This window comes from Eurytemora carolleeae, unplaced genomic scaffold (genome assembly GCF_000591075.1).
Source record: "Eurytemora carolleeae unplaced genomic scaffold, Eaff_2.0 scaffold633, whole genome shotgun sequence".
NCBI lineage: Eukaryota > Metazoa > Arthropoda > Copepoda > Calanoida > Temoridae > Eurytemora > Eurytemora carolleeae.
Genome location: NW_019396519.1, coordinates 1 through 72089, shown reverse-complemented (window position 1 = coordinate 72089; position 72089 = coordinate 1). Strand labels below are relative to the sequence as shown.

The 72089-nt window shown below is 31.5% G+C and overlaps 5 protein-coding genes and 2 long non-coding RNA genes across 9 annotated transcripts in view; 4 read left to right on the top strand and 3 right to left on the bottom strand.

Moving 5' to 3' along the window:
• Positions 1-974, bottom strand: part of LOC111704778 (putative defense protein 3) — a 9019-nt gene extending 8045 nt beyond the window's left edge. The window contains exon 1 of the mRNA XM_023477125.1: positions 832-974. Coding sequence (XP_023332893.1) covers positions 832-880 — 49 coding nt within the window. The 5' untranslated portion in view covers positions 881-974. The remainder of the gene's footprint in view (positions 1-831) is intronic.
• Positions 975-8229: 7255 nt separating this feature from the next.
• Positions 8230-9000, top strand: LOC111704766 (uncharacterized). Its single transcript, XR_002765879.1, has 3 exons — positions 8230-8279; positions 8519-8639; positions 8912-9000. It is a non-coding gene; the product is annotated as an uncharacterized LOC111704766 (long non-coding RNA).
• A 135-nt stretch (positions 9001-9135) lies between these two features.
• Positions 9136-22009, top strand: LOC111704768 (uncharacterized). The gene is made up of 19 exons (XM_023477102.1): positions 9136-9208; positions 9656-9763; positions 10064-10158; positions 11790-11884; positions 12690-12745; positions 12800-12860; positions 12929-12967; positions 13126-13163; positions 13690-13756; positions 14681-14768; positions 14908-14986; positions 15816-15885; positions 16883-16990; positions 17497-17553; positions 19200-19271; positions 19446-19538; positions 20335-20403; positions 21005-21077; positions 21951-22009. The coding sequence occupies exons 2-19, from the start codon at positions 9660-9662 to the stop codon at positions 21992-21994; spliced, it is 1308 nt and encodes a 435-aa protein (XP_023332870.1). The 5' UTR covers positions 9136-9208; positions 9656-9659; the 3' UTR covers positions 21995-22009.
• Positions 22010-27263: 5254 nt separating this feature from the next.
• LOC111704770 (uncharacterized) lies at positions 27264-30474 on the bottom strand. Its single transcript, XM_023477104.1, has 2 exons — positions 29791-30474; positions 27264-29688 (listed from the first exon to the last, which is right to left on the bottom strand). Exons 1-2 carry the CDS (start codon positions 30445-30447, stop codon positions 29518-29520), a joined length of 828 nt encoding a protein of 275 aa, XP_023332872.1. The 5' UTR covers positions 30448-30474; the 3' UTR covers positions 27264-29517.
• LOC111704771 (uncharacterized) lies at positions 27264-36384 on the bottom strand. Its single transcript, XM_023477107.1, has 8 exons — positions 36036-36384; positions 35017-35070; positions 33940-34037; positions 32956-33040; positions 32744-32801; positions 32619-32683; positions 31804-31858; positions 27264-30612 (listed from the first exon to the last, which is right to left on the bottom strand). The coding sequence occupies exons 1-7, from the start codon at positions 36096-36098 to the stop codon at positions 31823-31825; spliced, it is 459 nt and encodes a 152-aa protein (XP_023332875.1). The 5' UTR covers positions 36099-36384; the 3' UTR covers positions 27264-30612; positions 31804-31822.
• A 3650-nt stretch (positions 36385-40034) lies between these two features.
• LOC111704763 (uncharacterized) lies at positions 40035-41966 on the top strand. Its single transcript, XR_002765877.1, has 3 exons — positions 40035-40367; positions 40768-41456; positions 41812-41966. It is a non-coding gene; the product is annotated as an uncharacterized LOC111704763 (long non-coding RNA).
• Positions 41967-51017: 9051 nt separating this feature from the next.
• Positions 51018-71924, top strand: LOC111704772 (Y+L amino acid transporter 2). 3 transcript variants are annotated; one of them, XM_023477109.1, is made up of 6 exons: positions 51018-51079; positions 51278-51310; positions 53920-54153; positions 54211-54274; positions 54827-54926; positions 71774-71924. In XM_023477109.1, exons 2-6 carry the CDS (start codon positions 51287-51289, stop codon positions 71907-71909), a joined length of 558 nt encoding a protein of 185 aa, XP_023332877.1. In that variant the 5' UTR covers positions 51018-51079; positions 51278-51286; the 3' UTR covers positions 71910-71924. The 3 variants fall into 3 exon arrangements, with proteins under 3 accessions (XP_023332877.1, XP_023332876.1, XP_023332878.1); XM_023477108.1 differs by lacking the exon at positions 71774-71924 and adding an exon at positions 56179-56351 and having other exon boundaries at positions 51020-51079; XM_023477110.1 differs by lacking the exons at positions 51278-51310; positions 71774-71924 and adding an exon at positions 56179-56350 and having other exon boundaries at positions 51031-51035.
• Positions 71925-72089: the final 165 nt, after the last annotated feature.

Here is a 72089-nt window from a genome sequence, read left to right as displayed (position 1 = left end):
GTTGCAATGAACTTCATTCCTTTCAGTACCATGCATACTGTACCATGCCGTTTATTTATGCAAATATGTGCTACATCTTGTACAGTGTACAAGTTTATTGAAGTCAAATTTGTACTTTTATGGTGTAAAATACTTTTTCAGGGAAAATATCAAATGTTCTTACCATTTGTCACTGATTTTAGCCTGTAAACTTCATTTTTTCAATATCCGACTTTCTGACCCATTTAGCTTCTGTTTTTAAAATTATAAACATTGATAACTAATTCATAATTGATCAGACAAAGATTTGAAGGATACCGTTAGTAGGGCATTGTCATCTTTGCAGGAAGGGTCATATGAAATTATGCTTACAGTCCCTTTAAAAAACATCTGGTTATGAATATGTATGTATAAGCGTGTAGAAAATACCACACGCAAAGAAAAATATTTCTTTTAATGTTACCAGACATAATATAATATTTTTATAGAATTGGTTTTATATAAAATAAAATGTGTGTAAACACTATTATCCTGTAATTGTTTTATAACGGCGCAACTAAAGTAATGCAACAGACCATGAATTAGATAAAATAAAGAATATTAAAGGAATTGCGGAGTAAATAAAATTTTGAAAACTTCTTCTGGACAAATTTTGTGCATTTTTTGCTTTTCTCTGCTGTATAAATGCATGCGTAGCTTTGAAAAAGGGGCTGAATTGAAATAAAATAATATTAAAAATACATGAGTACAAACAAGAGCAAACAACGTATATTTTACAGTACAAATATAATTTTTCATATACTTTCGTAACAAAAAATACTTTTAAATAAACTTAAGTAAACAATTTTTTACCTTCAGCAATGAAGAAAAGTAGAGAAATCTTGGAATAGATTAGTTTCATGATTTAGCTTTAATCTTGCATATTAGATAATCAATTAGATAATCAATTAGATAATTAATTAGATAATCAATTAGATAATCAATTAGATAATCAATTAGATAATCAATTAGATAATCAATTAAATAATCAAAATCTGAAAAAAAGTTTTCAATTTTGGAATTAGGTCATCATAAATTTGTGTTTCAAAGAAACGAAGTTTTTACCACAAAATAAAATGGTCTTACTCCTATATCTTTGCAATCTGATGATTTAAACTTATATTATTTGAACTCACCGAATTTTAAGTTCGAAATAGTATAGTGGTCTAAAAACGGCCGATCATTTCTTCGATCATTCGTATTGATCTCTTCATTTAATCTGATCTTCTATCGGAGTTAAAATTTTCAAAGGGTTAAATATGCCAATTCTAAGGAGGTAGGATTTTGCAGAATTTTACAAAACTATGTCAGATATTTTTGCAAGTCCCAAGAAAAAATGTCACTTGCGATAAAGTCCTTGGCTTTGGATTCCTTTACCTTTTAGTTTAAGGAATTTTAGAACTTCATTTACAAATTATTTTCAAACAACTTTCTTAATGGGGTTGCCTCACACCGGACTAACCAGAGTGAGCAGCATTCGGTTTCTTCTATTTAAAATCAAACGTGTTTTGGTCTTTAATTCAATAATCATTTATTTTACGAATTTGTTTATTTTATACATTTTCATTCAAATGCCAACAAAAAAGTATTTAAGAAAAAAGGCTAAAAAATTATGTTTAATGGGTCAAATTGTGATCGAAAGTCACAGCTTTCTGAAATATTGACAGAACCGTTAAATCCACGTTGCCTATGTTACGGTTTTGAAAAGAAAATCTACAAAGGATAATAAACAATGCCCGACACTTAATTTAAAGATGTCTCCAAAATATCCCACTTTAAACCAATAAAAATTAAATTAAATGAAAAGTTTGCGTTTGACGTTTTTAGATAGCAAACGAACACCAAAACAGACAAACATACAGACAAGCAAAATATACATATAAATATAAATAAAAGTGAACTTTCCTTCAAAAAACAGTGAATCACGACTGCAATAGGAAAGGTACATTCACATTCTTTATTTAAATGTGTAAATATATAAATACATTAATGCAAACACAGCCAAATATATATCGAGATAATATATCAACGAAATATTATTCAAAACATTATAAAAGAACCGATATCGAGTTGACTTTAAAAAAATTTCCTTCAAAATGCAACTGTTGAACTTTCTAAAATAAACCAATTTTTTAACGTCGAGATTTCTTTAACTCGCAATGTTTAAAATATTCATGGCGAAACATGCTTTCGGGAAAGGAAATTGTTATTATTTAATAAGAAACCGGCTTTCCAAGGTTTCTTGAAACCTATTAACTAATATGTGTGTGTTGCAACAAAGAAACTCATTATATTGAGTTTATTATTATAATCGATTCATTTTCATTTTCATTGATTGATCACTATGGTTCACTAGAAGGGGATTTGGCGACTGGCGTACTGTTTTGTTTTGCCTTATATTTTTACTGGCTGTACAGCTTGCTCTAGCGGATTTAAATCCGGCCCGGTACTTGAAGTTTCTAGTGAAGCAAGATGTGACATTTTGAAGAAAAAATTATTCAATTGGTTTGGCAAACTTTTCTCGGTGCAGATTCTTTCTACTTTATTGGAGAACGGTTACGGAATTAAGTTCTAAAAGAAACTGAGTTTTTGCCACAAACTTAAATTTATAATCCGTATATCTTTGCAACCATAAGGTGTAAACCTTTGATATTTCAAACTTAGATTATTTAGTCCAACATAATTCATAGTTTGAAATATGAAGGGTCTACTACATTAGGTTGTAAAGCTCTAGAGATGAGAAAATAAGAGTTTGTGGCAAAAACTCAATTCCTTTTTTAAAGATATTCCTAAAAGCCTATTTTTTTTTTCTTCTCAGAACTCAATTATCAATGATATAGTCTTTGGAGAAAAAAGCAGGGGTAGCGGTTGAGAATGGAGACTGCAGCTATAAACTAGCAGCAGGTTTGAATTAATTTATGAAAAATGTATTAAGACGAATCCGCGACATTTTTTTGATGCACAGCAGGGGTAATGGAGACTTGAAAAGCAACATCGGAAAGCTAAAAGTGTTACTAAACATCTTTGTTTAACGGATTATTAATCATTGATAAACAAATGTTAAAACCTATTTATTCAACTAAGTAATATAATAATGATAATATTAAATTTCACTTTTTTAAAGAATATGCAATGTTTGTTTATACCTCCAATGTTTGTTTATACCTCCAATGTTTGTTTATACCTCCAATGTTTGTTTATACCTCCAATGTTTACTGGTTTAAATATAATTAAGAACTGAAGGTTAAATACGTAAATATGAATTCATCCATGCAGTGTAATTTACAGATATGAACATGAAAAAACATTTGTCCAGTCTGCGCCAAGTCATGGTAAACAGATAGATAGATAGATAGATGTAGCAAATATAGAGGCCCATAGTAAATTACGTTGTACATTATAGCTAAATGTGCCCATTAGTAAAAATATGTAATTCATGTATTGCGATTAACACATTTAATGAACGTAGATATATATAACTCTGTCATACCTATATTGTGATTGCTTAACTACGTAATATATATATATAAATAAATATATATATATATATATATATATATATATAGTGATAGATAGATAGATAGATAGATAGATAGATAGATAGATAGATAGATAGATAGATAGATAGATAGATAGATAGATAGATAGATAGATAGGTTGATTAATAGATAGAAAGATAGATGGATAGATAGTTAGTTTTTTTCTAATAGCTTTAGTATGAAAGAAGTAGATTTTTGCGTGAGAGCGTGCACATTTTGTATCATTGTGAGATAAATAGATAGAAAGATAGTTAACCCTAAACAGGCTGGGGGGGGGGCGTTTGGCGCACCCCCTTTGTTTTTTTTGTCCTAGCACTCTCATTTTTGACCCATCACCGTGAAATTTGATGACTTTTAATGAATAGTAATTTAAAGGATTTTTTGTCAATTTTTTTTAAATTTATGGGGTAGGGTACAGGGGGGGGGGGCAATTTATTAGACAAAAACAGCCCAACCAGGATATGGTTAAATGCATCAAGATATTAACATTTGACATTTAAAATAAAAAAAAAACATAAAGGAATTTCTAATTCCCTTGAATAAATTAAGATGTTGACATTTTATATTTTATAAAAATATCACGAAATCCCTATTCATCGTCTGTGCAGTGTGACGTTGCTACGTGTAAAACTACGTTTCTACATTTTGCTCCCGAAATAATCGTTCCAAAAATCCAATTACAAATATTTTTAAATAATATCCAACTCCTTATTCCAAGACTTTTGTTTGTCAGTGTGAGTTTACTCGTATAGGTATATCTGCTAAATATAAATATTGTGTAAATTCATAGAAAACTGTGGAAGGGGAAGACTACAATCAAGCTATTTTATTTGATTTAGGTTTAAGGAAAAACATTTACCAATACCTTTGAAATATACTTGTTGATGTTTTTGTTTAAAAATTGTATCAAATAAAACTTTAAGACTGCAGGTGTCGAATGGATTTGAAGATTATTATCCAAAAAGTGCCCCATGTACAGGCTCATTTAACAGTTTGGTTTTTGTTGCATGCAAGCTGTGAATTTAGATCAACTAGGCTTAAATTGTGAACATGTTCTTTTTGTTTACATTTTCAAGAATTTAAATTTTTTTACAAAATTAAAAACCTTTAAAACACATTTTTAAATTTTTTTTATCATTCATAAACCTTGCCTGTAGTCACGTGATGTCTCACAAAAAATTCTGGCCCGATCGGTTCAGCCGTTTTGACGTTTATTGAATACAAACAAACAGACAGACAAGCCAAATTTGCATATAGATTAAGCATAAATATTTCGCTTTTTTCTTATTCTTTTTTGAATGAAAACGCGATCAAATTCAAATACAGGAATCTGGGCCTGGTTAGTCCAGGGTGCATATAGTTTTATCTTTGAAAGAAAATATTGATTTCCCTATCAAAATTCACAAAAAAATGAAATTTCGTTAAGGCGTGATTTAATAAAGGTTGTATTTTAAATTTTAAATCTAAAAAGCACGCCTAGTACATATATCAATATTTCAAAAGAAATATTTTGATGTTTTTTCTTTAGTTGGTCTCAATATCACAGAAGAGAGATATCTAAATTTAGAAATTTTAAAAATCAGTTTCTATTCCATTTTTGGATTTATTCAATCTGTAAAAGATTTGAGCAACAGTAATATAAAGTTTTTGCAATATAACAAATAAAACATAAACTATTTTGCAGAAAAAATCATATTTAGCGCTTTCTTACACTAGGATTTAGATAACACGTTTCACACGCAGTTTCTTCATTTTTCGGGTAGGTAGGTCAGCTAGAACTAATTCAGCAAGAACATAGTCAAGGTCAAGTGCTACCTATGTCAAGAGTCATAACTCTTTAAGGTTAACCCGGCCGAAATACTTTCAAACAATTTTCGCGCCAAAGCTGAATTATGCAAGTTAGAAGATGACCTACTGAAGAGAACGAAGTGAATCTAGTTATAAAACAAAACGTCAGATGTATTTTATAAATTAAATAAAACCAAAATAATTTTCTTGTCCATAACTATGACCTAGAAGTTGTCAGAATTATATTAAAACCAAAACATTAATATTCTTCAAATTTATTTCGGTTAAAACTTTAATGATATCTCACCTAGATCCAGACTGCTATGAGACATTGCAACAATCTGCTAGACTGGGTCGACTTTGAAATTCAACTACACCTTGGCCTTTAAATGTTACCTCACTATATTGTTTATTCTTTTCCGTGACCCTTGACATGTTTATTTTAGAAACTGAAAGCAGTAGTTTTTAGCTTTAGTTTTTTAGAAGTTTAGAAATTTCTTTTCGTTTTTTTTTTGCGTTCAGTCCCTGAATCATTGTGATCTCCAAAATCTTGAGCCTGGAAAGAAAAGACTTTTTATGAAACATTGTTTAATTATCCTTTGAAATTTAAAATTAAGGAAAAAATAAAAATCATGTTTAACATTCTGATATTTTACAATAATAAAAACAATTCTCAATTGATTTTACTCCTTCAAAGACTAAGCAGACTGAAACTTTTTTGTCTCAAAATTTCAATATTATTTATCTTTAATTATATTTTTCTTTAATGATTCTTTCCGCTCGATTTTTAAGGATTTGATGTAATCTAATATATTTCAATCCTTTATTTTCTACCTTTGTACCAATACTATCCAACTCGGAAACTCATCTGTACCTGGAAACTAAGTTTTCCCATGTAAAGTCAAACTCAAATAATCAACCAAGCTACGAACATTCCAGAGTTCCTCACACAAAAATTTGGGGAAATTGGTAAAGGAGTAGACAAACAGACAAACAGACACCTAGACAAACAGACAAACAGACAAACAGAGGGGGGACAAATAGAGATTACTACCCAGCTTTGCCTTATAACAACCTATTAATTTATCAATTTCTAAATATAGCTAAGAACATTCCCGTGGTTCTACGGAGTTCCACAATCAAAATTTGAGGCAAATCAGTTAAGGGGTTTCTAACTTAAGATCAAACAGACAAAGAAACAAACAGAGATTATACTTCAAATATATAGAAAGATAGAAAATAAACCTGTCGAAGCAACCTACAAACGTTTAATAAAAATAATTTTAAAATCGGTCAAAGTCAAAATTTTGTTAAAAAAGAGAGCACTTAAAAAGATCATACATTGCAAAAGCAAAGAGTATCTAAACCGTAAATTTCCAGGTTCAGACCCTCCATTATGTAGAGTGACAAGTTCAGACCCTCCATTATGTAGAGTGGCAGGTTCAGACCCTCCATTATGTAGAGTGGCAGGTTCAGACCCTAGATTTTTGTATAGTGGCAAGTTCACACCCTCCACCTTAGTAGAGTGACAGGTTCAGGCACTCCACTTATGTAGAGTGGCTGGTTCGTTTTACAATTCTAACAATGGTACTCTGTTCAGTGTTCACTGTGGAGTGTGTACTGTATAAAGATGGCGCAGTTTTTTTCATTTCGTTCTTTTATCGTTCGTGAACAAACCATTTTGTTCTTTTTTTCAATTGTTTCAAAAATTATTTCGTTTGTTCTCAAAATTATCGTTCATTTTCCATCTATTTCGTTAGTTTTCTCACAAAACGATCATTCAGTAAAACCGTTTGTTCAATAAAATTGTTAGTTCAGTAAAAAAACGATTTTCTTCAAGTTCGAATTCGAACAATTTCAAATCGTTCGTTTTTATATCGTTTGCGTTTAAAAACGATAGTTTTTTCATTTTTCTGAAAGATAGAATTCGTTCGTTCATCGTTATTTTTTCTTCTAAACGAAACCATTGTTAATAACATTCTTTTGGTTCGTTCTCAAAAATGTTGTCAGTTCACAAAAACAATGCACATCTCTAGGACTGTGTTCTCAAACTCACCGGCACTCAATTTTCAGCTTGAAAAGTTATTGAAGTGAGGATAATTTTGTTATCGAAACAGACTTTAAAGCTCACTGTTGAGTGTTGACGTTGTGAATCTGACAAGTCACTTGACATCCCAGTCCCTTTTTTCAGATTTATTAGGGTTTCCCTGAATATGTTGATAGTTCTTCTTGTGTTAAATCTAGGAACTGTATCAGCTGATTGTAGCAAGGAGGAAGAGCAGAATAGTTATAATACAATACAATGGTTTATCAGGAATATTTCATTAAAAATCAATTTTAATTTCTTACACTCTAGTTTTCTAAAATTTCAAAAATTAATCCGAGCTGGGAACTTTAGAATGGTGAATATCGAGATCAATGCTTGATCCACTCTTTTTCTTAATCTCCAAACTAACCTAATCTTGTATCCTGAGAAATGCATAAAAGCCGGGAAATTTGAAATTTTTCGTGCCATTTAATATACAGAAACTGGAGGGACTCCCTAATTTTAAAAAACCGGTTTTTGATTTTCTGTACTATATCCAAGAAAGCCTGGATTAACCAAGAAATTAAAGTGTCTACATTGGATATTTGGATTAAGAAGTAGGGATTAAAGTTATCCCATTCTAATGTTCCCAGCTCCGAAGTTAGATCTTTTGTATTTTAAATCTCAGGATCAAGCATAGATCTCATCTTATTCTGACATACATAATTCCTCTTTCATAGTTAGGGATCAATAACTTTAATTGATCCTCAACTTTACAAGTTCCCACATTGGATATCGAGATCAAGCTTTAAAGATTAACAATATTGAATTATTTGTTTATTATTTTTCTGTAAATATTTGATTAGAAGAGAGGAAAATGGAGCTGAATGTCTAAATATCAATATTGGGTATAAATATTCACATTTAACATTGTCCACAAAAAATAATTTGTCAAAAAAGTTGGAGTCTTGAAATGTGTGTGTTTCAAATATAAAAACTTTTTGGAAATTAAATATTAGATTTTTTAAGCTGAGGAAAATGAAATAAATTTTTTTTTGTAAAAAATAATTTTTAAATTAAACAATGAGAGTGGGTCATTAGAATATAAATGTGACAATTTTTACGCCGTAAATCCGCAATATGATAGATCAAAGACGACCTTCCTGCCTAACCAACTCCAGCTCCACCTGGAAGATGTGAAGGAATTAGAAGCTTTCAATAAACTTTCTGTTTTAACAACAAAATGCATTATCATCACTACTTCTCAAGTAATTATTTATATATTCTTTACACTATGCAAATGTTTTCCTCAATATTATTTTTGCAAATAAGCAAAATACTGCGAAACAAATTTAAAGAGGTCTCTGAACTATATTAACTGCACCATGCACCTTTTAAATGGTGGAGTACTAAATGAGCATTTGCTATATCGCTCTCTCTTATTTATTTTTGTTTTATTCATCATAATTAGTTGAATGTGATTTCATATAGAATATTGTATATTGCATTGTCTTTTTTCTTAACATTTTTCATTCTTTAGGTTACGTTACTAGACAACATTTCTGGAATGGAATTTTCTCCCAAACTTATTTTTATCATACAAGATTTAGCTAGAAAAAATGAAGAAAACTTAGGGGGAAAAATTAGATTTTTAAACTAAAAAAAGCTTTAAGCGTCTAATCAACTTAAAGTTTTTTTATAAAAGGATCCTTAAATTTCTTTTAGTTTAATTTAAAAAATTTTAGATTTTATCTATTTTTCAAACTAATTTTTTGGCAGAGTTAAATTGTACTTCGTGCATAGTGTTGGCAAAATGTTCAGGATTCTTCACATATTGGTAAGTGTACAGTATAAACCAAAAAACTGTGAAATAAAAAGACGACTTTTAGAGTCAAATTAGAATTTTAAATAGTTCAATTGCAAGACTCATTTTAATTAATATGATGTTTTAAAGCCACCGGTAGTTAAACAAAAAATAAAATCAATAAATATGGAACTAACAAAAAAAATGTGTTTAATCTTTGCGACATTTATTGCCGGCTTTCTATTTCAACCATGGAATTATCACTGTACTAACAATATGTTTGCAAAGCCGGTTATAATGATTTATTAGCCCTTTATTATTTATACAAAGTATTGTCAAATTATAACTTTTGAATATTAACGATTCATTCTGTATTTACAATTCAATTTCCATTTTTTCCCCGAAAACCGTAACCTAAAATTCTTTGAAGTGATCAGACAAAAACCTCTTTTACAAAATCTTTTTTTAAGTGTTTTTCAGGGACATGAACAAGGAAAGATTTGCTGGTATTTGGTCGACCTACTATTCTTCTGTTGTGTTTAAGAAAAGAAATATAAAAATGGACTCATTATACAATCAGGAAATAAGGTTGCCAGGCTTACATTTATTATCAATATTCAGAAATCTAATAAATGTATTTTTACACCAGTAGTCGGCGTTTATATCAATACAATGAAGACGACATTTCCATTTAAGTTTTGATTCTAAAAAGGTTTTTTTCAAATTACAAGTTTACGAGTAAACAACGAGAAGCTGTTAATTGACAGTTTCCCTCTGTTTCCATGTTGTTTAAAAGCCTGGTAGAAATCAAAAATGTTATTCAAAAGTCGTCTTCACTGTATTGATATGTATACGCCGAAGACTGTAAATAATTAATTTACTTTTAAGAGTTGGATACAACAATTACAATCCAAAATTTGATATGAAAAACAGTCAGATGGATATCTCAACATATGAAGGATATTTTTTAAATGCATTTACAGGTATGTACTGTGTACTGTGTAGTGTGTACACAAGTAAAGGGACTGTGTACTGTGAACACAAGAAAAGGGACTGTGTACTGTGCACTGTGTAATGTGTACACAAGTAAAGGGACTGTGTACTGTGCACTGTGTACTGTGTACACAAGTAAAGGGACTGTGTACTGTGTACTGTATATTGTGTACACAAGTAAAGGGACTGTGTACTGTGTACTGTGTATTGTGTACACAAGTAAAGGGACTGTGTACTGTGTACACAAGTAAAGGGACTGTGTACTGTGTACACAAGTAAAGGGACTGTGTACTGTGTACTGTGTACTGTGTACTATGTATTGTGTACACAAGTAAAGGGACTGGTACTGTGTACTGTGTATTGTGTACACAAGTAAAGGGACTGGTACTGTGTAGTGTGTACTATGTACTGTGTACTGTGTACTGTGTACTCAAGTAAAGGGACTGTGTTCTGTGTACTGTGTACTGTGTTCTGTGTACTGTGTACTGTGTATTGTGTACACAAGTAAAGGGACTGGTACTGTGTAGTGTGTACTGTGTACTGTGTACTCAAGTAAAGGGACTGTGTACTGTGTACTGTGTACTGTGTATTGTGTATTGTGTACACAAGTAAAGGGACTGGTACTGTGTAGTGTGTACTATGTACTGTGTACTGTGTACTGTGTACTCAAGTAAAGGGACTGTGTACTGTGTACTGTGTATTGTGTACACAAGTAAAGGGACTGGTACTGTGTAGTGTGTACTGTGTACTGTGTACTGTGTACTCAAGTAAAGGGACTGTGTATTGTGTACACAAGTAAAGGGACTGGTACTGTGTAGTGTGTACTGTGTACTGTGTACTCAAGTAAAGGGACTGTGTACTGTGTACACAAGTAAAGGGACTACGTGAACATAAGTTTAACTTGAAATTATTAATGGTGAAACTATATCATCGAAAATGTCAAATACTTATTGCTCCAAATTCTACAATAGAAAAGTAGAAGCAACATTCATAAAATTGCTTATTTTTTATTTTTACGATTTCAACGTTTCTTAATCTGAACACAGTGTTTTAAGACGGACATTGGATTTATTTTAACTATTTTTTTCGCTTCCATTAGTGTTCAGATCTTTTTGCAAGAAACAAAACATTCTGCGGTTTTCACTGTTGTAATTGGCGCACTTTAAAAATGATAGATATCGACATAAATATTCTACTAAGCTATGTTTTGCTTGTCAAATTATTTTGTTTTTCCCCGATCAAAATTTTATTATTTTTGTTTATACTTTGTCTATTAAAAACCTTGTAAATTATGACAAAGTTTTAGTTTAAAACCATTCGTTTGGGGATAAAAATGGAGGATCTTATGGTGCAAACCGAGACATACCCTCAACTACGCTAAAGAGAAATTAAAAGCAAATTTTTGCTCTGAATACATAATTTCAAGATCTCAAGTTTGAATTGAATTTACTAGGAACCATTATATTAGAAGGAAATTGTTTTATATTAAAAATTGTTTAAAAATTGCTGATTTTTAAAGAGGCTAAATTGTTAAATCACGAAGTACCCTAAATGCCCAAAGGTAAACAATCTTAAAAAATTTATGGTTCCTCAAAAATAATTAGTCAGTTCTCTATTTTAGAAAAGTACGGGCTGAAAAATAATCTTGTTTATGCTAATGATACCTGGGGACCTCTTGATGCTAATACTGGTATCTGGGGTGGAGTTGTAGGAATGGTATTATAATTAGATATTTAGTACTTTCCCAAAGGATTTTTCCCAAGAGACAACTTCCCAAATGTGCAATTTCTCAAGCGGCAACTTCCCAAGCCTGTCCTAGCCGCAGCGCTCGGCCCAGTCTGTTCTAGCCGTGGCGCTCGGCCCCCTTGCCTAACCTAGTCGGAGCGCTCGGTCCCATTGCAGCCTACGGCGCCTCAGAGGGTCTGACCTAAACTTTGGGAAGTTGCTGCTTGGGAAATTGCACATTTTACTTGGGAAATTGCCCTTTGGAAAATGCATTTGGGAAAGTACCTAGACACCTAGGATTATATTTTCTATAAATATTCCTTTTTTTAAACAAAATTTTTCAAATTAAATCAAGATTGCGTGATCAAATAATTAATTTGCAACCCATTGTTGTATTGTAGACCTTTGCTTTCAAAAATCTGTAAATTTTGTTAGATCATATACTCACTGTCAGGTTGAAAACATATAGGGAATAGAAAATTTAAGTTTGCGGTAAAATTCCTTTCTTAAATTAATAAGAAACAGATTACGAATATTTCTCATTTTGTTTTGTTCAAACACATCAGTAAACAAATGCCCATCAATACAAATTATATCACTGTAAACATTTCAAGTATCGAGACGACTTTTAAGTAGCTATATCAAGCTGTACAGTACACAACAGACTAAGACCAAACCAATTAGCCCCTTCTACGGGGATTCTAGTGATATTTTATCTTCAAAAAAGAATATAAATAAAATAAAAAAACATTTAAGAGCAATGATTATTTTTTCGTAGTTTCAATTTTAATATTAGGTTGGATATAAAGTAGTTGATCTAGGAATTGGATACATCTCCTATACTGTTGAAAGGTCAAGCATCTTAAAAATGTTTATCTAAAAAAAAGTTTTTTTAAATGTTTTTAGAGCTGCTTTTGTTCCATATACTTTCCCTATTGGTGTGGAGGCTAGTAATTGGGTTTCAAAGGTTATTGTTTGATTACCGAATAAGTTTTGATTATCAAATCTTAAACTTGATAAGATAATTTGTTTTAGTTCCCAGGAACAAGATCTCCAATAGACAATATCATAAAGGAAAAATTAACATTTCTGAGCTGATTACAATTAAAAAAACAAAACCATAACATTTTTCAAAATAATTTTAATTAGATTTTTATTAAAAATTTTCGTTAAAAAAAATGATGTCTGATTTTACAAAATCTTAAAAACAGAAATATTAAAACTTCTATAAGGTGTTTGACAAATATACTTGGCTTGCTCTTATTCTCAGGTAACTGGTAAAGCATTGTATAAAGGGAGAATCACAACGAGACCTTTCAAAGCTTTGTTTTATCAAGCACGAATTAGAACATCCAGATGTTCAGTTTAAACTGTGATTTCTCTACAAAAGATGGTAGTGCATTTCAGGAAAACTTGGGAGTGAGCAGAATTAAACACTTTTTAATATGACGTTATCTTACACATTTTTTTATAATATAAAAACTTAAAAAGTACCGTTGTGAATCGGCTATGTCTCTTTGTAAATGGAGGGTCCTTGAAATTACGCTTATAACCTTAAAACTTACTTAAGACTACTTTCCGTCTAGCCTTCAAAAATGGTGAATTTTCGAATTTCAATCTGAAGAATTATCTGAGCCTGCTGCATCTAAAATTTCAGCCTCCTATCTCAAATTTTAAGACCAAACGCAGCCTGTGCGAAATTTCAACAACATGAATTATCTTTACTTCATTATTGATTTAATGTCGTCATCCTATTCCACAGTTTTCTAGTTCTCACTGTAATTATGATAATTAAGCCTAACACTGACAAGCCTGGTTCTACTTGTTATTGTCAATGTACTCAGAGGGCTTGGATTCAAACAGGTGTTACATTGTAAAGAAATTCAGTCTTTGCCACGGACTATAACATTTTCTAATTCTTATATCTTTGCAACCTGATGGCGTAAACCTTTGATATTTTAAACTTTGATAATTTGATTTGACAGAATTTAAAGTTTGAAATATTTAAGGTCTACACAATCAAGGGACAATCAGATTTTGAGGCAAATACTTAATTCCTTTGATTCATATTTAAACAGCTTTAAAATAAATAATTTACCAAGTAATGCAGGTTACATTGGTCCCACACCGCTTTTTCAAAATATCGTTTGGAAAAAAACTAAAAATTAAATGAATTTTTTGTTGATATTTTCAAAAAATTATTTTAAAAAAAATTTTGTAATGAATTCATGTTTCTATACAGTAAAAAAGTTTCTTCTGTTGTCGAAAAAAAACCTTTTTCTGCATTTTCTTTCTTTATAAAATAATTATTTAACATCTAAAGTTGTTTATTTTAAGTCCTATGAACTTTACCCTTAAAGGGAGTGACCGGCTATGTAAGGTAGTTGAACTGAGGACGCAGTGTTGTGGAAAGCTTCTTGAGGCTTCATTTGAGACATATCAAACTTTTTAAAGATCTGTAAATCCTGAGTTTGAGCGCAAATTCGACGTTCAAAACTCCTGAATTGAGGTGGATCATCTTACAGAATGAGTTTTTTTAAAATTATTAATTAACGACGACATAAAATGTAAAAAAGGTTTTTATTAAAAAAAAAAGTCAATGTGAGGAACATTTTGAGAAAATAAAAATTAATTGTCATAATTAAAATAAAGGAAATATATTTTATTTTACATTTATTTCAGTCATGTGAACGGTTCCTATTTTTCGACCCCTGATTTCGCGGTCACTCCCTTTAAACATTTTTCCAAATCTCTATTTAATACAATTTTACAAGAAATCTAATTTAGCCCGACAATGCTATTGTTCTTTTGATGCCATTTTCTTTACTGAATGGTGAACCGATGCCAGATTGGTTTATCTTCTATGAAAAAAGAGGTAATTTTAATTTGGAACAAAAAACCATATACATTAAGATTGCTATTTTTTTTTAAATGATAAAACTTCTCCACGTTTTCCCTTTCCAATTCAAGCCAAAAAGATGAATTTTAAAAATCTGCTTATTTGATTTTTTAAGTATATTCTGGAAGCATTTTACTTTTGACTTATGCATTGGCCTCTACGCTTGTCACATTTGCTTTTTCAAGCAATCTTAGGTGAGTAAATAAAATTTAAATCTAATACAATTATCCTTAAGTTCAGTCATGCATATTGTACCCATAATCTCGATTGCTTGATCTCGATACCCACATGTGGGCACTTTTAAATTTTACACAGAAAACTGCTCAAAATGGGTAATTTCTCCTACTCATGGAAGCAAATAAATGCTGAATTTGCTGCAGTATTAAAATTTGCACATACAGATTTTTTCATTCCACAGTAGTCTAAATACAACGTCTTCAAATTCGGTGATGGTGATGGACCAAACCTCTGTAGAGTAAAAAAGTAGATGTTAGTTCCACATTTATTGAAAATATATTTCGGTCTGGGTTGACCCTCGTCAGTTCTAGAGATATAATAACCATCAAAATCGATAAAAAAAATCACAAGAATATAAACAAACAAAAAGATTATTCAAAATAAAAATTTGGGCTGTCAAATGGACATAGGGGAAAAGAACTCAGATTATGAGATGGAAAAAAGATAATTTGCAAATATTCACTTTCTAAAAAAATGTTTTTAGACAATTATTATTCCTTGAGATTGTTTCTTCACAAAGATTAAAAACAAACTGTGTAGATGTGTGAATCTAGAGTGGGGGTGGGGGTCGATCTAATTAACGAACTTTTGCGTGAGTCGGGGGAGGGGGAGGGGGGGGGGAAACGGCTTATTTAAGGAGGGGTATTTAAAACCTTTTAAAGAATTGGACATAAAAAACTCTTTTTTTAAAACGTCTTCCCAAATCTAAAGTTTTTTTCGACTCGAGTTTAAAAGTTTTAGGCAGAAACACAGAAACAAAATTACTGACACAATTTTTCCATTTAGAGCTATTCTTCTGTCCCCAACCTTGGAAGTTCCAATTGATACTTCATATCAAATTGCCCAAAAGCAGATGGTTTGTTACCTTAAATATTTGATCATGTTAAATGTTCCATGCTTACATAATTTAAGATACAAAGTCCGGTATTGTTCAGAAATATGAAGTATTTTTTGACAATTATGTTGCTTTTTCATTTTTAAACAGTTAAAGAATACTAAGCTTTAGTTTTAGGACGCTTAGTTTTGAACTCTAGAGTTTGTCATTTTTAATTGTTTTCAAATGTTTGCGGATTCTTCTGTTCCAATTAATGTTGACATTTTTTCGGACAACATTTTGGGGAGAGTGGGATTCATGTTGTGTTCAATGCCCCGGGAAATTCCAAAACAGAGAGAGAGGTGATTGAATTTTGTAGATCCAAAAAAATAATTAAATTAGTATTTATTTAGGGTTAGCTTAGGTTAAGACACTTTCTGGGCCGAGCTCTGTGGCTAGGACAGACTTAGGGGCCGGGCGCTGCGGCCACGGGTTAGGTTAAGTTATGACACTTTCTGGGCCGAGCGCTGCGGCTAGGACAGGCTAGGGGGCCGAGCGCTGAGGCCACATGTCTTACATTTAAGACCCCACCAGCTGCCAGTCCTGCAATCCCCCTCTCTCTGTTTGGAATTTTCCGGGGCATTGAACACAACATGAATCCCACTCTGCCAACATTTTGTACTTCGACCAGAAATAAACCGTCATTGGGGTCACAAAGGAATTGAGTTTTGCCCCAAATTTAATTTTTTTGCAACCTGATGATGTGAACCTCTGATATTTGGTCTAACAGAATAGTTTGAAATATCTAAGGTCTACGCCATTGTGTTAGAAAGATATAGGGATTAGAAAATTAGAGTTTGTGACAAAGAATCGATTCCTTTATGGGCTCAATCAGTTCAGCAGTTTTTAATATTATTGGATACAAACCATCAACTAAACAAATTTGACAAGCAAAGTATTCCCATGATAACGATTTAAATGCATTCTTTTATTTCAAAGTTAGAAAAACAACAGCATTGATAAACACATATTTGTTTAGCAAGTTGCATTAGCTCTGCCAGATGTCTGGCATTACAACTATCTGTTAACTTCAGCTGATCCATATCAAGTTAAAATTATGGAAAATGTAGATTTTAAAGCAGACTTGGTAAATCAATGTTTTCATCGCATTTTTACTAATTTTTTAGGGAAATAAATAAGACCAATTTTGCCTACAAAACATCCCTTACTACGCTCAAGATGTTTTGTGGACAAAATTGTGTATGGGACCCCGGGGTAAATTAAAATTTCCTTAAATTCCCAGTAGAGTAGTTGTAAATACTTATTAATTTAAATTGTATACAAAGGGTCAGCGGAATTCTGATCAACCAATAGATGAAAAAAGACTGACTATGGTAGCATATACCAATGGGTTTGAAAATATAAAAACTAAATGTTGAAAATATTTTTTCCCAGTTATATAACTTTAAAAGTAAGAATGGGAAATAGATATTTTGGAAATGTTAAATCATACAATTTTGTCAATATTTCTTGATCTAATTTAGTATTTTCTTTTAAAGCTCTTAAAAGATATATTGTAACAAAAAAGAAAAAATACAAGATTTTGTTAAAAATGTTTTTCCAATCCCTCTAATCATTTACTTTATTTTTTAGGAGGAGAGGTGTATTGATTCTCCTCAAAAGAAAACTCATGTTTGTCTTGGTGACAAGGTTTATTTAATTTACACAAATGAAGGAACTAATTAAAAAAAAAATGGCATGCACAATGACTGTCGTGACAAACATATAAAATTGTCCTTTTTTAGAAAATAAAATTATTTTTTTATTTTGACTTTGCCTCCTTCATTTTTTGAAATTTTTCAAAAACTGTAAAGGATTTCATCTTTCTAAATAATTACCAAAATATTAAACATGAGCATGATAAATTCAAAAAGAAATATTTTCGAGCTATAAAGAAATTTTTAAAACTTTAGCAGCGATTTTTGCAGTAGTGCTCACAATACGGTTATACACTTTCCAATGGGAGGCTTGAACTATGGAATTCAGCTGCTGAACTTGATATCCAGGAATTAAGCTGCTTAACTTGAAATCCAGGAATTAAGCTGCTGAAATTGAAATCCAGGAATTAAGCTGCAGAACTTGATATCCAGCCATTAAGCGGCTGAACTTGATATTCAGGCATTAAGCTGCTGAACTTGATATCCAGGAATTAAGCTGCTGAACTTGATATCCAGGAATTAAGTGGCTGAACTTGATATCCAGGAATTAAGCTACTGAAATTGATATCCAGGAATTAAGCTGCTGAATTTGATAGCCAGGAATTAATCTGCAAAACTGAATATCCAGGAAATCAGGGGCTGAACTTGATATCAAGGAATTAAGCTGTTGAACTTGATATCCAGAAATTCAGCTGCTGAACTTAATATCCAGAAATTCAGCTGCTGAACTTGATATCCAGAAATTCAGCTGCTGAACTTAATATCCAGAAATTCAGCTGCTGAACTTCATATCCAGAAATTATGCTACTGAACCTAATATCCAGAAAGTCAGCTGCTGAATTTAATATCCAGAAATTCAGCTGCTGAACTTAATATCCAGAAATTCAGCTGCTAAACTTAATATCCAGAAATTCATGCTACTGAACCTAATATCCAGAAAGTCAGCTGCTGAATTTAATATCCAGAAATTCAGCTGCTGAACTTAATATCCAGAAATTCAGCTGCTAAACTTAATATCCAGAAATTCAGCTGCTGAACTTTATATCCATCCAACAAGTTTTAAGCAAAAATTCCCAGCTCAGGATTCTTTAACTAGAAACATTATGTTAAAACTTACTTAAAGGGACTGTAATTGTATTTTCCAGTGACCTTTCATGAAACCATGGCAATGCCTGATTCACAACAGTACCCTTGAAACCTTTATTTGATCAATAATGTAGAAGATATTGTCGTTTTTCTAGATTCAAAAGAAGTTTCATTCGGATAATTCCTATAAGTTTTCCTGCAGTAGAAATGCGCAAGTCATTTTTGTAGAGAACACACAATTGAAAATAATCAGTTTTTTCAAAATTTTAAGCATTGATATACTTTAAGGGAGTGTTCGCGAAAAAATTAAAGGGGGTATAGGCTTACGGCGAAAAATAAGCGCTTTAGAAGTAAGAATAGTAGCAATCAAAAGCGCTTATTTTTCGCCGTAAGCTTATACCCCCCTTTCAATTTTTGCGAACACTCCCTTTAAGGTTGTTAATCTTGCCATCTTTACGTGGGGGGTCACTTGAAATTATGCTTGTAGTCCCTTTAGGTAAACAGTTTTGTTTGTTTGTGGACATCATTAATAATTTGAATAAAATTACGTAGGAAAATGTCCTGAATTTTATCAAAAGTGATCCCAAATTTCCCAAGTATAAACCAGTCTTCTATTTTAGTAAGGTAAACACATATTTTTATTCTAAAGATTTTAAGGGGAGTGCTCGCAAAATATGAAAGGGGTGTTTAGTTTTTATCGAATCCAATTTTTTTTAGGATTTAGCCTGACCTCGCTTTCATTTTTCGCAAACAGTTCCTTTAATGTTTTGTTTTTCCAGCTTAATCTATTTCCTTCAGGAGCAAGTACGTCCCTATTACTATGGATGGATTATACAAAAGAACTCGAAGTGGATGAAACATATTAATCATCACATTCTTCTCTGTCAACAGGTAATGTTAAAGGGACAGTAAGCGTAATTCCAAGTGACCCTTCATATGCAAAGATGTGAATGCCCGATTATCAAGGGTACCTTTAAAAGCTCTGTATGAATAATTATGAATTATATATTTTCATTTTCTCGGCGAATTGAATGTTGCATCTTTCCGAATTTGTATGGACGCTGCGTTCTTTGGTGTGAGTCGTTTTTAACAATTTTCTCCTTATAGACGCAACAGATAGAAGTAAGATTAGTAGCGATCAAAAGCGCTTTTTTATCGCATTAAGCCTATACCCTCTTTCATTTTTCTCGAACACTCCCTTTAAGGTTTCAAGGTGCTGTTATGAATCGGGCATTATACTTACTGTTCCTCTAAACATTAAATCCCTTTTATCTCGATCTAAACAGATGCTGATAGGAAAAATATTTTCTTTTTCTTATATTGAGTCAGTATCAACAGAAAGTAACTCATAACATACAATGATCTTAAGGTTGCAAGCACTTATGCAAAAATCTATGAAAATTTTGTCAATTACTTATTAAAAACTAAATCTATAAAGTGTTTCAAAGGGTTAGGCGTTAGAGACCTTCAAAGTCTACCCTGTATTGAAAATTGATACAACTTTTATAGCAGTCTGGATCTATTTGAGCCAGTATAGTAACATTTTTGATTTTGTGGCTAATTTGGAGTGTGCATATATTTGCAATTAGATCTTTTACAGGGGACAAATTAATTTTTCAATCAATTTACTTTAAAATAAATTTGATGCTTTATTTAGAAAGGTGCCATTTAGTTATATGATATTTAGGCTGGGTTTTATAAGAAGATTGAAAGATTACAATATGATCCTAAATACGATGAGTCACAGTCAAATACGGTAAGAAAACATATATTTATTTTTCAAAGCCAGAGTCAGGGCATTTCCAAAATGTGGTCTGCCTTTATTGCGCAGATATGAATGATTTTGATAAGAATTAGAAGTTTTACATTATTATTTAATAAATTGAAATTTTAACCAGATTCTTAATATCTCTGATAATGTTTAAAACAAAACAAAAATTATAGATCAAATTTAATGAATTGAAGGACAATGTCTATTTTGTGGTTATTGCTTTTTGTAAAATATTTCTAAAAGGATCTGAGTTTTTGTTACAAACTCAGATTTTTATCTTAATATCTTTGGAACCCGATAATGTAAAACTTTGATATTTCAAAATATGAATTCTGTGTGACAATATAGTCTTAGTTTGTAATATCAAAGGTTTTCACCATCATCAGGTGGCAATAATATGGGTGTTTTGAGTTTTTGGCAAGAAAATTTGCCAAATAAATGCCGCAAACCATTTCTAAGATAAAAGACGACTTTTAAGTCTTCAATCGATTAATAAATCATTCAGGTTCATATCAAAACAAAATTAAATAATCTCATCATATTTTTTCATAAAAATAAAAAATTTTAAATTGTTAAAATTTCCCAGGCGAGATTGAGTTTTGAGCACATGGCAGCAGCATATATTCTGCTAGGGATAGGGATAGCATTTTCTATACCAGGGATAATGGATTTTATTTTAAAAATGGATTTGTGTATAAACTCATCCTTGCCTCTTCACAAAGTACGTACTTACAGGGTTACCATACAAATGATGAGCATTCAGAGACGACTGTACAGAATTTCTTTCATCACAATGGTTCTGTGCAACTGTAGTATTTTTTTTTCTTTGAAAAATCATTAAAAATACCATTGTAGAACATTTTCAACACATCGCGCGGAACAAATACAAAGTTTTTCTTAGCCTATATAAAGAGTTGAAGTTTTAGGCCTTCATCATAGAGTTTTCTTGGCCTATATAAAGAGCTGAAGTTTTAGGCCTTCATCATAGAGTTTTTGTGGGCCACCCTGTAGTACTATACTATACTGTGATATATGAAGACGACAGTTAAGGAATTTTTGTGAATTATAAGGCAAAATGTTTAAACAGCAACTTAAAATTAAGTGAAATGTTTTGTTTTTTGATTATTTGATTTCATAAATTTAACAGTCGTCTTCCTATTATACAGTTTAATGGTTATTTGACTTTATAAATTTAACAGTCGTCTTCCTATTATACATTCTTATGATTATTTGACTTTATAAAATTAACAGTCGTCTTCCTATTATACAGTTTCATGATTATTTGACCTCATAAATTTAACAGCCGTCTTCCTATTATACAGTTTTAAGATAATTTGACTTCATAAATTTAACAGTCGTCTTCCTATTATACAGTGTTATGATTATTTGACTTTATAAATCTAACAGTCGTCTTCCTATTATACAGTTTTATGATTATTTGACTTTATAAATTTAAAAGTCGTCTTCCTATTATATAGTTTTATGGTTCTCACTGCATATTCTGACATTTTTAAAAATCCATTATTTGGTAGTTTTCTGGTTGGAACTTTTTTACTACAGATCTTTTGTAAAATAATTTCTTAAATAAAAATTTAATTTACATTTTATTTAAAAAACAAATTATCTTGATAATATACATTAAAATTGTATAATTTTGTGCATAAATGAATAATTTTTTTTCTTTTTATGAAATTGTCCATTTTTTTGTTTTTCTGTTTGTCCTGTTTTTCTATTTTTAAATATATGGTGGTGTTGTTTTCTCTTCATCTTATTATTCTGTAATTCTAATTATCTGTTTATCTTTTTATCTGTTTATCTTATTATCTGCTTATCTTATTATCTGTTTTTCTTATTATCTGTTTTTCTTATTATCTGTTTATCTTATTATCTGTTTATCTTATTATCTGTTTATCTTATTATCTGTTTATCTTATTATCTGTTTATCTTATTATCTGTTTATCTTTTTATCTGTTTATCTTATTATCTGTTTATCTTATTATCTGTTTATCTTATTATCTGTTTATCTAATTATCTGTTTATCTTATTATCTGTTTAACTTACTATCCGTTTATCTTATCATCTGTTTATCTTTTATCTGCTTATATTATTATCTGTTTCTCTTATTGTTTGTTTATCTTATTATCTGTTTATCTTATTTTCTGTTTATCTTATTATCTATTTATATCATCATCTGTTTATCTTATTATCTGTTTATCTGTTCATCTAATTATTTGTTTATCTTATTGTTTGTTTATCTTTCATTCTTATTATCGGTTTATCTGTATATTATATTTTCTGTTTATCTTATTATCTGTTTATCTTATTATCTGTTTATCTTATTATCAGTTTATCTTATTATCAGTTTATCTTATTATCTGTTTATCTTATTATCTGTTTATCTTATTATCTGTTTATCTTATTATCTGTTTATCTAATTATCTGTTTATCTTATTATCTGTTTAACTTACTATCCGTTTATCTTATCATCTGTTTATCTTTTATCTGCTTATATTATTATCTGTTTCTCTTATTGTTTGTTTATCTTATTATCTGTTTATCTTATTTTCTGTTTATCTTATTATCTATTTATATCATCATCTGTTTATCTTATTATCTGTTTATCTGTTCATCTAATTATTTGTTTATCTTATTGTTTGTTTATCTTTCATTCTTATTATCGGTTTATCTGTATATTATATTTTCTGTTTATCTTATTATCTGTTTATCTTATTATCTGTTTATCTTATTATCAGTTTATCTTATTATCAGTTTATCTTATTATCTGTTTATCTTATTATCTGTTTATCTTGTCATCTGTTCATCTTATTACCTGTCTATCTGTTTATCTGTTGTAGTATTTAAAGCATGGTGTAGTATTTAGGGAATGATCAGATACTAACACCCCTTTCTCTGAATCTGAGTGGAGTGCAGAACCTGGAGAATAGGATTCGTGCACCCGGGAACCTTGTACAGGATAAACAATAGAGCTAAGCTCCGTTTATCCAGATAAGGCCTGAGGACCTGCACTTTTAGACAGTGATCGGACTGATATATCTTTATCATACCTACCAGAGAACAAAGAAAGACACAGCCTCCTTCCCAATCACTATACCTGAGAATGCCTCATCAGATTTATCAGCATCACCAAGGGATCTCTCTCCACTGGTTTCTGGTATACTACTCCGATTGTAACCGTACCAGCTAGTTCAAGAACGGGCCAGAATGTATCAGATGAAGCTCTATATTCTTGAGCTGGTTCTATTGACAGAGCCACTAGAGATATAAAGCAGATAGGGTTGATTCACGAATTCACGATTCATCTCGACACGACGTATATTCAAGTCATGTACGATTGGAACAGATCGGAATGAAAAAGCGGAGCAATTTCACTCCTCAGTAGGAATTCCTCAAGTCAAAAATCGAAATTCCGATCAAGAGAAATTTTTCAGTCAAAGAAAAAAAACAGAATTTCGATTTAATGATAAATGGGAGAAAAGAGGATTTGATAAAGTTTGCAATTTTTTTAAAAATAAAATCTACTGTTATTCAGCTTTATATAAGAACTTGAACTTGCAAGTCTTTTTACTTTTCAGATTGAATACTTGTAAATTTTCAATTTTTCATTTTTTTGGTACATGGTACATATATGTCATTTTTAGCTGAAGTGCCCGGCGTTGCCTGTGGAATTTTTAAAAATAAAATTTTAAGGAAAAAAAATCGATTTTTGAAAAAAATTGACCCATGTTAACCTGTATTGGTGTTTCTTGCCTCAAAAAAAAATTGGGGTCATCTAGTTGAGGTGTGCGCGGAGATCTATCTTAAGTTAGTTATATAAGTATAGTAACATAGCTTGCATAGCTAGGTTAACTGTCTTACGTCTCTTTACAAGACTAAGCATCTGTTAATGTTTGAATACTGATTTTATATATCTTTACTTCGCAATCGCAAGTGTGTCAGTACATAGGTATAATTTTCCTTTTATATTCCTTTTATAAGAACTAAAACATGTCATCTATTTTCGTGAACATACTGCATATTTTCTTTATTTGCATGAACTGTGCTATATAAGATATTCCATATATATATATATAAAATTTTTCTAAAAATGAAATATATGAATATATTTCATTTTTAACTTTCGATTTTCTCTATTGAACTGAAATTGTGTGTATTTGCGCATGCACAAACGCGCACAGTTTTAGCCTTGTAAAAATAAGTTGGCCGACCATCTTTAGATGTACGAAACTGCGCTATATAAAATTGAAAAATTCTTTCGATTATTCAAAAACAGTGTGAGATTGCGCGTATTAATAAAAAAAATATTTCATTTAAAACTCCAATTTTCTCTATTGAACTAAATTGTGTGTTTTTGCGCACGCACAAACGCGCACAGTTTCAGCATTGCAAAATAAGTTGGCCGACCATCTTTAGATATACGAAACTGCGCTATATAAAATTGAAAAATTCTTTCTATTTGTTAAAAACAGTGTGAGTTTGCGCGTATTTATATAAATATATTTCATTTAAAAACTCCAATTTTTTCTATTGAACTAAAATTGTGTGTTTTGCTCACGCACAAACGCGCACAGTTTTAGCCTTGTAAAAATAAGTTGGCCGACCATCTTTAGATATACGAAACTGCGCTATATAAAATTGAAAATTTCTTTCGATTATTCAAAAACAGCGTGAGTTTGCGCGTATTAATATAAATATATTTCATTTTAAAACTCTAATTTTCTCTATTGAACTAAAATTGTGTGTTTTTGCGCACGCAAAAAAACGCGCACAGTTTTAGCCTCGTAAAAATAAATTGGCCGACCATCTTTAGATGTACGAAACTGCGCTATATAAAATTGAAAATTTGTGTCTATTATTCAAAAACAGCGTGAGATTGCGCGTATTAATAAAAAAATATTTCATGTTAAAACTCCAATTTTCTCTATTGAACTAAAATTGTGTGTTTTTGCGCACGCACAAACGCGCACAGTTTTAGCCTTGTAAAAATAAGTTGGCCGACCATCTTTAGATGTACGAAATTGCGCTATATAAAATTGAAAAATTCTTTCTATTATTCAAAAACAGTGTGAGTTTGCGCGTATTAATAAAAAATCTATTTTATTTTAAAACTCCAATTTTCTCTATTGAACTAAAATTGTGTGTTTTTGCGCACGCACAAACGCGCACAGTTTCAGCATTGGAAAAAAAATTGTCAGATCATCTTCAGACCTACGAAACTGCGCGTATTATTACACACACTGAACAGACGTTATTACGCATGCCGCATTCAGTGGCCCATACCCCTCGAAATCTCGAGATGTTTCAAACTCAAGAATCTGCGCGTATTTGTCATATAATGTTGTCACATTTTACGCAATTATATTTTCTTTTTCTCATGTATTCTTGTCCATCTAGTATCTTTTATCTTCTATTTTACTCGATTCTTTTTATATCTTCTTTTTTGTTTACCTCTAATTTCTTATTTTATAAAGCTTTGATAATACGATCATTTAGTCTTCTGTTAGTTTTAATTTCTTTATTCTTCATTAATTTGCAGCTCTTTCTGTTTTCTTTTTCTTGTTCTGCTATATTTCAATGTATTTTTCTAATGTATTTTTCTATTTGATATTCTATTTATTTTTCTTGTTTAAACTCTCATATATCTCATTTTTCTTTTTCTTATTTCACATTTTTTTTCCTTTTTATGATTCTATTTTTGATATTTGTTACTTTGCCTTTTTCACAATAACATAATTTCAAGTTAACCATACATATATAGTGGCAAGTCCGATTCACAACCCTACCTTTCAAACCTTTATCTTATCAAGAACAAATGAGATATTCATGATTTATCTCTTTATTTTCACGCTTTTTTCAACTATGTGTTTTCTCCGTTAAAGTGACAGTCAAATAACAAAACAATAGTGATTATCGTGTCAGAATTGAACACTTCGTTTTCTTAAGCCAGAAAAATGACAAAATCCACCATATAATTTAAGGTCTTTTCTTTAAAATTAATTTTGTTTGTTCACATAGCATAAAATTTCGTAACAAATCTATAATCTTAAAAACTAAATAATCAAAAGTAGAAAGTACAGTGTATATTAAGTATAAGAATGAAGAAAGAAAATAAAAGAAGGAAAAAATAGAAGAGGGGAAAAAAAAGAATGTAAATATTGAGAAGAGAAAGTAGAATCGAGGAGACAAGAAATAGAATGGAAGGATGAAAGAAAAAGAGAGAAGAAAGATTATCTCTTCATATCTTTTTTTGTCTTTCTTCTCCCCAAATTTACTCTTTGCTTTCATTCTGTGTGATAAAATATTCAATTATTTTATCCTTCTATTTTCATCAGGGGTGTATGAGGGGGGGTCGAGCCCCTCGCCCCCCCCCCCTACGCGTGCCTCAAACCCCTGAGGGGGGCACTCATGGGGTGTCTTTTAATATTACATCTGCTTGCATTTCCCTTCCTCAAGTAATATACATGCTACATTGCATTGCATTGCACTCATCCAAACTAAAAGATTAAGAAAAGAATTAAAATATATTCTGATTCACAAGAATACCCTTCAAAGCTTTGTCTGATCAAGTATTGCATAAACATCCATGTTTCTCATTTTGAAAACTGAATATTTTTATTTGTGGTTTCTCAAATTGCCCTTAACTAAAAATGTTTCATTAAAAAAAGCTTTAATCTATACTGCCTTCAGTGTAAATATATATTTGATATCATAAATTATAATACAACATGTATAAATCCTATGAAAATATAGATAATGTTTTAGAAACATTTCCATCTATATTTTTCATCTCTTGAAGCTTACACCACACTATTAAGAGGGATTACCTGTTCCCAGCCTTATAAACAGGTACTGTTCGAGATACTTTTAATTTAGAGGGAAAAACACCAGTTTTAAATGATAGATTAAATATGAATGCCAATGGTTTAGCTGGACATTTAGATATATTTTTCAGAAATGAAGAGCTTAGATTATAAATATCTTGAGTATCTTTAGATTCTAAACTGTTTATTAACTCTTCAATGATTAAAATATCACATTCACCAATTTCAAAAGACTTTTCAGAGTCTGAAAGATAACTGGAGGCTAAAACACAAGTTTCCGGAATACTTTCACTAATTTTAGTAGGAATTTCAGAGAAATAAGAGTTAAAAGCATTTGCTATCTTAGGCGAGTCAGTTACTACTTCATCAGTCAAGGTTATTTTATCAAAATTATCGGATTTCCAAACCTTTTTAGGGTTATTCTTATGATCATTTAGATTTGTTTCAAAATATGCCTTTTTACTTATTCTAGCCAAATTATTGTACATGTTTCTATATTTCTTGTAAATATTCTTATTTTCAGCAGAAGGGCACGAAACAGAAACAGTAAGCAATCTGAGTTTATTTCTACGAGAGGTTAAGAGACCCTTTGTCATAAATCCTTGAATTTTATGGAAATTTCTATTAAAAACCACACGACAAATAGGAAAGTGTAAATTAAACAGGGCAATAAAAGAATCCCAGAAACTGTCAAAGGCCATTTCAGCATCGTCTATTTCAAACAAATGATCCCAGCTAAAATTGTTTAAGTTATTTTTAAACATAGCAATATTCTGATCATTAAATTTCCAAGACGTCTTTAACTTTGGCTTCTGGATACTTTTAGAAGAATTAAATGAGGAAAAGGTGAAGAAATGGTCAGAGATATCATTCAAAATTACACCAGACATATATTTTGAGCCATTTGAATTAGTAAATATTTGATCAATCAAAGAAAACCTGTTTTGAGATGTTCTTGTAGCTTTAGTCACAATATTAAGAAACCCATTACTTAAACATGATTCAAGAAGATTTAAACTAGCTGGATTTCCAGAAATATTTAATAAATTAATATTACTATCCATGAGAATATAAGTTTCAGTAGCGTCCAAGGAAAGTCTAGATAATAAAGAGGTAAATTCAATAAAAAAGCAGCTGATTGATCAGATTGACTGAGGAAGGGATGGTTCCCTGGAGGTCTGTAAATATTAACAAAACGATTTTTTTTGCCAGCTTTAAACTCAACATCAATACAAATAGATTCAAAGATTCTCTCATGAAAAGCTGAAAAATCATTATTGATATAGTAGTTAAGTCCAGATTTTACATAAAAACCCACACCCCCCACCTCTACTTTTGTCTCTTACTTTGAAAATCAATTTTTGAAAACCAGGCAGATCATAAAGATCAACATCATGAACAGACCAAATTTCTTGCAAGGATATAATCTCAACGGGAATATCATTAGTGCCAAGAGAAACAACAAAATCTCTAAGTTTGTTATATTTGCTTTGTAGACTTTGAATATTTGCATTCAATATAATTGAATCTCTATAAGAATTGAACTTATTAAGAAAATTTAATTCGTCATAAAATAGACAGTTTAGGTCAGAATCAATGTAGGGATCATGAAAGGGTAAATCAAAGTTTGAACGGGATTCATTTAAAGAATTCATAGCATGAATAAAATCAAGCTCCATATTAGAGTTAAGGGTACCGACCTCGTCACTATCAGGAAGCTCCATGATAAATAAGAATAACAGAAGCTCCAGCTACAAAAACCTCCATCCAGCAGCAGCAATGAAAATTCCAACAAGCACATTCTAGAGTAAAAGATTTAGGCAGAAATGAGTACAGTATGAGTACAGTATTACAAAATACACTCCAAGTGACATATAGGATGATGAGGTTGAATAACAGTTAAGATGAGTCAACCAAAACATTAACTATAGAAATCATGTAAAATAAAAGATGGTAATGGATTAAATACATTCTAAATAAATATATGAAGGATGTAAAATAGATGATTATAATGGATTAAATACAGACTAAATGAATATATAAGGGATGAAATTAAAAAAGAAAAAAGGAAACCAGGAGAAAAAAACAAACACAGAACCTGCTGATCAAAGCAGACCTTAGAGTAGGACTGCAATAAGCTTTACTCGGAAATAGATCCAAGAAAAAGATCCAAGGAGTTGAACTATATGAAGGATGATATTAAAAACACAGAACCTGCTGATCAAAGCAGACCTTGGAGCAGGACTGCCATAAGCTTTGCTCAGAGATGGATCCAAGAGTTAGATCCAAGAGATTGAAACCAGGTCACGAAACAGATCAAGGAGTAGTTCACCAAACAGATCACCAAATAGGTCACATCACCATACAGACCACCAAACAGGCCACCAAACAGGTCAACAAACAAGTCATCCAACTGGTCACCAAACAGGCCCTGAAGCAGCAACATGATGGATAGAACAAAAAAATTCTGATGATATTAAGATGATTAGGTTAGGAAGATCTTGTTTACTGTTTTTTTTTAGTAGTTCTTTACTTGATCAGGTGAATCCTTGGTTGTAAACTTGATTCGTCCGTTCAAGGTCCAAGCTTTCAGGGTGTTCTCTTTGGCTTTTAGTTCATTCAGCTGACAGCAGGTTTGACTGGTGAGATCTTCAGTTATGAAACAACCCTTGAGATCTTTGTTACTAGAGAAAAAATCTCTCTTGTACCGAAAGATCAGTAGACGGATAAGACGGGAATGAAGTCTGACTATAATTGGAGTTGAACTGGGATGGTTCTTAGGAGCAGGAAGAACATAACAATATTCAATCAAGGATAAAGCATCAGGAATCTGGGAAATATCCTTCTCCTCCACAGCTTTACACAGGATCGGATGAAGAATATTCTTGTAAACGAACTTAGAGGTTTTCATCGCACATTTAGCGGTAGTTTCGTCAATCTTGAGACCAAATAATCGGAGAGAATTATTGCGACCTCTTTGTTCAAGATAGTTGATTTCAGATTTAATCTCAGAATAAGAACTTTCCTGGCGTTCAACTCTCTCATTTAATTTCTCCAATTTTAAATTCAGAGTCTCAAAATTGCTGTCCAAAGTGTCGATTGAGGATTTAATCCCGGCAAGAAGATTCACAACGTCAGCCAGGGATTCGGGAGGATTATCAAAATTATCTTTTCTTAACTTTGGTGGCATTTTAACGCCCAAACCTCAACACTTTATTACAAAAAAGAAATCTCGTGGAGAAAAATTCTAGTTCTAGGAAGAAAACAAACTTGAGAATTAGTGTACACTGCAATACTGTACTCGGATACCGGTCTAGCAATTCATCGTGTGTACTGCACCAAGGACTAAACTAAACTAAAAATACATTTAGTTCTAAAATTAAGAAACTGAAAACTCGCCTAAGACTCTAATTTGATGAATCTTTAGAAACAGTAAATATTTTGGAGAATTCCTCATTTTAAACAGCTAAGGTTTATTCCATCAGATTTCAAAGATGTAGGGGCTTTACATTTAGAGTTTTCAGCTCCTTTGTGTGTGGTTAATAATGATTATATTTAAATAGAGATAAAAATAAAATTAAAATTTTTAAATGCTTGATATATGATTGATATTCATCATAAATGCCAAACATAACAATTTTCAATCGAATCAAATTATGAGCGTTAAATAATGTAATTACTCTACATTTATCATAAATAAATAAAATAGTTAAAAAAAATTGAAAATAAATAAAATGAATATAATTCATAGCAAATTGATATTTGAAGTGTATAAGAAAAGGCAAGCATATGTGTATATATTTAGAATAGATACAAATACGCGCAAATGCACCTTGTTTCAGTGATACAAGAATTTAAAGAACTCGAAGCGTGACATGTAAGGTTTCGTGATTAAACGTAGACACGCGCAAGTTCGGGCCTTCAAACACGGTGTCCAGAATATTTTTCAAAGCTTGAAAACACTGCGCGTCTGCGCATGAACAAATTCACACAGTTTTCAATTATGGGTAGAAAATTTGAGTTTAGATTAAAAGTAGATGCAATACGCAAGTTCGGCAGTTCAAACATGATGTCCAGATTATTTTTTTATTGTTGAATCCATTGCACGTTTGCGCATGCACAAATTCACACAGATTTCAGCTACGAGAAGAAAATTAGAGTGTAAGTTTTTATATTATAAACTCTATACTTCTCTCTACGCGCAGATTCTTTGTTCATAGCCACGCGCAAGTTCGGGCCTTCAAACACGGTGTCCAGAATATTTTTCAAAGTTTGAAAACACTGCGCGTCTGCGCATGCACAAATTCACACAGTTTTCAGCTATGAGAAGAAAATTTGAGTGTAGATCAAAAGTAGATGCAATACGCGCAAGTTCGGACCTTCAAACACGATGTCCAGACTTTATTCTTAAATTTAGCACAGCATAAATTCAAAATTATCAGACATACTTTTTAAGATATTTCAAACAAACTAAAGGAAAAAATTATAAAAATGGTTAGATTCCGAAATATATATAATAGAATATAGTTGAAATATGAATTTTTACTTCAATAACTTTTAAATCTCTAGGCCATTGGTCGGATTTCATTCTCTTCCTTTAACTAAATAAAATATATGATTAAATCATGATTAAAACAAGTTAGAGCAGGAAAAAAAGGGCCAAATGACGGATTTAGGGGGTAAAAAACAAAAGTGCTGAAATAATGCTAGAAAATTCATTCAGATTTATGATGTATTTTTCCAAGTATCAAAAAAATAGTTTTCAGTTTTTAATATAAAAGTTTTTGAAATATCGAAAAACGGACAATTGACGTTACTCAGCGGTTCTTTTGATTCCCGTATTAACGTGTTTTGATAGTGTTTTTTAATGTTACTAATAATTTATCCTGAATAATTTTTTCCTAGTGCAAAAAGGGTTTGTCATTTTTGATGAAATAATTCCACTGATACGGATTAAATGTTATACAGGGTGTCCCACTACACATGACAGTTGCTGAATATTTTAAAATGTCTTCTTCCATAATTTTTCAAGTTGTTTGCCAAAGAAAATTATAATAAACATTATAAGGCAGTTTTATTATGGTAACATCGATCCCAGATTAAGATATATTGGAGCAATAGATTTTGCTACCGAACTAAACTGCAAAAAGTCTTTAAATTTATTTTAGTATTTGGAAGACGACATTCTAGACTATTTCTCAACTGTCATGTTTCGTTGGACACCCTATAAATAAAAATGGCGACTGGCAATTAACTAAAAAGTGATTTGCACGTCAGATTGAAATCTGATATGTTTACAATAAAAATTCCTTTTATTGAAGAGCTATTTAGATAAAAAATAGTAAAACTGAAAAAATTCACCTCAACGTATCTTCTGTACTTTACAAAGAGAAAGTACAGACTAATCAGAAAACCGATCAGATATACTGAAATATTGAAAAATGAATAATTTTTATTTAATTTAAAGAAAATCTGCTATATTTTACCTGCAACGATGCTACCAATAATAAGTCCTGAATCCACTGAGTCTACTACATTCACAATCTACACACAGGATTTAATATGAGGTTAACTTAACTTATAGTTTAAGATAAAGTAAACCAAATATTATTTAGAACTTAATAATTTTTATTTCAGTAAAGTCACTTATGACACGATTTAACGCCGTGAAAAACGATTTAAATTTTTATCAATATACCTGCCAAATCATAGAAGCAGCATTGAGTAGAATACCAATTATTCCCCAGATTAGAGATGGTACCATATACCTAGCAGTCTTAGTTCTATAAAATAAAAATAGATCAGAGATGGTATCATATACCCAGCAGTCTCAGTTCTATACAATGCATAGATTAGAGATGGTACCATATACACAGCAGTCTCAGTTCTATACAATATATAGATTAGAGATGGTAGCATATACCCAGCAGTCTCAGTTCTATACAATACATAGATTAGAGATGGTACCATATACCCAGCAGTCTCAGTTCTATACAATACATAGATTAGAGAAGGTACCATATACCCAGCAGTCTCAGTTCTACACAATACATAGATTAGAAATAATATCATATACCCAGCAGTCTCAGTTCTATAAAATATACATAGAATAGAGATGGTACCATATACCCAGCAGTCTCAGTTCTATACAATATACATAGATTAGAGATGGTAGCATATATCCAGCCGTCTCAGTTCTATACAATACATAGATTAGAGATGGTATCATATACCCAGCAGTCTCAGTCTCAGTTCTATACAATACATAGATTAGAGATGGTACCATATACCCAGCAGTCTCAGTCTTAGTTCTATACAATACATAGATTAGAGATGGTACCATATACCCAGCAGTCTCAGTTCTATAAAATACATAGATTAGAGATGGTACCATATACCCAGCAGTCTCAGTTCTATACAATACATAGATTAGAGATGGTATTATATACCCAGCAGTCTCAGTTCTATACAATACATAGATTAGATGATGTGCAAAGTGCATACACAGATCAAAAGATGAGACCAAAGTCCTTTTGGGAGCTAAATGGTTAATGTATAGGACTAAAGATGAGAAGAAATACAACAAGTACTTTTGAGAACTAGATGATGTTTGTGCATTGAACATGCACAGATATGCAGAGGTACACAAAAAGTACTCCTTATATCTGAATGATGTACTTACTGAAGACCAGCAATGAGTAGGAGTACACAAAGTGCTCCTGAGATCCAAATGACCAACTGCAGGATTAATAATCCTAAATTTTCACCCGTTATCACGGCCTGAAATATTTATTTTTGAAAGAATCTGTTCGTTGTCTTTATTTTATATATTATATTTGCAACTGCAAGTTGAAAAATTGTTTATAGGAGTATGCAGTACACGGAGATAGTTGGACCCAAGGTTATAATGCAAGGAAAGTTATTTCAAAGGTGTACGCATCTTTTGTACTGCAGTGTACGTCTCTGGGCGGTAATGTAAACACAAGACGGATCTCGAAGCCTTACATGGGATCCATCTTTCAAATAAAAAATCAGTGAAATATTCTAATATAGGACGCTGATGCATCTATTCTTGTTTACAAATTCCGTCCAGAGAGAACTGGTTTCAATATGTACGCAGAGTATACGCAACTGCAATTAACTTTCCTTGCATTATAACCTTGAATGGACCAGAGATGATAATTCAGTACTGTTTGTAAAATATTTATTTTAAAATAAAAACGTACATTTTCCTTTGTAAATGGCACAATAATTGAAATTTCAACCGTAGTTCCAACTACCATAAAAAACCTCACTCCCATTCCAGAACTAAATTTAAAAGTACACATCGAACTTATGCTAATGGAACATGAAGGGTAATAAAGTAAAATAAAAGAATTAAAAGCTAGAAAAGTGTGGACAAGTATTTTGGAATTAAACTTTTAAATTTATCTTACTCTTACTTCTTTAAATTTCGCCCTGAACTCATTTTTTGTTTAAATCCCTTTATATGTAAAGAAATTAATTGCCACAAACTCTGATTTTCAAATCCCTATATCGTTGTACCCCTAGACCGTAGACATTTCACACTTTGAGTTCTGTTGGCTCAAATAACTTATGTTATCGAAAGTTCTCAACTTCAATTTTTACAAAATCTCAGCTCTTTTTATGTAAATGAATTATGTATTGCCAAAAATTCAACTTTTCTAATCCTTATATCTTTGCAACCTCAGTTCCTTTTAATGTGAATTGAGGTTCAATTTAAACAATTGAAACCGACCTGTTGTCCAAAAGTCCAGAAGGTGGTGCCGAGGATCACAACATGACCAATTAACTAAAAAATAAAGTATATTTTTACCAAAATCTCTTCCTGCTTTGTGAAAGTGATTATTTTTTAAATAACACTACATCTTGTTGTAATATTTGTTACAAGCTGATGTGCCCGGCGTTGCCCGTAGAATTAAAAAAAAATAATTTTTGGAGAAAAAAATCGAGTTTATAAAAATCTACTATTTTTGAGCCTATGTTACCCCCAGGGAACCCATGGGTTTCCTCAAAAAAGCTGTATGGCCAGCTATTATAGGCTTTATAGCTAACATATAAATAAATTTATATGAGCGAAGATTATTTTACAACTTTTTTGGATCCTCGAGTCAAAAATGATTGGGAAATTCAAACTGTAGAAAATTTGAAAGACATAATTATTTATAACAACAATTGTTTTTTTCTTTTACAACGAGTAATCGAGGGCCTTTAAGCGGTCATTTGGATGTTAATTTTCGGACCTTTGATATTTTTCCCCGAATCACTTTGATTTGAAATTGTATTTTTGAATGATGTAGAAATGGAATGTTACAAATACAAATAAATTTCATTTGGATGTTTTTCAATTAGAATATTTGGACATGTAAATTTCTGGATTGGTGGACAACATTATTCAGTTCCCAATTCATTTGACGGAATGTTTTTTGCCGGAAAGTTTTCATATAATCATATGCATGTATAGTATCTGGAATTTTGTTAAAATTATTATTTTTTCTTTGCAACTCAATGGGAACTAGACAGAAAGAGAAGGTCAAAATTATGCGACCTTACTGGTAGGACTTCGTGACCTCGTAGATCCTTTAGTTTTTTTATTGCACAAGTCGGACGTAAAAAAATTTATCCGGTTGCATATTAGAAATTTAAAAAGTTTAAGTTCTTCTCAGTAGCTCTTTAATACAAGGAGTAAGGATTGAAAAATTATAATATCTTAATCGTGCGTGCGCTTCACTTTAGCTTTATCTTGGTGTGCCTCACCTCAAGATTAGCAATTGTCCAGACACCAACATCAAGAGGAAAACAGCAACAGCAAGTAGACATTTTTCTGTCAACACACTATAAATCATTTCAGACTTAAAAGCAAAATTATAAAGAACGCAAAAAATGACGTTTTCATATACTTTTTGTGTATGAAAAAAGCAAAGGCTGTAGAAAGAGGGAAGGGGGGTGGGCAGCCTTCAGGAAGAGAGGAAGTGAAGCAAAATATGTAGAAAAGAAGGGAACGAAATGTTCACACGAATGACGAAACCTTCTCCACATCGGTCCTCCAGGGCCACCACAGAGTATTTGCTCAATATTCCTTGTCCCGCCTTGAGTTTTCAAGGGATCAGGCTGAGACTTTCAGGGTACCCTCTCCAAGGGATGCAGAGTAGGAAAACTTCGAAAACACAATAAATTTGAATTTGTGAAGAAACTTTAATTGTTTTTATATTTAATTCTTTTACAAAATTATATTTCATATATGTAGCAAAACAAAATTCAAAATCGTTTAAAGGAATTGAGTTTTTGGCACAAACTTATATTTTCTATTCCCTATATCTTTGCAGCCTGGTGGTGTAAACCTTTGATATATCAAACTTAAATTTTTTGAAATAACAGATTTCACAGTTTGAATTATCAGTTCTACAGGGGGGGGGGCTATGGGGGGCTCAGCCCCCCTAGACCAGTGAAATCTGTGGATNAGTTTAAGCCCCCCCCCCCCGGACAAGTTTCTGAATATGTCCCTGGAGAGGAACATGACATAGGTCCTTGAATGGGTAAGGGGTAAGGTTACAAAGGCACAGGTCCTAGGCGATTATCCGCATCATCGTGATTCACATTTCTTTAGTGGACTGGGATTCCTACACCAATAGTGTGAATCATCACGTTAAGTCCGGACTATGTTGGATCATGACGTAGGTTACGTAGATTACGTAGATTACGTAGATTGCTCAGTGACAGTCTCCTTATTCCTCAATCCTCAGACGATAATGACATATCTTTGATAAGAGTTTGTGGTCTACTGTTTTGAAATGTGTTGTTTAGTGATAATCTGAAAACTCTGGAATGAAAAGATGATTTTCACACTTAATATTTGACTTTAATAGTCCAATAAGCATGGTACACAGCTATTGCGAAATGTAAACATCGACCCATTTCACAAAATTTTTGATTTAATACTTGTTTAGTAAAACTATTTTCTTTCTAACACCATCAATAAGGTGTTAGGTACTTTCCCAAAGTCATTTTCCCAAGGACGACTTCCCAAGTGACAAGTTTCCAAATGGCACCTTCCCCAAAAAACGTGCAATTTCCCAAGCGGCAACTTTCCAAAGGTAAGGTTGCCCTCTGAGGCGCCGCGGGCTGCAATTGGGGCCGTGCGCTGCGGCTAGGAATTATCATGTTTGCATGATAAAGGCATTTTGTTCGAACTTTTACCAGTTTTCTTTACATTTGCATACTGATAGGTAATCTGCCTAGAGTACCTTATATACATATGTGATCTGCCTAGGGTAACTTATATACATATGTGATCTGCCTAGGGTACCTAATATACATATGTAATCTGCCTAGGGTACCTAATATACATATGTAATCTGCCTATGGTACCTAATATACATATGTGATCTGCCTAGGGTACCTAATATACATATGTGATCTGCCTAGGGTACCTAATATACATACGTGAATTTTGCCTTTAAAAGTAATGGCAAAGCATCCTTTGCCAGCAAAGCATCGGCCGGGGGGTCAACAAGTGATCCGGAGATCTTCATTTAGAGAGGTATAGTAGCAAAATAATTATTAAGCCATACCAATAGATAATTATAATGTTTTCATATTATCTTTCCTATATCTGAAAAAGTAAAAAAATATGTCCTTGTTTCCCTTCACGATACTGCATGTTTAATAAAACTTTTTAGATGCTATCTTTTCCTTTCCCTTTGCTATATAACAGATACATCTTTCATGAGTCTGATACAAAAGTTTTTTTGGATTCAAATTCAACACTTTTACATTCACTTTATTGCATAGATATTGAGTTTGAATGAAAAATTAATTATTCCTTTATTTCAACGCTCCTATTGCTGGAATGAGACAAAGGTTCTAAGATAAGAATTGAAAAGGATTGAAGGGAATAAAAGGAGAATTGAAAATAAAAAATATAAACTTTATTTTGAAATTTTTCTGTAAATATCAATGTTTTAACGTTATAACACTATTAGGAAAAATGTTTTAGTTTTTTATCAATCCTAAGAATATATAGATTGCCCTGAGTCGAAAACCAACCGTTTAGTCATTCTGAAAAGTCTTTTAGAATCCTATCAGTGTTTTAAGAAATGCTAATAAAGTTTTTTGGTGTCGAGCCATAATTAGAGAAGTTTCTAGGTCCTGCAGTTATGTCGCATTTATTTGACCTTCTCCCTCTGTCTAGTTCAGTGTGGATTTGACCTTCTCCTTATGTCTAGTTCAGTGTGGATTTGACCTTCTCCTTATGTCTAGTTCAGTGTGGATTTGACCTTCTCCTTATGTCTAGTTCAGCGTGGATTTGACCTTCTCCTTCTGTCTAGTTCAGTGTGGATTTGACCTTCTCCCTCTGTCTAGTACAGTGTGGATTTGACCTTCTCCTTCTGTCTAGTTCAGTGTGTGGATTTGACCTTCTCCTTCTGTCTAGTTCAGTGTGTGGATTTGACCTTCTCCTTCTGTCTCCTTATGTCTAGTTCAGTGTGGATTTGACCTTCTCCTTATGTCTAGTTCAGTGTGGATTTGACCTTCTCCTTCTGTCTAGTTCAGTGTGGATTTGACCTTCTCCTTCTGTTTAGTTCAGTGTGGGTTGGTTGGAGTTTCACGCTCACAGACAAATGATCTAAAGGATAAGGCCTATAGGTCTGAAATGTTCATCGTTTTAAAGCCCGTTTTTAAACTTTCAAAGTTTTTAGACATCATAAGAATTTTTACTCTGATTAAAGAGATTAAGAAAAACGATTTTCCCAATTGAAAAACGAAAAACGACTTCACCGAATTATTGAAAAATAGTTTTGGTTAATACCAGAGTAAAAATTTTGCTTTGTGTATTAAAAACAAACATGCCTAGGCCCTAGCATGTCCTTTTGAATTAGGATTAGCATATCATCTTATTGTGAAGCCCATAAAAAAGTGTTAAAGTTTTGAATGTTTAAAACGGGCTGTAAAACGCGATGGACATCCATACCTTATCGGTGCACTAAGAGGGGACTGACATTTTTTACTTTAAATTCTAAAAATAATTTTGATAGGTTTTACCGTCGAACAAAACAATATATGATTTCTAACAGTGTACGAAGAGGTCCAGGCAGCTTAAAAATTGTGCATCAATTTTCGAGACTGGGTAAAATTTGAACTGTAGCAACGCAACACCTTGTGTTTAGGTTTAACTAACTAATTTATTCATAAATTTGTGTAGCTCTAGACATGTACATTTAAAAATTACTATAAACTTGTTTCTAGTTTCAGATTAAGGAAGTAAAGGACAAAATTTTGACGTATTTTTGCGTGATTAGATCACAGTGATGTAGAGATGGTATTTTGTATATTGAGGATTGAGGATATCATGGTTGGAGTATCAGACAACACCAAGGATAAGGAGATTCATAGGATTTAAACTGTCAGGAGAAGAGAAACCTGAGCTGGGAACTTTTGTGTTCCGTATAGCTTGATCTCAAAACCTATGCTGCAGAAACTTTTAATTTGCTGAGGATCAATGTTTATTAATCCCTTCATTTTAGTTATTCCTTCAGGTTTTACACGGTGGGATATCGAATACAGATTAAATTAATCTGCAGATTAAAAAAATCAAGAATAGGCATTAATCTCGATATCCACAATACAAGAGTTCCCTGCTCAGAATATACAATATAAAAGTTATTACTTTTAAGATTATAAATATGAGAAAACAAATTTAAAAACGAAACTTGGTTTTATTCTAGTTTATCTTAATTTTATTTGGTGTTTATAGAGGAAGGAAAGTTTGGTTTAATCAACAAAGGAACAGAGAATTTGCCGCAAACTCGAATTTAAAATCCCTCTTTCTTTGCAACCTGATGGTGTTAACCTTTGAAATTTCAAGTTTTCGTTAATTTTAGTTTAAATGGATTATTTGCGTTTGCAATATCATCATCATTCATTTTGAGAAAGAGGAATTCATTCAGTAATCTATTTTTTGGAGAGATAACAGAATAAAAGATAAAAATTAACGACAAAAGAATTTAAAATCATCCTTATCTTTTATTGTAGAGAATAAACATGAAGGTTCGGAAAATGTTGATGATAAAGTGAAGAAGGAAGTTGACCAAGGTCTACTTGTGCACAATGATTTGATTAATTGTTTTTCATTTAATCCCACTAATTCTCAAACTCAAAGTTTTATTTCTTCCTTTCATTCCTTTCCTTTGTAAAAAAGCTGTTTTAATGCAACAATTTCAATTAATTTCGTTTATCTAGAAACTGACATTTCAATCAAATGAAATTTGAGCCACCTCTGGATTTTTTGATTGATTCACGTTTTTCTGAGAGACGATAGAAAATGATTAATGATTCAAAAGTGCATGTTAGTTAAATTTAAAAATATTTGCCGATTTGAAAAGATCGATTAAGATCATATCTTTCTTCTTTTTGAAGATTTTGAGCCTTTTTTATTATGAAACACGTATCTACTATCTTATTCTTTTTTTAAGTTATAATTCTCCTATAGTAGAAAACAGAAAGAAATGGAATTCTTGAAATTCTGATTGTTGATGGCCAGCAAAGAATAACAACAACCTTTATTTTGTTGGCAGCTGTTCTGCAGTTTGGAAATACTTTTCAGCTCTCCTCAGACACAACATAGTGGGAGTTGTTGAAATCTGATCTAAACCAGTGTTTACAATTCAATAATGATTTGAAATTGATTCCATCTATTCCGGATCGGGCTGCATACAGAGAAGCGATACTTCGTGGAAACATTGATGAATATAAAGACTCTTGTCAGGTTAAAGCAATGGCAATATTAAAAAGAAATCTTGAAAATCTTCTTGAGATGGAATTTAAAGAATTTGAGCCGTGGTTTAAATCTACCAAAACCGGGTTTAAATTAAGTGCCAGCTTAAATCTTGAAACATTTGATACAAATTTAAGTGGAACCTACCATATTTAAGCCACGGCTTAAATTTAAACCGCCGCTCAAATTCTTGAAATTCGGCCATTGATTCTTTTACCAAAGATTCTGAAAAAAATAGATCAGCTGAAAAGGATAGGTAAACTTTGGGTAAACTTAAGAAAAAATATCGCAACAAAATGCAAAATCATCCAATATCTTAGTTTTAGTGATTTCGGCACTGGACTTCATGTGCCTAATGCTGGTTAACAGAAGCAGATAATTTGGCAGAGATGTTTCAATGGTATCAGGTCAGTTTTTAAAGGGAGAGACCGGCTAATTATGGTAGTTGAGCTGAGAGTGCAGTATTGTAAAACAGATTGAAAAAAATAAAATTTAACTTTTATGATCGAAAATAAGTAATCTTATTCAGTTATCGGTTTCTGTCGTCGTTATTCTCAAAATGGATGGATGGACAATCCGTGACGATTTTAAAAGATTGAATTTGCGCTCTCGCTTAATAATTTTGCACCGTAAAAACGTCTCAAAGTTCTAAAATTTCTCTTTAACAATACTGCACTTCCAGCTGGAATACCATGGCTAGCCTGTCTCTCCATTTAACTAAATAATTTTTAGTATTTTTTATCAAAAAAATAGTGTTTTCAGGAAAAGTCGCTGCTTTGACTGGCAGCACTTCTGAAGGGTATTCCTGGAGTTCAATTTGCAGCTATAGATCTTGTCCGGAACTTTGTTATGTCAACTGCACTTTGTAGGTACAGTGGTCTGCAATATATAGTGGTGTAAAACTGAAGAATATAAATAAATATGGTGTACAAGGTTACTATAGTTTGTAAAACTTTCATATTTGAAATTTTTAGTATTTTATCTATATGTAGCAGTATAAGCTGAATTCATAGTTCAAAATATCAAAATTAGGTTACAAAGATATAAGGATTAGGAAACTCTTGGCATTCAGATCTACAGAGATCTCTGGTTGGAGAAGATACAAATTCCATGCAAAGGACACACAGATTTTTATCTAGATGTATTTCCCAAAACTAAAGGGGTTTCATCCTTACAGGACACTGGCAGATTTGTTTCAGAGTTTGAAGAACAAATAAGAACTATTATCAATTCAAGAGATAATGATGAGGAAGATGAAGATATTGAGAGGAAACCTGATGTGGATCTGAGTGGTATGATGTTGTTCTGCAGATTTCACTCATTCTTGTATTCTTTGGATATTGACGGAGATATTTCAAAGATTAATTTGTTCGTTCAACAGTTTTCCATTTTCCTCAAGAATATTTAATTTGGATATTTGACAATAAATAGATAAGTTGAATAGACTTTTTAGATAGTTTTATAAATCCTCTTCCCATAACTTTCAATCAGAAGATTTTAAATTTATTGAAAATACACTTAATATGATCATATCCCAGTTTTTGGAATGAGCAACACAAAAATGCACTTCTCAGTAATCTAATTCTTTTGGTAAAAAAAGACGAATTCCTCTCATTACTGGACTTACCTGGTCTTTTATAAAATATAAAGCACATACTTTTCCTTCAAATTACAAACATATATTATAAATAAAGCAAAGGCCGAATTAAAAGAATTTAAGACGCGGCTCAAATTTGAGACGCGGTTTAAACATGGTAAGTTCTACTTGAAATTGTATTAGGTGTTTCAAGATTTGAGCCGGCGCCCAAATGGAACCGGTTTTCGGCGAATGAGAGACGCAGTTTAAATTCTGCCACTGCATGATTAATTTATGACTAAATTGCGTTTGAATTTTAATTTTTGATATGTATCGTTAAATTTTCATCTTCAGCCGGAAATTACTTGTGGAAGTCGTGGAATAGGCATCTAAAGAAACTGTTATAACTACCTGCATTGTGCATGCAGAAAAAAAAGAAATAATTATTTTTCGAAATTCACTAAATCTAAATAATAAATTACATTTGTGAAGAAGTTTCAAGAGTACTGTTATTAAGAACCGAATTTAATGAATTTGGGAGGAAGTTCAAATTTATTCCAATCATGATAAGAATATTGTGTACATTTTTAAAGGAACTGAACACTTGTCACAAATTCAAATTCTTTAATCACTATTTCTGGCAAACCTTATGTCAAAGACCTTTGATGTTTCAAACAGTTCTTCATATCAAACACGGTTTCTATTATTTTGAATTATCAATGGATACATCATCAGGTTGCCAAGATATAGGGATTAGAGAAAATCAGGGTTTGTTGTAGATAGGCCTTGATTTCCAAAAGTTGTTAATGAACGGTTTATAATTCTAAACAGCTTCGGGCCTGCAAGGGAAAAAATGGAAACCCTAGATGACCTGAAATGTGTAATGTATTTTATTAAACAACTAGGCTATAAGGATTTTCGAAATTTTATGTAAGTCAACAAATTTTGGAGACAATTCTGACCATCAATAAACCTTCCCTGGTTTCATGTGAGGCCCCACACAAAATTTGGTCCCGATCGGTTCAGCCGTTTTGACGTTTATTGGATACAAACAGACAGACGAGCAAAGCGCAGATGTCAAAAGACATTGCCTTAATTACTGAGAAAACTAGAACCCCGCGTTAATTTCTTTAAAGTTACGAAAACTTTCATAAAATTTACCTAAGTGACTCTCCATTCAAAGATGTCAATTATTAAAGCCCAAATTTCAATGTCTTAAAAGCTTTGTCTAATCAGGTATGAATAAGATATCGGTGATTATTTTTTTTTAAGCTGATTATTTTAATTGTGGTTTCACAACAAAAGTGACTTTCGCGCATTTCTACTGCAGGAAAACAAATAGAAATTACCAGAACTAAAAACTGTTAAGCCTAGAAAAACGACAATATTTTCCACATTTTTGATTAGATAAAGATTTAAGAGGTACCGTTGTGAATCGGGCATTGTTATCTTTGCACTTGAAATTACGCTTACAAAGAATTAAAATGCAGATATCAGAATATGGGATTTAAATTCCATAATCAAAAGATTAAAATATATCGGAATATAGGATTTAAATTCTCTAAATAAATTATTTAAATATATCTCATAAACCAGAATATAAGATTTAAATTATCTAAAGAAAGGATTTAAATATAATCTTAATAAAGGATTAAAATATATGTCTGATATATCTGAATATAGGATTTAAATTCACTAAACAAAGAATTAAAATATATCTGATATTAAAAAGTCTGAACCCGTCGCGCCCACATTTTTTGTGGCAAATCACTCGACCTCAATTAACATTAATTTTAACAAAAAAATCTTTTTTAGAGAGCGAAAAAAAAATGGCGAGTTCGAAGCTATTAGTTAAAAATGATTATTAGGAAATAAATGATTAAAAACTACTCTGTAAATAGTCCGGATACCTCTAGGTAAGTTTCCATTAATTTTAATTTAATTTGATGAATTTAATTAAGTTTCGATTAATATCTGATCTCTTCAGATTCCATAAAATAAACGTTGAAGAAAAAATGATAATACATTAAAATTTCTTCTGTTATTAAATGTAAGTATAAAAATGGCATACCTAAAAGAAAGCAATTGCTTTATACGTACATGAGATAGAGATCTTTATAAAACACACAAATAAAGAACTTCTCTTCCCACTGTCCTGCTAGTCCTACTCCTGCTACTCCTGCTGGTCCTACTCCTGCTACTCCTGCTAACCTGCAAGTCCTACTCCTGCAAGGCTTACTCCTCCCTAGAAACCAGAGGACGTCCTAAGGTCGTCATGAGGACGTCAATCATTACCAGTGGGTGTATTTTAGGTGTTAAGGCCGTGTTGAGGACGTTTAACGCAAGGATTCTTACGTCCTCACGACCTAATTTTCGAAGTCGAAATGACGTCACTTTGGACGTCCAAATGACCAAACTTTTGACGTCCAAATGACCAAACTTTTGACGTCTAAATGACCAAACTTTTGACGTCCAAATGACCAAAGGTTTAACGTTCAAATGACCAAACTAGTTATTTATTTATCCTACATTTAACCACTGAACAGAGCCTAATTTATTCTATTTGTACGGCTACCCTTTAACCCCCCCCCCTGGTATTGCATTTACACCATGACTGTCCTCTTGTTGTTGCTACCCCCTACCCCACCCCACTCAATATATTCAAGCTTATTTAAAGCTTAGTTAAAATTATATCTAACCCCGATACAAGAATCCCCTCAATTCTCCCACTGTATCCCCCCCCCCCTATCTATATATTTATAAACTTATATATTGATCTTTCCTTTAAGCTTTCTCTTCTCTACGAGTCTACGTAGAAAGAAAGCAATGGATAGATAGATTCATATTTCACGTGCACACATCTTTGCTGTACACCTTACGTTTAAACTGTATTTTGTTCACTGTACACTGTACACTGTACGGGCATGTGAGAAAGGTGAAACATTTTATTCACCGTGACACGTCGTTTTATAAGGTAAGCTTTAAACTCAATATTTAACCTGTACTTTTTTTCTACATGTTTTGAGAGAAATGTTTTCAAGGATTTCATCAGAAAGCATGCTGAATGCTGGAACAGAAAGTTAGTGTTAGTTTTTCAAATTTGCCGGTTCAGCTGATTTTTTTAAACATTCGTTGTAGACATATAATTTTTAAAACAAAAATATGATTGGTTATACAAGTTTAAGACACCGTCAGCCGGGGCAATTCGAAAAAGTAAATTTTACAGAAGTAGCCAATTTAGGAGGGAAATATTCCTTTTATTTTATGATACTCTTTATTGAGTTTAATGAATTAAAAACAACATCTGGTTATTTGATTTTTACTACTTTTATCATACATATTAAAAGCCTACAATATTAATCTGACAAATATCCTTGATGGGATTGAAAAAATATATTTCTGTGCAGCTTTCTTCTTTTACGTCGTAGTAGTTTATCAACCTTCAAACCCATCAAACTTAGATCATACTAGAAAAACGTTACTTCATATAACGCTACACTCATAAAACGCTACTTCATGAAACGCTACACTCATAAAACGCTACCAGATAAATAGACAATAATTCGACAAATAATTTAAATAAATGTTAACATATTTTATTATGAATTTAAATAACCATGCAAATATAAACATGACAGTTGTTTTTTCTTTACTAGCATTTTATAAGGTAGCTTTTATAAGTGTAGCGTTTCATGAGGTAGCGTTTTATGAGTGAAGCGTGTTTTGAGTGAAGCGTTTTATGAGTGTAGCGTTTTATGAGTGTAGCGTTTTATGAGAGTAGCGTTTTATGAGAGTAGCGTTTTTCTAGGTACACCCATTACCAAAATTTATGGATACAGAAAAAAAACAGTAAAACATTTCTTTTTAAATCTGGTCTTTTGTAAACAGTAATCCAACATTTTCACGCTTGTACGCAGAAATCTATTAGCATTTTGCCATCTTATTTATAATAAAGGTGTTGTTGAAGTTCTAAAATGTTCATGGCTAGGGCTACACAGCTGTATAAGTAGGGTATAGAAAAAACCATAAGCTCAGGCGTTGAGATACTTATAAGTTGACCCAGTCTTCATAAATGAGGAGAATTTTCATAGCTGTATCAAACTTTGCACCAAAATTCATATCTTCAGTAATATTGAAAGCACAAAAAATACATCAATTTGGAAATACCAAGGCTTGGGCTGTTTTTAACTATTGTTTAAAAGAGTTTACTTGTAAAATGATGTATACAGAAATTCTGTATTATATGTAAAGATAAAATGACATTTTTAGGAAAAAAAATGACACACTGTACAATTTTGCTCATATACTTTAAAGCAAACAAAACTCCAATGTATATAATATTAATTTGATTAAACTATGATATATGAGCCGGAAAAATTGAAATATGATTTAAATGCAAATTCATGAACAACTAATCATTTCGTAGAAGAAAAAAAAAGCTTTCACAATCGTATAACGTTGTGTTAAACAAAAACTAAGCATTAAAGGGACTTTAAGCTTAATTTTCAATGACCCTACATGCAAAGATAGCAAAGCCCGATTTACAACGGTACCCTTAAAACCTTAATCTGATCAAAAATGTGGATAATGACATTGTTTTTCTGTCACGAAAAGCGCTACTATCTGAGAACATCTCCATTTTGTTTCTTGTAAGTAAGAGAAACACAAATCAAAATAAACAATTTAAATAAACAAAAGCATGGATATCTCTAATTTATACAGACAAAGATTTTAAGTGTTCCGTTGTGAATTGGGTAATTATACATTTATATATATTAATATATTTATATATTTATATATTTATTATCCTCTTCAAATAAACCTTTAAATCCTATTTTTTTATACTATTAAAGATTTGTTAAAGAGACTGCGCAATTTCAAGCTTTGTTATTATCAAGTATGAATTAAATATCAATGTTTTTAATTTTGAAATTGATCATTTTCAAGTGTGGTTTCTTGTGGAAAATATAAAGTAACTATCAAAATTAAATACTTTTCAACATATAGAAACATAGAATGGATCAGTTAAAGGTTTCATTAATAGTACCGTTGTGAATTGGGCAATGTCATTTTTGCAGGGAGAGGGTCACTTCAAATTGCTCTCACGTCCCTTTATCTATTTATTCTATATATTTATTTAGACACCCTGCATCACTATATATTGAGAGTTATGCCAATAATCTTATTTATTTCTCCTTTTACTAAATTGTATTTTCCATTTAGAAGTATATATTGAAATATATAAGGAAGACTTTATTCATAATAATTCATTCACGCAGCTAGGCTGCAGGATATTTCAATTAACTACAATATAACTTACATACACTACTATACAGCTAGTCTGCAGGATATTTCAATAAACTACAATATAACTTACATACACTACTATACAGCTAGGGTGCAGGATATTTCAATTAACTACAATATAACTTACATACACTACTATACAGCTAGGCTGCAGGATATTTCAATTAACTACAATATAACTTACATACACTACTATACAGCTAGGCTGCAGGATATTTCAATAAACTACAATATAACTTACAAGCTGAATTACCCACACTTGATCCTAAATCAGGATAAAGCAGTGATAACCAGAAAAGTCTAGAATAGGAAGACGACTTTATGACTCAATTTATGATTTTAAATAATGAAGATGAGACAAAGCAACTTTGCAGTGTAAACAGGCTCATTTGACAATTTAGATTTTATCGAAACCAATTTAGCACAGATAGTCTCAAGGCAAATGACTATAATCAAAATTTCTCGAAATATGGTAAAAACCAAAAATTTGACAAGAAACTTTTCTTTAACAAAAAAGATGATAAATACTGATGTTAAATTCTGTCTGTCTGTCGATATGTTTGTATCCAAGAAACGTTAAAACGTCTGAACCGACCAGGCCCACTTTTTTGGGCGGTAACTCACACTTCCCCTGATGTCTGCTCAAAGTTTAGCAAAAATTTCAAAAAAAAACTTTTTTTTCGAAATTTGTTCAAAATCTGCCACGACAGGTGGAACCTTCAAAACATATGAAAAGAGAAAATGATCAAGTTGTTAAAAATCTGGACCATTCAATTTATTCCTAACCACATAGATCCAGACTGCTATGGAAAAATCTGCTTCATTTTTTTAAGAATAGGCCGACAACACCTTAGCCTTTACTGTTATCTTACTAATTGTCTGTTATACAATTTTTGTTTCCCTACACATTTTAGTTTTAGAATCATTTAAAATGAGTAATTGGCAAACTGATACTATTTTTTGTGTGAGAGTGTGCACAGTGCACATTTTGAATGTTTGTGTGAGAGTGTACACAATGCACATTTTGGATGTTTGTGTGAAAGTGTACACAATGCACATTTTGGATGTTTGTGTGAGAGTGTACACAATGCACATTTTGGATGTTTGTGTGCCATGTCCCATTCAATATAACTCTTTTCTTGTATGACTAATGTACTAGATTGAGAGTATAATTCAATAAACCCATTTATTCTCTCACCCTGGTCCATTATATTGATGTAGATTAAGTATCCCTCCGCCCCCCCCGCAGCAGTAGTTTCTAAGGAGAGATAGAAGGGTGTCACGTCAAAGCAAAGTAAATTTCAATTTCAATAAAACTTGTTACAACATAAATCTTTCACCTTCTGTCTAGATTAGATTAGTACTTACGTGTACTGGGTTACCCACAAAGGAGTAGACTGTAAAGACGACCTAAAACTTTTAAACTATGTTGATCCCAAGGTTAAATTAAGTCTCTTATCCCTTGAATTTAGTCTTTTAATAGCTTATTATATGCTAATGCAAGGAAGGAAACAAGTTTACAGTTGCAGTAAACTTGTTCCTGAAGTTCTGTAAACTAGTCTCTGAAGTTCTGTAAACTTGTCTCTGAAGTTGCAGTAAACTTGTCGCTGAAGTTCTGTAAACTTGTCGCTGAAGTTCTGTAAACTTGTCTCTGAAGTCTCATGCTATGTAGGTATTCAGCCCTGTTTATAGATTTTTTAATGACATTTTCTATTTCATTAAACTTTACGGTTGCATTTATTTATCATACTTTTCCATAATTCCTTTTCTTATCTGCAGAATGTGACGGCATACTCTTCATTTGCATAAGAAATGATTTAGACTTGCAAAATGAAAAAAAGCCTTAAAGGGAGTGACCGGCAATGTATGGTAGTTGAACTTGGAATGTAGTATCGTGGAGAATTTTTTTAGGAATCATTTGAGACCTCTAAGACGTTTTTACGGTGCAAATTTGATCAACAGAAGTGCAAATTCAATCTTTAAAATCCTCATAGATTGTTTATTGTTGAGGGATGAGTTTGAGAATCGGTTTTTAAAAATTTATTCAATAACGATGACGAAAATAAAAAATTGAGAAAATAAAAATTAACTATCATCGGAGATAAGTAATCTTATTCAGTTATTGGTTTCTGCAATGTGTCACTGTTCACAAACATTTTCTGTAGATTTCCTGGAATTTTATAATAAGAAAAAGAAATTCAATATGATGATGATAAAGAAATATTTGATTCTACCATTGACCAATTGAGAATTATGTTTCTGACCATCTAATTTGTTTTCTGCAATTTTTTTTACATTTTTGTCGTCGTTATTTAATAATTTTAAAAAAATCGATTCCTAAAACATTACCACCCAGATGGATAATGTTGAACGTCCTAAAAGATTTCTCCACAATACTACATTCTCAGTTTCCTTGAAACTAATGAAACACATCTGGGCGTACGTGGTAAAGCACTGTTGAGGGGGGGGGGAGGGTACTTCAGATTTAAAAGGATTTTTTTGCGTAAAAAAAATCATTGTTTGTAAACAGATTGTTCAACACTTTTTTCCAGTACAGTAAGATTGAGACTACATTTTGTTGACTCGAATTCAAATAAATTAAGCAAAAAGCTAAAGTGCTTTGTAAGCTAGTTATACATGAATTTAACATAAACATATGATTATTTGGAGGGTTCTTTGAGAAACAGGGGATCTGAAGGGGTTGGCTTTAGAATATATCTTTAAAACATATCTTTAAAATCTGATTATAGATTAAAAAAAATGCCAAAAACAAATGTTTAATTAAAAAACCTATTTTCCGCAATTTTTAATACTTTTGTACTTCTAACTTCAGAACTTTAAATTGTAAACATTTCTTTTTAAAAGCCAGCTCAGGACTCAGGATTGAAATATAAAAATTCTGAAACTCAAAGCATGACAAATTAACCCGATCAAATTCTTAACTCTCAGTTAGAGTGCAGGACTAGACAAATACACACTTTGAGTGCAGCAAGAGCTCTAATATTGCCCCCCTTCCCCCCCTCCCCTACTCCTGAATTTAGATATTGGAGGGGGTGGGGTGGGGAAGGGGGGGCAATATCAAAGCTCTTTCTCTGCTTTCAAAGTGCGTATTGGCAGGAAGATTAAGATTTTACACACTATGAAAAGGAATTGAGTCTCTGGCACAAACTCAAATCTTTTAATACTTATACCGTTGCAACCTGATGATGTAAACCTTTGATTTTTCAAATTTGATCTAACAGTATTCATAATTTAAAATATCGCAGGTCAACGCCATTGGGTGGCAAAGATGTAGGGATTAGAAAATCAAAGTTTGTGACAAAGACTCAATTCTATGTGTTCAAGTGAAACTACATGCCAGAAGCTAGAATAAAAAAGGTGTCAATTTTGTCTTTAATTTGTATTATAAAAAATAGTAGTGTTGAGCTTAATACATTTTTGATACTTCCCCAAGGGCATTTTCCCAAGCGGAAATTTCCAAAAGGTATTTTCCCATATGGCAACTTCCCAAATGTGCTATTTCCAAAGCACTCGGCCCCCTAGTCTTTCTAGCAGCAGTGCTTGGCAATTGCATATTTATCTATATAGTAAAACACTCCTGTACGCATGCCGGGTCCTGATGGCCTGATCCAATCAGGGTTCAGTCATGTGTTTGTTGTCTATTCAGAACCAATAGAAATAGTATGGCGGTAACATCTATCTTTCTATCTATCTCATTATCCAATTAGAAATATGAATCCTTCAATCGGCGCAATCAGTAAAAGGAAATATTTACTTCTACTAAAACTATGGTAAAACAAGACATTCGTATAAATGTTCCCTATAGCCGGCCAAACTGCTGGACCGAATCGGCTGAAATATTTGAGGGAACCCAGAGGTATCCCGGGGGTAAGATAGGCTAAAGATCTAAATTATGACGACGACAATAAGTTTAGGTTAAAAAACATGCTATTCGACCAATTTTTTATATGTACCACGTCTAAATGAAAGCAGAAAGAACTTTTACATCATAAGCTGTAGTCTAGAATATATAGATAGATAGATAGATAGATAGAGAGGTATTGGGCACGTGGTTTAACTTCTCTCACAAGTTCTCTGGGTATACTCTACAGTAGAGAGAAAACACAAGTTCTCTGGGGTATACTCTATAGTAGAGAGAAAACAATCTTGTGATTCAAATACGTCGTTATACCCCATCAACCTTATCATATAAACAACAAGAAAAGATTCTTGACAAAAATATTTTTTAATCATTTCACCCTTTGTGTTGATATTAATATTATTATTAGCATAGATGCTCCATATTAATATTTTTAATAGAATAGATGCTCCAGAAATATTCAATGTTAACCAACAATCAATGGAATAGTAAGACGACATTTTAGCAATTTTTTTAGTGTATTTAATGTTGTTACAAATAGTTTCACCAGACCTTTATTACATTACTAGTTTAGTGAAACAGACCGTAGTTGTTTAGTGAAACAGGCCGTTTACACTGCACAATTGCTGTTTATCATGCTCATTTATAACTTGCTTCAAAAAGTCGTTTTCCTTTTTTAGAGTTTCTGGTCATCACATACAAGTATCTGTCTTTTTCTGTAAACCAATTTATTTTATCTATTTCATTCTTTCTTGTTTTTCCAGAATCGCCAATGTTGCACAACAAACAGTAAACAAAACCATCAAATAACTCTATCATTCACACATTATATTATTTTTTTTAAAACAAACAAATATTGAATTTGTTCAATGTTTTTTTGTGAAAGTTTTATTAAGAATATGCAAATACATTTCTGAAAATCAAAAATAGTTTCTTTTCGAGCAAGAATGTTTAAAGCATTTTGACCAGGGGGGGGGGGGCGCTATGGGGGCTGAAACCTCTCCCCGGCCCTGGCTTTAATACTAAAAACATTATAAAGTAATTAATACCATTTATGTATGGTCTGTTCGTACCCCTTAAAACTGGACTTCATTCTGAACATCTAAATTTTTATTAAATATTTAAGGTGTCCTGAAAAAAGGTAAATATTAAGATAAAATTTTCATTACAATCCTATCTAACTATTGGCAGCCTTATCTCATTCAAATATCAAGAACTTTACCTAACCCTTAAAAAACTATGATGCGGGGGGGGTAAGATTTTATACCCATTTCAGCCTATAAACCGTTTGAAACAGAACATTTTCACTAACTGCGCAATTTTGTTACGAAACTTATATTTTTTTATCTAAAGTCAATCGAAATTAAAAAGAAAGGAAGGGCTTTCCAGGCGCTTCGCAACCAGCTCTTTCTAGTAATAACTTAAAGGGACTGTAAATGAAAAATGAAAGGGGGTATAGGAGAATGAAACCTGAGAATCTCAGGCGTTGAACTATACATATAAGACATCTATATCTGATGTTCCTGTCTCGAGAAATTGATATAAAGCTGTGTCAAAATTATACGAAAATCTATAATATGAAATTTTGTATAAAATTAGTAGGTTTAAACAGATCATATTCAGCAAACACGCAAACAATCTGAAAACTANAACTAGAAACATGATGTGTCAAATCACGTGAACTAGAAACATGATGTGTCAAATCACGTGAACTAGAAACATGATGTGTCAAATCACGTGAACTAGAAACATGATGTGTCAAATCACGTGAACTAGAAACATGATGTGTCAAATCACGTGAAAATGCTGTTCAATCAAGATACTTCATTCATATATATTGCCACGTATTTGAATCTGAGCCGCGGCTTAAATTTGAGACATGGCTAAATTATGGTTGGTTCCACTTAAAATCGTATTCAATGTTTTAAGATTCAAGCCGGCGCTCATTTGAAACCGGTTTTTGGCGGAATTGAGACGCAGCTCAAATTAATTCATTAAATTCGGACTCATAGTAGTCCTCTGTCGTTATAACAAACAAAATTCTGAAACTTTGGAAGAAAAATCAATTATAAAATTACATTTCTTAATATTTTATTTTGTATTTTAGGCTTTCTTTAAAATCAGCTTCAACATGGCTGACATTGATAAAATGGTGGGAAAAGAAGAATATAAACCGGTTCCACAGAATGAGCCCGAGAAAATGGTGCCAATGGAGATGGAGGACGCAGAGCAAGATAATGTTGGACTAAAGCCAAAGATGACGCTCTTGAATGGTTGCACTGTTATTGTCGGATCAATTATCGGCAGCGGTATCTTCGTCTCTCCGAGTGGAGTCCTAGCGGTAAGAATAAAAATAATTTAAAACCGATCTGGATATTCAAAATGGCGCATTTTTTAGCAAACCGGTTCTGTCAACATGTCCTTAGTGGTCTGGATCACCAGCGGAATCTTCTCTATGATTGGTAAGTCATTATTTAAAGGTTTGGAAAACAACTTTCATATTTGAAGCAACAATGTTGTTATTAAATCAGTGGTTATCAAATCAGTACTGAAATACTGGAATTATTGCACAGGTGCGTACTGAAATATTGTTCTATATGTACATGTTCGTATTGCAATATTGTTCTATATGTACATGTTCGTATTGCAACATTGTACTATATGTACATGTTCGTACTGCAATATTGTTCTATATGTACATGTTCGTACTGCAATATTGTACTATATGTACATGTTCGTACTGCAATATTGTTCTATATGTACATGTTCGTACTGCAATATTGTTCTATATGTACATGTTCGTACTGCAATATTGTACTATATGTACATGTTCGTACTGCAATATTGTTCTATATGTACATGTTCGTACTGCAATATTGTACTATATGTACATGTTCGTACTGCAATATTGTTGTTTTTGTACATGTGCGTATTGCAATTTTTTCATGTACAGGTGTGTACTGCAATATCTAGTTGTTAATGGTGCGAACTGAAATATTGTTGTTTATGTACAGGTGCGTACTGCTATGCAGAATTGGGATGTATGATAAAGAAGACAGGGGCAGATTACGCGTACATCATGGTCACATTCGGGAGCTTCCTTGCATTTATCAGGTAGGAAACATACTGTTTATACAGTACATACAGTCTGAGTACATACACTACTTGAGTGTATTTGGTAAAATAAAAAATTGTAAAATTATTCTAAAGAATTTTTAATGCTAAATGAAAAATTTTTATGAAAAATATTTTTAATTTGTTTGATTTTATTTTTAGGAAAAAAAATATCAATTTTTCGCTAAAAAACAAACCTTTTTTGCAACCTTTTTTCTTTTCTCAGCATAATTTTACACATTCTTTATTATCAAGAATATGCGCAGCTGTTTTCTCTGCCTGTTCAACCGTTTTCTAACAAATTTTAACAATTTCTGAAAGCTAAGAAAGAATTTTAGACGGACTCTCACGATTATTAGTATGCAGTTTTATACAGAAACAATTTCGAACAGGGGGTAAAACTAAAAAATAATATCCCGTTGTGTAACAACAATAGTTGAAAAATCTTCACACTTCTTTCTTAGCATATAAAATTCTTATTTTATAGTTTCCGAACGGACTCAAAAATTTCTGCAGTAGAATATTTTAGCGTGATAACCAGTAAAACCCGAATTAAAAGTCGTAATTTTAAATTATTTTTATGAAAAACGTTGTCAAAGAGTTTTTTAATCTGAAAACGTGCATAGAAAACTTTGACATTTTTTTCCAGTCCAGACCCGTGGCAAATTACAAACAAAAACATCTATCAAAGACGACTTTACTTTGCTTTCTACTAATTCAGTTAACACCTTGTAACTTGCTCACAACCTGAAGATTTGTTCTGTGACCTTTTATTGACTCCCCTATAATTTTTTGCCACCCCTTGTTTTTATCCATACTTAATCAGGTCTTAAGAAAACTTGATAAGGATTATCATTTATATTGCATTAATTCCCAAAACACTATTTTTTTGCGGAACAGTTATTTTAAATGGTTTGCTTATAGTACCTTTCATATACAGGGTTACACACAATTGATTGGATTTTAGAGACGAACAGTATGCAATTTACACTTTTTTTAAAACATTCTTTGAAACTGTTTACTTTTTGTTTACCAAAGTGTTAGATAACAGCAGAAAACAAAATTAAGCATTTAGATCGTTATAAATTTCAGAGTTTTAGGTTGTTATAAAAATCTCAGCCTTTATGGGTAACCCTGTAAATAAATTTTGGTTGAAAAAATTGCAACAAATTTTAAATGATATTTCCTTTTTCACATTTTCTTGACCTTTGACCAAAGCTGATGCTTGATGCTAACCTTTGCCCTGGTCTAGGCTATGGGTCGAGTGTATGATTGTACGACCATGCAGCCAGGCTATTGTCGCACTAACCTTCTCTATATATGCGACAAAACCATTCTTTCCGGAGTGCGACCCTCCTGACGGCGCAGTGCGACTTCTTGCCGCAATCTGTATTTGTGAGTGATTTACTAACTTTTCTTATTATATCTAGGGAATGATAATTCGCCTCAAACTCTAACGTTCATATTCCTATTACTTTTAAACTTCCATTTCTAGATTTAGCAGAAATCAAAGTTTAAAATATCTAAGGTCTATGAAATTAGGTTAGAAAGATACAGTAAAAAATCCACTGTTTTATGGTTCGTACTGTAATTAAAGGAATAAAAAATAGAGTGTAGAGAGGATATTATCAATCTTGAACATTGCTATATAAAGAACCATTATTAGTAATTAAAAAAACCATAAAAACAATTCGGAGAGACTGCATCTACCATATGATTATACTTAAAGAGACTACATCTCCCATATGATTATACTTCAAGAGACTGCATCTCCCATATAATTATACTTAAAGAGACTGTATCTCCCATTAAATTATACTTATATACTTAAAGAGACTGCATCTCACATATGATATGAGTGTAGAGAGGATATTATCAATCTTGAACATTGCTATATAAAGAACCATTATTAGTAATTAAAAAAAACCATAAAAACAATTCGGAGAGACTGCATCTACCATATGATTATACTTAAAGAGACTGCATCTCCCATATAATTATACTTTAAGAGACTTTATCTCCCATATAATTATACGCAAAGAGACTGCATCTCCCATATAATTATACATAAAGAGACTGTATCTCCCATATAATTATACTTTAAGAGACTTTATCTCCCATATAATTATACGTAAAGAGACTGCATCTCCCATATAATTATAATTAAAGAGACTGTATCTCCCATATAATTATACTTAAAGAGACTGCATCTCCCATATAATCATACTTAAAGAGACTACATCTCCCATATAATCATACTTAATGAGACTGCATCTCCCATATATTTATACTTAAAGAGACTGTATCTCCCATTAAATTATACTTATATACTTAAAGAGACTGCATCTCCCATATAATTATAACTAAAGAGACTGTATCTCCCATATAATTATACATAAAGAGACTTCGGCATCTCTTATATGATTATACTTAAAGAGGCTGAATCTCCCATAAATTATACATAAAGAGACTGTATCTCCCATATAATTATAAATAAAGAGACTTCGGCATCTCCCATATGATTATACTTAAAGAGGCTGCATCTCCCATATAATTTTGCTTAAAGAGACTGCATCTCCCATATAATTTTTCTTAAAGAGACTGCATCTCTAATAAAATTATTCTCAAAGAGGCTACATCTCCCATGTGATTATACTTAAAGAGACTGCATCTCCCATATGATTATACATAAAGAGACTTCCCAGAATTTATAATAAAAAGACTAAATTAAAATTATATGACTGCTAATCATGGTTCGTTAGATAGCACATTCCACATTCCCTTTCTTTAACAGAATCCAAAACCATTGCTTTTCACCACAATGGATTTGGATTAATCTATGTAAGTGGTTTGAGATCAAGAACATTGGATATAAGATAAAGGAATTCAACTTCAGACAGAAAAAATTTAGATATATATTAAAAAATCAATTCTTTTCTAAATATTTCCAAGTTCAAGATATCAAATGATTGAGGAATGATACACCAATGGTATTTTGTGTATGTCCCAAGGCTGTCCAAATACAATTTTTTTTATTCCTGATAAAAGTGAAATTAATCTGAATGATAATTCTGAAAAGTAACTGATTGCTAGGCACAAACTTCGAATTTCTAATCTCAATATCTTTGAAACAGCTGATGTTGTAAACATTTGATATTTCAAATATTTTTGATCAAACTAAATTGATAATTTTGAAATATCAGGGTTTACGACATCAGGTTGCAAGGATATAATTAAAATTTGTGACAAACGATCATTTCCTTTCTTTCTTATCAATCCTTTAACAAAAAAACATTGAATGGGTGTGTGAAAGCATAAAATCAAACCAAAAGATTCAGAGACATTTTTTAATGTGTGAAATAAAAGAACATATTTCAAATAGTAAGCTAGACAAAATAAGTATAAATAGTCAGATAAGATAAAAAAATATATATAAATAATCATATGCAAATTGATATACAGATAAGGAAGGGCCGCATACATGTTTTCAATTTACAGACTTTAAAATGTGTACTTTTAAATTGTGTAAGTTTGCATATTTCTGACCGACATTTCCCGCGTTCAGAAGAGCTCTTAATTTAGAACATATAAATGCATCTAAAGCAGAAACACGTGTTGAATTTTAAATTTATATCAGACTAAAACTTGAAAAAGTATTTAGGTATATTTTGTATAATTTTTTTATATCGACCATTTTGAACATTTTAAAATTTTTGTATATTCTTTCAATTTCTTTAATGATAACTTGTATATTTTGTGTATTTCATAATATTTCTATAACCTCCTATAACAACATCTTGGCTACCCACACTCAGCGAATGTTTTACAAAATATTAAAAACTATGTTTTTGCTTATTAAGTTTCAGTTGAAAACTGTGTCAGCACTTTTTTGTACTCTCTAAATCGCGGCTTTAAAAAAAATGCCCAGTTTACTTTAATCTTTGCTAACTGCTGAATACTTTTATTAAAATTTTAAATAGATAATCAAGCTAATTAAAATTTAATCTAATTCTTCTTCTTAAATACACATTTGTCCTGTGTTTTAAAATCTTTATTCAACAATTTCATCAGATAGATAAAACAGTTTCGAAAAATGGACTTAAATGAATAGATGGATAGATGGATTGATGGCTAAATGAATAAATGGATAAAATGGATAAATAAATAAATAGATAGATGGATAAATGTATAAATGGATAAATGGATAAATGAATTAATGGATAAATGAATAAATAGATAAATAAATAAATGAAGAAATGAGTATTTGAATAAATGAATAAATAAATCATGAAAAATATTTTTTATTTAAAACTTTTATATAATATATTGCAAAAAAGGTGTATAAATATATTTTATAGCACATTTATTAGAAAATCAATAAATCCAACGCTGGTGACAGATTTAAAATTTAAAAACTGATTCAAATATTTTTACAAGCTTAAAGCATTAGCGGGAGTGTTTACAAAAAATAAGACAGACTACATAGCGAAATTTTTCCAAATTGTTCCAAACCATAATAAAGTGTATAAAGGTCGATATTCCTTCCACATTTTTGAGAGTTATTTCGGTTTGGGTTGACCCTTTTTAGTTCTAAAAGATATAATAACCTTACCATTAAAGTAATTACTGAAATATAAGAAATTCTAAAAAATCATGAAATAAATTATTCTTTGGTAAAAAAAACTCAACTTATAAAAGTAAAAAACAAAAATGTAAAAAACTAATTTTTAAATTGGACCCCCCCCCCCACCTCATCCACAGCAGGCGTAGGGTTAACTCATTTGTTCACTGTGATATTTAATTACATTTGTTTTGTATATCTTCTGGTTCTTAATATTCTATAGTCCCTTAAGATCTTATTCTATTTCTTGTATAAATAGATAAATAGATTCAGCCAGGCACTCCGATAATTATACAGATTTTCTGCAGCTACTAAAGCTAAATATAATTTTGGTACGGGGTTTGTTTCTGTATCGATCATGACCACAATTACATAAAGTTAAGACGACATTATAGCAAATGTAAAAGATGAATTGTTACAAAGCAAATAGTTTAAAAGATACTTATTGAATTACTAAATTAGTGATATGGGTCTGTTTAGATTGCACAATATCTGCATGTCTCATGCTCATGGGACTTTTTAAAATTATAACTTGATCCCGAAAGTCGTCTTCCTATTGCAGAGTTTTCAAGTTATCACTGTATATATATATATTTAGAAACCTTTTTGGCCTTGGAAATAGCCGACCAAATGGTGTTGCCTAATGTTAATTTTTTTATATCAATCAACAAACAACTTACTGCAAAATTTTTAAATTGCCTTAGCTTTCTAAATTCTACAAAATATCTAAAACAATTATAGAATTATGCAACATTTCCAAAATATATATACAGAGCGTCCCAAATACGCACATAATACTAAATAAACCTAGTATTTATAAACGAACATTTTATATTAGCCTTATAGTTTTTTAAGAATAATTTATTCGTTTTAGATTTTTATTCTAATTTATTTACTTTACAGAGGTTTGATACATTATTATCACCGAATTTTAGATCTAATATTATATGGGACACCCTATATTGTCTAGGCATAGATTTAACTTAACTTTACCTAACTTATCTTAGCCTTAACCTAACCTAACCTGGCTTACCTTAAATTTTTCTTAAATTCAAATTTCAAAAGTGAAGTTTCCAAAACGATAAATTATTTTTAAACTGCCAAATACTTTAAAGGATAGATAGACTTAAAACTATATTTATAAATCTAAAAGTCTGATGTATTATTAGAAAGCCTGCTTGTATAAAAGTATATCTTGTTGTGTAAACACAGTGCTACCAGTTGATTCAAACTTGCCATAGAACATGTTTCTAATCCATTGGTTTTCAAAGGATTTCCCCCCCCACCCCATTTTAAAAGGAAAACTAAGCACTCAATGAAAATGCAAATATTCCTTAGCTTTTAAGAAATACATATATTTAATTATATATATATATATATATATATATATTTATGTGTGCACATATGTATATATTGCTTGTCTGTGTCTGTCTGTCTGTTTGTGTTCAATAAACTACAGACCGGCTGAACCGATTAAGGCCCCCAGGGAAGGTTAATGGGCGGTACAAATTTGCCTGTAAAAATGTCTACATTTATTGTTATTAAATGTCCAACATTCGAAACAGAAAAATCAGCAAATTTGAGTTTTATAGCAGAGTATACGATGAAAAATAGCGACTAAAAAATCAACAGTATTGTTTAAAGGTGTTACTGAGGAGGGGCGCAAAGCGTCGATCGTTCAAGACTATACTAATAGAAATCACTGACTCAATCCAAACATTGTTAATAAAAGATCAATCTTATCAACATAAAATGAGAAAGCAGCTGAAAATTTGCCTCAAATTATAATTTTGTATCCCCTTTATTTTGCAAACTGATCGTTTACATTTTATGATTCAAAATATAAATTCTGCTAGATTAGTTAGTTACACCTTAAATTAGGTTTACACGATGAAATTGCAAAGATACAGTGATTAGTAATTTGAATTTGTGGCGAGTTTTCAGTTCCTTTAAACTAAATGTGAAATTAGAATTGAAACTATTTTTTATATATCAAAAATACTATATCATTAAAAATATTCAGAATTGGCGACATTTTTAATACTCTGGGTTCGAAAATGAAGGTTTGCCGGAATTAAGGTTTGGGTGGGGATTTGGCAGAGTTTAGGAGAGCGGGTATTTATACAATATATTTTGGAAATATCTTGAATGAATGGTGAAGTCCTCCCAATAAATCGGTCAATTATAAAGCTTAAACTAAAACCTGTCTTTAAATATTTTGCCTTAATAGGACTGTTTATGTTTTTAAATCTAGATTGTGTCATATATAGCCTTTCATACCTAAATAAGTTTTTTTGAAATAAGAGTTACAAAAACAAATTTTACAAGAAAAGACATAAGACAAGCCTTAACATCTTTGAAAAATAAAAAAATTAAATTTCATTTATAGTAGCTTGGACGATTATTGTTGAATTATTATTAAAAGATTACCCATAGTACGTCGTTATCGGGTATCTTAATCTCAGAACGATGAAACTTTGCTAAGGAACATATATTAAAAAGTACTTAAAAGGACTGTAAGTGTATTTTAAAGTGACCTTATTTCCAAAGTGCTAATGCCATATTTACAAAAGTATCCTTGAAACGTTTTCTTAGGGTTAAAAGTGTTCCAATATGTTTTCCTGCAATCGATATGCGCACATGCAATCGTTATGCGCACATGCAATCGATATGCGCACATCACTTTTGTAGTGAAGCCACAATTGAAAATAATCAGTTTACAAAGTGTTAAACATTAAAATCCAATGCAAACTTGATAAAGTAAAGCTTTTTCATGCACCGTTGCATCTTTGCATGGAGGGTCACTTGAAATTCGCTTACAGTCCCTTTATGAAAAGATCGTAAACCCCATGTGTCTTTGAAATAATGTCTAAAACATTTTTTTGGGCGCTTTTGCCCCCCTGCATATGTTTTTTATTAGAAAGGCAAGATGCACATGCCCTGAGTTCTATACCTGAATCTGGTAGATAGTCCTACCTAGTACCTAGGCATGTATTGAGCATTACTATATCACCGGTATAGTCCTACCTAGTACCTAGTACCTAGGCATATATTGAACAGGACTATATCACCGGTATAGTCCTACCAAGTACCTAGGCATATATAGTGAACAGTACTATATCACCGGTATAGTCCTACCTAGTACCTAGGCATATATTGAACAGGACTATATCACCGGTATAGTCCTACCTAGTACCTAGGCATATATTGGACAGGACTATATCACCGGTATAGTCCTACCTAGTACCTAGGCATATATAGTGAACATTGCTATATCACCGGTATAGTCCTACCTAGTACCTAGTACCTAGGCATATATTGAACAGTACTATATCACCGGTATAATCCTACCTAGTACCTAGGCATATATTGGACAGGACTATATCACCGGTATAGTCCTACCTAGTACCTAGGCATATATAGTGAACATTACTATATCACGGGTAAAGTCCTACCTAGTACCTAGTACCTAGGCATATATTGAACAGTACTATATCACCGGTAACTTGAAACTTAATTAGTTTCTAACTAGACAGTAGACCAGCAGCAAACAGAAAGGAGGGATAATTTTATAAAGTTATATCAAAAACCGGCCAAAACAGAAGTATCCTGATTTTAATGAGCAATTAGTGTTGTAAAAAGTTTTTTTTTTTTTTTTGCATATTTCTGCTTTTAGGGTCCAAATTTGGCATTATGAAAAAATAGCGAATGTTTTTAAAACCTTTATTCTAAGCATTTGCTTTTTTTACGCTTTGACAAATATATTTGGACCGATGGAGAATAAATATATATGGACCAATTGAGAGAAAATATATGGACCAATTGAGAGAAAATATATGAACCAATTGAGAGAAAATATATGGACCAATTGAGAAAAAATATTTGGACCAATTAAGAGAAAATATATATGGACCAATTGAGAGAAAATTTATGGACCAATTGAGAGAAAATATATGGACCGATTGAGAGAAAATATATATGGACCAATTGAGAGAAAATATATGGACCAATTGAGAGAAAATAGATGGACCAATTGAGAGAAAATATATCCACCAATTGAAAGAAAATATATGAACCAATTGAGAGAAAATATATGGACCAATTAAGAGAAAATATATATGGACCAATTAAGAGAAATTATATGGACCAATTGAGAGAAAATATATGGACCATTTGAGAGAAAATATATGGGCCAATTAAGAGAAAATATATGGACCAATTGAGAGAAAATATATGGACCAATTGAGAGAAAATATATGGACCAATTGAGAGAAAATATATTGACCATATAAGAGAAAATATATATGGAGGAATTGAGAGAAATTGTATGGACCAATTGAGAGAAAATATATGGACCAATTAAGAGAAAATATATGGATCAATTGAGAGAAAATATATGGACCAATTGAGAGAAAATATATGGACTAATTAAGAGAAAATATATGGACTAATTGAGAGAAAATATACATGGACCAATTGAGAGAAATTATATGGACCAATTAAGAGAAATATATATGGACCGATTGAGAGAAAATATATGGACCAATTAAGAGAAAATATATGGACCAATTGAGAGAAAATATATGGACCAAATAAGAGAAAATATATATGGACCAATTGAGAGAAATTATATGGACCAATTGAGAGAAAATATATGGACCAATTGAGAGAAAATATATGGACCAATTAAGAGAAAATATATGGACAAATTAACAGAAAATATATGCAAAAAAAACAACCAAAGGCGATTGTTTTTTTTTAATTCGTTTTTCCTTTTTTTTACTTACGAAAGAATACAGTTTTGAAATGTTGAAAGTTGTATTAAAACCAAAAAGATTATCAGCGCTACAAGAAGACTTAGTTAACATTTAGTGCTGGCCGTTATACGTTATCAATCTTTAAAACCTCCAAAATCAATCTTTAAAAATCTTTAGTTACTGCGCCCTAGTTCTTCAAATTGCCATTAGCAAAATTCTGAGCAACCATCAAGACGAAAAGTTCCGAAAACAATTTACAACGAATTAAACTTTTCATGTTTATTATCTGCTTAATAGTGTGGATGATATTGTCGTTTTTCGAGCTTGAAAACTGTTTGTTCTCATAATTCTCTTTATGTTAAACGGCAGTGCGCTTGTCACTTTTGTACAGTTAAACCCTAAATTACCTATATATCGAAAGAATTCATCAAATGTCGTCTTCTTCACTGTCTGATAATGGAATGTTGCAGATACAGGGTGTCCCAATAAACATGGGAATTCAGTGACGAATTCGTTATCGTCTTTTAAAATAATTTTTTGATTTAGTATATTGATACCTACTGTAATCTATAAGAGTTTCGTCTGCTATGTTTACATTTTGTTTGTTTATGTTTTGACTGCATACGGTTGTACTTAGTAAAACAAGACAATTGCAGTATACTAACAGAGTAAACTTGTCCGTATTCACTATTCATCTTGCAGAGACATTATGTACACATCTTAACAGACTTTTACCCTTTTTATAAATAAACTCTAGCAGACATAACAAAGACGATATCGAATTCGTCACTGAATTCCCATGTTTTTTAGGACACCCTGTATTTAGTTTTTAATTAAATGATTATAAGACTGTTCCCGCATATTCATGACTTTTTATTTATTTTCGCAAATATTTAGATTTACGTAAAATAGTATAAAACCTATTGAAAAATTGTCAAGACGTCATTTGATAAATTATTTCGATGTATGGCTCATTGAGGGTTTAACTGTAGAGAAACCCCATTTAAAAATAACAATTTTTCAAAATTATAGACATTCATAACTAAAATTCATACTTGATCAGACAAAACTTTTAAGAGTACCGTTGTAAGTCGGATATTGCCATCTGTGCATGGAGGGTCTCTTGAAATGACGTTCACAGTCCCTTTAACAGCAATTTTTTCTCGTCAGTTTGAAAAAAAAACATTAGTTTCGAGAAAATCCGCGACCATTGTTTGTCTTTTAAATCTTTATCACCATTTTGTTTTAATGAATGCGCACCTTTTTAAATGTAAATCCTGTAAATTACGCTGATATAAAGTTGATAACAATGATGCTAAACATTGCTTAGGAATAAATGGATGAGACTTCAAAATGGTTAAGGCAGGGTTGGGGGGTTGGTGGAGGGGTTTGAAAGTGTTTAAAGAGTAAGATCAGTTTAAAACCTTCTCTTGATGAATAAGGTCTGGAAATTTGAAGAATGATAATTATGTTGATTATACTGCTCCAAACCTTCGAAACCTGTCGAATATAACAGTGCGCACATGGAACCAGGGTTAAACACTTTTTAGAATTTACAGTGTATTTTAAAAATACGCCCTTAAAAATAGGTTTGCCAGATAATGCCTTGGGCGTGGTTGTATTGAGGGTTGGTTAGGGGTCTTTATTAAAGGGTGGGGAGGGTGGTGGTGGGGGGGGGTGTGTAAACCAAAATTGCTTTAGTTTACAAGTGTGCGCGCTGACAGACGGAGTGCTCATACGTCGCGTCGTGTCGTTATGCGCGCACACATTTTTCGTTATTTTAAATTTAAAACTGAGGGTATAAGGAAACACATGATAAAGTCGGTAAAAAAAATTTTTCTTGTAAGAATTTTAAAAAAGAAATTTTAGAATCTTTAAATTTGAATGCAGATTTAATGCAGTGATTAGCAAGGAAAATGATGTATTGAAGATAAAGATACGGGTGGGGTCCTAACATCACGATATATTCATAATAAATTCCTCTTTCAACACATTTCAATATTTCAATAAATCAAACAATGAAAAAAATATTTTTCACAACTCTGCAATTGGGGTTTCCATTACAAAAATATTTAACTATTTCGCAAATCCACTAATATATTATTTAAAGTGTGCCAAATTATCATTTAGCTAGCTTAACAAACTTTTAAAAAAATGCATTCACAATTGTCATTCATTATAAAGGGAAAAATTAGGAAAATTAGAAAAAAAACGCATAATATTTTATTTTTTAATAATTTGATAACTTTTTCCCTACGGCCTACAGTGTTACCAAAAGAGGATGAAAATATAGTTTTATTTAATAACTTTCTAATCTTCAAATAGAATTTACAAAAATATATATAAAAAAGCCGATAATTGAACTTTTAGGTTGTAAAATTTTAAAATTTTTATGTCGTCACTGAAGTCTTATTCGTTGTGAGCTACCCTGGTTTTTAATGTGAAGAAAAATAAGATAAAAAATCCCATGAAACAATGAAAAGGAAGACGATGGTTAAGCAATCTAATGCGTAATTATTATTGTGAAAAAAAAAAACAATTTTACCGGTAGTTTGGAAGTCCACTTGTGAAGAAAAAGGGGTCTGAGTTTACTACACAATTGCTGTGTTTCAAATTAAAACTTGAGTCCTATGTTCATCTTACTATTTAACACTTTTTATTAAGGAATTTAATAATGAGAGGCCTTTAATTCATTAATTATTCATTAATTGTTCATTAATTGTTCATTAATTGTTCATTAATTGTTCATTAATTGTTCATTTATTGTTCAAGGATTTCTATTGACTTTTCATTATTCATTAATCAGGGTTTTTATCCTACATTAAGATGTCCCTTATTATTTAGTACGATCATAATTCATACATACATACAAACGTACGTACGTACGTCGTTTAGCGATCGTCTATTAGATGTCCATTCGACTCTGAGTGATTATCTAAACATTGTCAATTGATCGTCAAAACATTGTCAAGCGATCGTCCAAACATTGTCAATTGTTCGTCCAAACATTGTCAATTGATCGTCCAAACATTGTCAAGTGATCGTCTAAACATTGTCAAGCGATCGTCCAAACATTGTTGAGTGAGCGTCTAATTCCTGGTTTCCAGAATGAACTTTTGATTGATTGATTGGAGTAAACCACTAAAAATGGCCGGCAAGGACGGAAAGGGAAATTATACAACAGTTAACAATGCTAAGGTAGAATTATAATCTAAAAACTAAAAATATGTTGAACACTGTTTGAAACTGTGATCAGTAATGGTAGAAATCTCTTTTTATCCTTCCAAAAACATTCCTTAACATTTAAGAATTTTACTGTTATTAGTTTATCTACATACAGAATTTAATCTTGATGAGAAAGCTGCACCTTCGTCTGACAGTCCCTTTAAAAAAGAACATATAAAAATTAAAAATTAATCTAAAAAGGTTTCAAAAATAGATTTGTGACTCCAGCCTCATTGTAGGTTGAGGCTATGGATGAGGAGGGTGTGGGGTTGAAGGCCTCCCTTGGGCTCGTCCAGGGCTGCACTATTATCATTGGATCAATCATTGGTAGCGGGATATTCATTGCTCCTGGGGGGGTTCTCAAGGAACACAGTCAACTCATATCTATATAATAAATAAATTTATATATATATAGGAAGAAATATATATTTAAACATCTAAAATGTATATTTAGACTGAAAAAAGTTGAAAATACCATATTTATATATATATATATATACATCTGAACCAAATTGGCTGAAATATATATTTTTTAATGGTAAATTTTTTTGCAAATTAATTTTTTTTTCTCAAAATGTTTAACATTTTTTTAATTTCACTGGCAACGCCGGGCTCTTTAGTTAGTTGTCAATAAGATTGCTACTAAAAAGCATATTTCTCTCTCCATACATATGACCTCTACATTTTGAAATGAAAAAAATCGTATAATTGGCAATCCAGGCTGCCAAATAAGTGAAAACATTTGCCAGAAAAGATTTTTTTTTTGTTGAATAAAAGTAAGTTTTTTTTGTGTGAAAAATTTGGAGTGCAATATAGCAACATTTTCTTAAATCTGAGTCTAAATAAAACCTTTAACGGAAGATATAAAAACGATAGAAATTTTTGTTGATGTTAATACTGGATATCCCTTAACAAAAAGATAATAAATATGGGCTGAGAACGGGTCCAAAAAATTAAAATTAACTGGTTTTGGGGTGAATGGAATCGACTTAGCGCTTGACTAACAAATAATGAATACAAAAATAAAGCTATTAAGTTTAAAGTTGTCATTTTCTTCACTCAAGAAGAAAATTCAACTTTTAACATATGCTTTTGTAAATCAATAAATATATTCTCATCTTTTTTAAATAAACACATTTATGGGATAGAAATAAATCTTACTTTAAAGGATTTATTCAATTTATACATTCAATATCTCATAACATAAACTCTTCTAATACTTTAATACTTTTATCTTGAAATAGGAATACGACTTCTAATACTTTAATACTTTTATCTTAAAATAGGAAGACGACTTTTAGACTTAAATAATGATTTTGAATAGTTCAACGTACATTAGACACAGACCATTTCACTTTATAATTAGCTTTTTCGTAGAAGTAAAACTGTTTATATTTTAAAAGATCTATTCGAATAATGATAAGGATAATGAAATTGATTACAATAATAATAATGATAATCTCCTATCATAGCTGATAAACATGTCTATTTGTAATTAAAGAAAGATACATTTTATTAAGTTAGAAAATATATGTTGACTGTTAGGAGGTTGGAAGTATAAATATGTCTATAACAGTTTGGGTAATTAGTGGACTTTTTAGGGATGTTTATAACTCTTTACTCAGAGCTAAAATTTCTTTTTGAAATTTGTTGTTGTATTTGTTAATATTGAATTCATTTACAACTTCTGTTCCAATTATTAATTCTTTTTTTTTCACTTTAGCTAAAAAAAATTAACTAACTTAAAATCCCAACATTTTTTATTCAAATAAACAGCAAACATATTGGATCAAATACTTAATTAAAGATAAAATAAAGAATCCTAAAAAATGCTACAAAACAAAACAATAGCATCAAAGTCTTGAAACCCCTTTCCTAAAGGGACTGTAAGCATAATATTAAGTTAACTTATATGCAAAAATGGCAATGCCCGATTTACAACAAATAAGAGATACCGTCATTATGACCTGATTTTCACATTCACAGAGAAACCGCAAATAAAAATAAACAGCTTAAAGATACAAACACATTGATTTATAATGCACACTTGATCAGATAAAGGGTAACGTCGTAAATTGGGAAAATTGCCATCTTTGTATGGAGAGTCACTTGAAATTAAGCATACTGTCTCTTTAATGAACAAAAATAATTGTTAGATTATTACTTAAAAACAAAGATGAGTTGTTACTTTGACCCGAATAACCCAAAATGAACGGTTTGAAAACTTGTAAAATATAAAAAATAAACCTGTACATGGTATATAAACACTACAGTATGATTGGTGCCTACTGCTATGCTGAACTTGGTCTACTGATCAGGGATAACGTGAAAATACTTCTTTTCATATGAATTATTTGACCCTGGTTAAATACAATCTAAACATTAGATAAGAATATACAATATAAACATGATTTTTATAACAACAACAACAAAAATATAAAAGTAAAGATGCAAATTTTTCAATTGTTTAACTAACTTTTTTCACATTTAGAAAGGTTTCCTGGGAATACAAGAATATTTAATCCAATTATTTATCTCATTATTTTACTCAAATACTAATCCTTCTTTCCCCTTCCCTTATCTCTTCTTCTGAATCTTTTTTGTCTTTTCCCGTCCAGTTCCTTTCATTCCCTTCCCCTTTCTTCTTCCAGCTACTTTCATTGCCTTTCCCCTTCCCCCTTCCACTTTCTTTCTTTCCCTTTCCCTTCCAGTTTCTTTCATTCCCTTCCCCTTCCCCCTTCCAGTTTCTTTTTTTCCCTTTCCCTTCAATTTTCTTTCATTCCCTTCCCCTTCCCCCTTTCATTCTCTTTCTTTCCCTTTCCCCTTATAGATCCTTTCATTCTCTTTCTCTTTTCCCTTTTAGTTCTTTTCTTTCCTTTTTCCAGTCCCCCTTCCAATTCCTTTCTTTCCCTTTCCCCTTCCAGTTCTTTTCATTCTCTTTCCCCTTCTACCTTTTAGTTCCTTTCTTGCCTTTTCCTCTTCCCCCTTCCAGTTCCTTTCTTTTCCTTTCCCCTTCCCCACTTTCCAGTTCTTATAATCCTATAAATCCCTTTCTTTAGCCCCTTTCAGTTCTTTTCATTTCCTTTCCCCTTCCAGTTCCTTTCATTCCCTTCCCCTTTCTCTCTTTTATTTGCTTTCTTTCCCTTTCCTCTTCTAGTCCCTTTCATTCCCTTCCCCTTTCTCCCCTTTATTTGCTTTCTTCCCCCTTCCCCTTTCCCCTTCCAGTTCCTTTCATTCTCTTTCCTCTGCTCTCTTTTAGTTCCTTTCTTCCCCTTTCCCCCTCTCAGTTTCCCTTTCCCCTTCCCCCCTTCCAGTTCCTTTATTTCCTTCCACCTTCCCCATTCCAGTTCATTTTATTCCCTTCCCCTTTCCGTGTTCTTATCATTCTATCATTCCCTTTCCTTAGCCCCCTTCCAGTTATTTTTATTCCCTTTCCCTTTCTAGTTCCTATCATTCCCTTCCCCCTCCACGTTATTTTCATCCCCTTCCCCCTTCCCCATTCTATATCTTTCTTTTCATTCTCCCCTCCCTACCCTTCCCTCCACTATATAAGTGGAAGGCTTTAATGTAAATTCCTTTTAACAAGCCGGCGTATTTCCATATTGCATATTCAATTTTATTCTTGAGTAAATTTAACAGTTGCCATGTTGGGAGGCGTGGGACGTTTAAAACGCAAATATAATCAAGCAAAAATGACACACTTTCCAATTATTAAAGGATGTATTTGAAGATAAAAAAATATAGAGTCAATTGAGAACATAAAGAATGCGAGAAAAATAAAAAGTTTGCTGTTTTGGAGAACTTTTTTTTAGCATAAGATTACACGGTTAAAACATTTTCAATAATTTAAAACCACGAATTTTAAGACAATAAAATGTACAAAATTTTTTCAAGTTTAAAAAGTTTTTTTAATTTTATTTTTTTGCCTTTGTTCCTTTGCATTCCTTGGTGCTAATATAGCCAGGAGGAGACTATACCTATATACTGGATACACTTGGACCTTTCATTGGATTTATCAGGTATTTACACTTTTTTGAAAACACCAAAACGTATTTTAACCCCCCCCCCCTTCGGCCTTTAGCAGGTCCATTTTTATCAAACTTTGAAAATATTTTTTGGTGTTTTTTATGTTTTAATTTTAACTTACTAACTTTCTTTTTCCACTTTCTTTCCTTTAATTTAAATTGTACAATTTATATATAAATATAAATAAATGTTTTAAGATTTATTTTTTATTTTTGTAGGCTGTGGGCTGAATGTTTGATAGTTCGGCCCTGTACAATAACAATCGTAGCGCTCACTTTCTCAAAGGAAGATTTCAAAAACAAAACAAAAAATAAAATCTCCCACTTTTACAATTTTTTTAGATGTGAAAGCTGATAATCAAAATAAATGTTTAAAAAAATGAAAACAAATATTCTTCATTACTCATCTTTGTTTAAAATGCAGTACGTTTACTAATCTCCGGTCTCCACCGTCAGAATGACCACCTACACTGTTAGAAAAACCCGCTTACAATCAACAGTATTTAGTTCACGCACCAAGCCATGAAGATCCGTT

What these genes read in the sequence shown, in the direction of transcription:
- LOC111704770 (XM_023477104.1), bottom strand. Translation starts at nt 30,447, where the DNA reads ATGCCACCAAAGTTAAGAAAAGATAATTTTGATAATCCTCCCGAATCC. An exon ending in CCAAGGATTCACCTGATCAA is followed by an intron (nt 29,689 to 29,790) that starts GTAAAGAACTAC and finishes TTGCTGCTTCAG; the next exon opens with GGCCTGTTTGGTGACCAGTT.
- LOC111704771 (XM_023477107.1), bottom strand. Translation starts at nt 36,098, where the DNA reads ATGTCTACTTGCTGTTGCTGTTTTCCTCTTGATGTTGGTGTCTGGACA. An exon ending in GGACAATTGCTAATCTTGAG is followed by an intron (nt 35,071 to 36,035) that starts GTGAGGCACACC and finishes TTTATTTTTTAG; the next exon opens with TTAATTGGTCATGTTGTGAT. An exon ending in CTGCTTCTATGATTTGGCAG is followed by an intron (nt 32,802 to 32,955) that starts GTATATTGATAA and finishes TCCTGTGTGTAG; the next exon opens with ATTGTGAATGTAGTAGACTC.
- LOC111704772 (XM_023477108.1), top strand. Translation starts at nt 51,287, where the DNA reads ATGCCAGAAGCTAGAATAAAAAAG. An exon ending in CTCCGAGTGGAGTCCTAGCG is followed by an intron (nt 54,154 to 54,210) that starts GTAAGAATAAAA and finishes CGCATTTTTTAG; the next exon opens with CAAACCGGTTCTGTCAACAT. An exon ending in CGGAATCTTCTCTATGATTG is followed by an intron (nt 54,275 to 54,826) that starts GTAAGTCATTAT and finishes GTTTATGTACAG; the next exon opens with GTGCGTACTGCTATGCAGAA.
- LOC111704768 (XM_023477102.1), top strand. Translation starts at nt 9,660, where the DNA reads ATGAACAAGGAAAGATTTGCTGGTATTTGGTCGACCTACTATTCTTCT. An exon ending in GCTTTTTCAAGCAATCTTAG is followed by an intron (nt 14,987 to 15,815) that starts GTGAGTAAATAA and finishes TTTTCCATTTAG; the next exon opens with AGCTATTCTTCTGTCCCCAA. An exon ending in ACATTCTTCTCTGTCAACAG is followed by an intron (nt 19,539 to 20,334) that starts GTAATGTTAAAG and finishes TATGATATTTAG; the next exon opens with GCTGGGTTTTATAAGAAGAT.